This window comes from Cricetulus griseus, chromosome 3, assembly GCF_003668045.3.
Source record: "Cricetulus griseus strain 17A/GY chromosome 3, alternate assembly CriGri-PICRH-1.0, whole genome shotgun sequence".
In the NCBI taxonomy this organism is placed as follows: Eukaryota; Metazoa; Chordata; class Mammalia; order Rodentia; family Cricetidae; genus Cricetulus; species Cricetulus griseus.
In genome coordinates this window covers 123,640,444-123,712,532 of record NC_048596.1, presented here as the reverse complement: position 1 = coordinate 123,712,532, position 72,089 = coordinate 123,640,444, and the positions used below count along the sequence as shown (strand labels likewise).

The following is a 72,089-nucleotide window of genomic DNA, read 5'->3' as shown; positions in this document are numbered from 1 at the left end:
CCACCGGCGCCCAGCTAAGCTCTACATTCTTTAGACTCCTCCATGAGTTGTCATCCATAGGTCCCCAAAATTATTGTGCCCACTTGTCCTTTCCAAGACAGAGAAGTGAGGGGCTCTGCTGAGGCCATCTTGCCACTCTAAAAATAGATGAAAGCCCTTCATGTCTAACTTCAAGCTCTGTACTCTGTTCATTGCCTCAGTAGGCCTGGGTCCTAACTGTCATCCTTGACTTTGTTTAACACACACACACACACACACACACACACACATACACACAAACAAATGTAACAGGAAAATAAAAGCTCCATAGACTGGTATAGGGTTCAAACTTCAAGCTGAATATCAGAAAAGCAAAGCAATTGGCCACTAGCTTCTTACCTCTACCACAGGCTGAAAGGCCTGATCCTGTCTCCACAAGCTCTCACCAAGCCTCAGACTGTAACCTCTCCTCAGCATGGCTGGAGAATGAATGCCTGATACTGACTTATATACCTCTCATAAATCCTGGGATTAAACGTGTGAGCTATAATTTTCTTTTAGACTGATTCAATCTGTGTAGATATGGGTGGCCCTGGACTCACAGAGAACTATCTACCTCTTAATCCTGAGTCCTGGGATTAAAGGGATGTACCATGTCTTCCTAGTTTCTGGCTGTTGGGATTAAGGTGTGTTTAATCCCTGGTTTCTATAGCTTGTGGCTGACTTTGCTTCGTGAATTCTCAGGCAAGTTTTAATAAATCATAGATAATATATCACTACACACACACACACACACACACACACACACACACACACACACACACCTGTGGTGGGATGCACACCCATGTACACTTAGAGACCATAGAAAGACGTCAGGTGTCCCCACACTGCCACTCTCCACCTTATTCCCTTGAGACAGTGTCTGTCACTGAACCTGAAGCTAGGCTGGTGGCAAGCAAGTCCCAATAGTGTTTCTCTGCAGTGCTTCCCATGTTGTTGAAGTTACAGGAATGCATGGCCACATCCCAGCTTTTTGTGGGGGTACTTGGGATTCAAACTCAGGTCCTTCTGCTCCTCAAACTAATGAAGCCATCTTCTCAGGTCCTTATTTTTATATTTTAGAGGCAGTGTCTCACTGTAGCCCAGACTGACCTGTAACTCCCTCTCTAACCCAAGATGACTTTGAACTGAGAAAGATCCTCCTATCTCAGCTCCCTAAATGAACCAACATGCCTAACCCTTAACCTTAGTAAAAGTAAAAAACATGCTAGGCGTTGGTGGCACACACCTTTAATCCCAGCACTCAAGAGGCAGAGGCAGGTGGATCTCTGTGAGACCAGCATGGTCTACAAGAGCTAGTTCCAGGACAGCCTCCAAAGCCACAGAGAAACCCTGTCTCAAAAAACCAAAAAAAAAAAGTAAAAAAACATGATGTTTTCTAAATTGTATAAGACAGGAAATAGACAAAACCAACACTATAATGCTAATGAACTGATTTTTAAGTGTATTGATATATTTCAATTTTTATAAAACATATACAACACAATGGACCATTTTGACTATTTGAATAAGTATACCATTCACTGGTACTGAGTGTGCTCACATGTGATATAACCATCACCTCATCTACCTCCACAATTCTTCACTTCAGTTAAGGATGAAGCCAGAGGGAGGGTTGCTCTTTTCAAGTCTGGAAAGGGAATTCCATTATACAAGGTGGAAAAGAACTCAGCAAAGTGAGCCCTGTGTCTGATCCACAGGGAAGCTTTGCCAAAGGCTGGGAGGGTGGGAACAGCCCTAGGATTGTCCTGCCTGTGTCAGGCTGAACAAGTCCAGCATCAGAATGGACATAGAAGGCAGAGGGCCAGGCTTACCCTAAACCCAGCATTTGTAACCCTAAATTTGTTCTTTGATTGCAGGCCAAAACAGTAATAGATTCAGTGTTGCTTTAATCCAAAATCATGTGGATTGGGGGGTGTAGCTCAGTGGGTAGAGTCATTGCCTAGAATGCATGAGGCCCTGAGTAAGCCTGGTTTATACATAGCCCTTTGTATCCTTGATTGAGATGTTTGCGGGGGTGGGGTGGGGGTTGGGGGGAGGGGTGGAGATCCTCTGCAGCAAAGTGAGCAGTGACCTTTCCTGCCTCTCTCAGCAGAAGTCAGATCCACTCCCAGGATTCAAAGCATCCTAATCTCCCAAGTTTGTTTTCAGTGTCACCATAATTCCCTGTAATTCTACCCTGCCTCAAGAACCTATCTGGAGCTGGTGCAATAGCTCACTGGGTAAGACACTTAGCCTAGAAGCCTGATGACTTGAGTCTGATGCCCCTACAACCCATGTAGAAGGAGAGAACCAACTCCTGGAAGTTGTTCTCTGACCTCCATGCCACACACACACTCACACATACACACACATCATGCACACAACAACAATAATAAATTCAATTAAAAATTTTTTTTTTTAGTTTTTCGAGACAGAGTTTCTCTGTGTAGCTTTGGAGCCTATCCTGGCACTTGCTCTGGAGACCAGGCTGGCCTCGAACTCACAGAGCTCTACCTGCCTCTGCCTCCCGAGTCCTGGGATTAAAGGCGTGCACCACCAACGCCTGACAATTGAAAAAAATTTAAAGATCCTTTGAAAAATTCAAAGCAGAACAACAACAAAAAACGTAAATGCATTAAGTATTTAAGCCAAGCATTTATTTATTTATTTACTGAAATGTATTTACTTTTATGTATATGCACTTTTTGCCTACATATATGTGCATGTAGCACATTCATGCTTGTTGTCTGCCCTGGAAGTCAAAAGAGAGCATTGGCTTCTCTGGAACTGGAGTTATAGACAGTTGTGAGCAGCCATATGCGTGCTAGGAATTGAACCGGGATCCGCTACCTAATAGCAAGTGTTCTTCACCACTGAGGCATCTCTCCAGTCCCCTCCCTCTTTTTTCCTTAGGATATGCTTTAATTAGCCCGGGCTTGCCTCCAACTCACTACATAGCCAAGAATGACGTTGACTTTTTATTTAATTTCAATAATACATATATGTAAGGGTTATGTGCACATGAGTGCAGGTACTCACAGAGGCCAGAGACATCAAATCCCATGGAGCTGTAGTTACAGGAGGTTAGGAGCCATCTGACCATATGACCTGGGTACTGGGAACCAGACTTGGGTCCCCTAGAAGAATAGTACACATTATGTACTCTTAACCACTGAGCTACCTCCAGCCCTGAGCTCTTTCATCCACCTCCAGACTGACACAGTAATCCCACACCTGGTTTGATGCAGTGCAGGGGACCAAACCCAGGACTTTGTACATGCTAGGCAAACATTCTTCGAACTGAACTGCTGTTCCAACAAATAGCCAAGCTTTTTTAAAATCTGCAGCCTCCAGTGGCTTGGATAGATGGAATATGTTAGAAATCACATCTAGCAACATTTTAATTGTAGAATCTAAGTGGTGCATGGATGGGTGTTTGTTGCATAACTATTAACTTCTCCGTTTCTCCCAGAAAGCTGTTGAGGTGTAGAGAACTAATGGCTATGTATCTGTAACTTTCAACTGACTTTTTTTTCTCAAGTTACTTTTCTTGTAGGGAGGCACAGTAGTCTCACTGTTAGATAGACTTCTGCTGTATCATGGCAGACAGCACTTAGGGGGCTGGGCTCTCTGCTGTCTCTGAGAGGAAGAATAACTTGAGGGTGTCCTGTGTGTCTGTGTGCCCCACCACTGTAGTGTCTGTGTGTCTACACTGTTTTACTCCACCAACAGCCAGGCAGGTAGGAATCAGAAAAGCCTTCTTCCACTTGCTTTCCACTTTGCTCTGGATTATAAAACCAGGCCTCCAGCTGCATGAGTCACTGGGCTGGCTGGTCCCTGGAACTAAAGGTCTTCTTGGAAAAGATGACAGTGGCATTTTTGGCTAAGGATGATGGAAAAAGCTCACCGGGTTGTCACTGCTGTCACCGCTGATCAGTTGAGCAGCCTTCTGGAGGCTGTTTTTCTGAGCTGCCTCTCGGCTTAGCTTATGAATGCTCTTTAGACTGTGGTCCCTAGGAGGAAAGGCCATCAGTAATAGATGCTTTGCTGGCTGGAGGTGGTCTTGCCTAAACTCACTTCCCCCATCCTGCATGACATAAAAGACCTTAGAGGGGCATGTGAGGCTGCTGCAAAGATGCAAGAAAATGGATTTTGCTTGGCTTCAGATCTGAAACAACCGGAACAGCCATTGGGGACAGGGATGGGGAGAGCACAATGACAGGACAAAGCAGTTCCATAAACTGCATACATCACTGTAGCAAAAAAAAAAAAAAAAAAAAAAAAAAGCACTGGCCCTTAAGGAAAGCATGCATAGGTATTGATGAAGAATAATCCACATACTGTACTGTTTATTAGGAGTAAAAAATGAAGATCAAAGCAATGTGGTTAGTAGCTGCCCATTTGTGTGCTTAAAAATATGTATTTGTGGTTATATATGTGTGCAAGAATATTTTTGTTTGGATACACAAGAAAGAGGATGGTTCAGGACATAAGGATTAGGACAGAGTGAGATAAAAAAATGTATGAAGTCATAGAGGAGATGTTTTAGTTGTTAAAGTGCCTGCCACAAAAGCATGGGGACCTGAGTTCAATTCCCATAACCCACATAAAAAGCTGAGGGTGCTGTAATCCACTTGTAGTCCCAGCCTTGGGTAAGTGAGAAAAGGCAGGGCTCTGGGGCTTAGTGGCCCAACATACTGGTCTAATTGGTAAGCCCCAGGTTACAGTTAGAGACTGTGTCTCAAAAAAACAAAGTTTGGGGCAGATAGCCAAGCCTGACAACCAGAGGTGAATCCCTGGGACCCACATGGTAGAAGGAGAGCGAGAACCAATTCCCATATTTTGCCCTCTGACCTTCACACATACACACACACACACACACACACACACACACACACACATTTGCACTCATACATACACATTCAGGTGCACAAACATACACATTCACATACACACCCACACATATATACATACATACGTTCACACACACATACTAAATAAATAAATAATGTAAATTTATTCTACTAAAAAACAAGAACAAACAACCCATAAGGTGGTTCCCTTAAGATGGCTCAGTTCCCTTAAGAAAGCAATTGCTGGGCCAGCACAATGTCCTGAGTTCAAGTTCCAGAACCAATGGCATGGTTGTGCCTTTAGTTCCAGCATTCAGGAGACAGAAGCAAGTGTAACTCTGAGTTCAAGAACACCCTGGTCTATAGATAGAGTTCCAGGACAGTAGGACCACCAGGGTTACACAGAGAAACCCTGTCTCAAATAAAATAAAATAAAAAGTTACAGAACCCACATAAAAATCCAGGACATGTGGTACCACACATCTTTTATACCAGCACTTAAGAGGCAGAGGCAGGCAGATAACTAAGAGTCCTAGGCCAGCCGGATCTGCACAGTAAGTTCCAGACCATCTAGGGCTATGTAGTAAGTAAGACTCTATCAAAAAAGTTAGTGTGTTGTACTTCTGTGATTTCAACACTCCTTTGTCAAGAAAGGAGACAGAGACAGAAGAGTCACCTCGAAATGTGTGGGCTAGCCTATGGTACACAGTGAGGCAAAACCCACCTGGAGCTGGGTGGGCTAGCCCACAGTACACAATGAGGCAGAAGAAACACCTGGAAATGTGTGGACTAGCCTACAGTACACAATGATGCAGAAACAGAAGAGAGACACTGACTCAAAAGTAGAAGGAGAAAATCAACTCACCAAAGTTGTACACTGATCTCTACATGTGGTCCTGTGCACACAATAATAATGATGACTAATAAAAAAAAGTTATGAAGTTTTTTATAATGTGTATGGATTCTGAGGAATAATAACCAAGGACAACCTCCACATGTGTATACACATGTACATAAGCACACATACATGGTTTTACATCCACACACATGTATCTGTACTCACATGAACATGCGCACACACACACCAACATGAATGCACACACACACAAGAATCACACACACATTGTAATATCAACACTTGGGAGGCAGAGACAGGGTAATTAGGAGTTCAATGTCATAGTGAATTTGAGGCCAGCCTGATCTACAAAACCATATCCCAACAAGCAAACAACAGCAGGACTGGTGAGTCGGCTCAATAGATAAAAGAACACAGTGCAAAGCCTGAAGACCTGAGTTTAACCCCCAGAACCACGTGATAGAAGGGGATAACTCACTCCTGTAAACTGTCATCTGACCTCAACACTTGACCACGGCATGCATGTTTCCCCACTCCAATAAATAATTTAATAAAAACAACAACCAGACAAATATAACCTACATTAGTAGCAACAAAAACCCAAAGAGAAATCAAATGGGATTCTTGGTGCAATTGCATCACAACTGCAATGTTCAGCCTCCCAAGCCTTTTCCAGATAACATCTGAGTACCAGGTAATGAATTCCACACTGAGTCTGCAGGGTGTGGAACAACTTATACCAGGTAGTTATGATAGGAGTACCAGGGGTGGGGATGGAGAAATGGGGGAATAAGAAAATAAGGTTACCACACACTCCTGAACACACACACATACACACACACACACACACACACACACACACACACACACACACACTTAAATGTAAAATAAAAATATACAAAATATGGTGATGGGCCTCCTGGCCTACATGGTCTCCAAGAGTAAGACACCTTGAACCACCCCACCCCAGCCCCATCAACCACAGAGAGGAAGAGGGGGCTCTCAGCTGCTATAACTCCTGTCCCAACTCAGCCCAGAGCACTGACAACCCTGAGCATCTCCACTGGCACTGTACAGCTCAGACTCCAGTCCCAGAGGTAGAGGACTGGTTTAGAGAGCCTGTCTTGACTACCACCAATAAATTTTCTCTACACCTGAAATACACCTGAAAAAAAAAAAAAAAGGAGGGGGGTGACTTTGAATACAGTATATTGCTCTGCATAATGTGTGTGGGCCTCATCCAAATAGTCAAAGGATTCTCCCTCATTCCTTTCACCCCCACCTCAAGGGAGAGGGAACCCCTGAAATTTGGCTATGACCTTCAGATTTGAACTTGGTTCCTGCCTGGGTCTCTCTAGTTTGCTAGTTCACCCCACAGTTTCGGACTTCTTGGACAATTGCTGAAAATCAATTCCTCTATATAAAAAAAAAAATCTAAACATCCTGTTGACTTTCTTTTCTGGGGATCCATTATTGGTCTAACCTAGTTTACTAGCACCACCCCATACCACAGGATTTTAGAAGTTCCTGCTTGACCTGTTAGTCACAATGTTTCTCCAGAGCCAGCGTTTACTCGCTGCCTGGAAGTCTTGTGCAAGGTGGTGGACGTCAGCCGCAGCCATTACCTGCCTGCGAGTCAGCTGTCAAAACTGTGCTCAACAAAACAGAAGCAAGCCGGTCATTAGCAGAAAAGTGCCAGAAAAGTGCCAGTCGACTCAAGAGACACGGGGCTCTCTCTCTCAGCTTGTAAAACTTAATTATGCTTCTAACTGCATAAATTGGTTCAAGTAAATACGTTTGGAAACACCCGATTTCTATCTTGAACCTATGGAGGATTAATTGCAAGAAAGCAAATTACTAATGATTTAAGAAAAAAAATTAATTTCTTCACTGAGTTTTCCACAAAGATTAGCTATCATTTTATTTGCCAGTTCGACAGGAAAATGGCTGTTTCCTCAATTAACATATCAGAAATGTCTACATTTCCAGAATAAGAGGAAGAAAATCTCCTGGGAGATGAGGGATGTTGGGGATGGCCTAAGTTTTTCTCCCTTATTCCACTACTATTGAGACAAAAAACCCTCCCGGGTTTAAGCGTTTCCCCAGCTGCGTTTCAACTAAATCTATATTGGGCAATATTTTCATTTCTCCACCCCTCTCCTGAGCCAATCCGAAGGACACAAATAGCCCAGAGTCCCCTGGGAAGGCACTGCAGAGGTACTGCCTGGTTACAGGGCTTCGCGCAGCTTCCAGGCTCCTCCTGCTCTGGCCAGGACTCCTGCAGGCTGGAAACTCAGGCTACGCATTGCGGCTCTGCAGCGCGGGGGACTGCAGGGGTTAACCTGGCTGCAATTCATTCGTGCACCACCTGGGCCTCGGCATCAGTGACTCATTGTTTTCGCCCTGAGCAGGCCGAGCTCTGCTTGGTGGTGTCAGTAACCCAGGCAAAGGAAAATTGGTGGAGTTTTTTGTTGCTGTTGTTTTATTTGTTTGTTTGTTTTCCCTTTCAACGTAACCAATTTTCTAAAGCCGAGTATAGAAGCGGAGAAATTCAGAGGGCTGGGGTGTTTCTTCTGCGGCAGCCGTAACCAAGGTTACTTGCTGCCTTTGAGTTGTACTGCGGGGGGAAAAAGGTTTAAATTTATTGTCTGCAAAGAGAAAGAGGCCAGAAGCCAGGGTTCCCTTACTTGATGGCTGTGATACGGCTCTAGAAAAGGAAGGAAACATACTGGATTTTAGTGACATTACCTACAAGTTATGTGAACAAATATGTTGACAATATACTAGCTACTTATACAAATAAACATGTTGGCCGATAAACTAAAAGCCCTGCATCAAATATACATTTTCCACATCTCTATTTCTTTCGTGTGTGTGTGCGTGTGTGTGTGTGTGTGTGTGTGTGTGTGTGTGTGTGTGTGTGTGTGTGTGCTTGTGTCCCACCGTGTCCTTGTAGAAATCAGAGGACAACTTGTGGGAGTCAGATCCTCCATCCACCTTGTGAGTTCCAGAAATAGAACTCAGATGGTCAAGCCTGGCTGCAAGGACCCACGCCTGCTCATCCATCTCGAGGCCCTCCCTGCATCCCCATTTCTAAAGGAGCATGCTATCACTCACATTCACAGCAAATCCTCCTTGCTTCGGTCTAGTTTTGCACTCTTTGGGACTAGAGAAGAGAATTCCTGGACTTGGGGAATCTTTGCCTGGCTAAGCACAACTCAGCTCAAAAACTTTCCTGGCACAATTAGGAAGACATTTTGCTATCATTTTGTAGTCTGTCGTATACATTCTCAAATTGTTATTTGGCCTCATTCTATTTATCTGCATTTTCGGTGTTCAAAAATAAAAATATAAACCGGGTGGTGGTGCACACCTTTAATCCCAGCACTTGGGAGGCAGAGGCAAGCTGATGTCTATAAATTCAAGACCAGCCTGGTCTACAGAGCGAGGTCCAGAACAGCCAGGGCTACACAAAAAAACCCTGTCTCAAAAAAACATAATAATAAATAATAATAATAATAATAATAAATAGAGCTGGGGTAGAGTGCTTGCTTAGTGTTAGCAAAGCCCAGATTCTACCTAAATACTGCCAAACAACAAACAGCTAAAAAATATCCAAAATAGAAAAGAGAAATAAATGCAGGTAAATGCAGGGTGACGGGGGGGGGGGGGGTATAGCTCAATTAGTAGAGTGTTTTGTTAGTATGCAAGAAGCCCTGGGTGCAATTCCCAGCGCTGCTCAAATTAGACTTGGTGTGTGTGTGTGTGTGTGTGTGTGTGTGTGTGTGTGTTGGAGGGGTGGGGTGGGGCGTGCCTGCTGCAATCTTGGCATGTGGGAAGGAGAAGCAGGAGGATCCAGGTTAAGGTCAGTCAACCTCTGCCAAATAATAAAGCTCAAAGGCTACCCTGTCTCAAATGACAGAAACAATCAAATGAGATGGGAAGAAGGGGGAGCAAGAGGAGCAGGGAGCAAGAGGAGGAAGAAAGGAGGAGGAGGGAGGAAGGGAAAGATGAAGAGGAGGAGGAGGAGGGGGAGGAAGGGAAGAAGAGAAGGAGGGGCATGGAGGAAGACAGTCCTGTATAGATCTGGGATGTAGATTGTAAGTCAAACCCAAGAACAGCATGCCACCAAGCACTCTCCTCATTAAATTAAGCAACCCCCTTGAATGAATTCCAAAACAGACCCTCTGTAAAAACAAAGAAGATGATTCTGGAAGAGAGAGATTGAAATCACAGGAGATGCCTTTGCCGTGTCAATTGCTTGCTGTAGTCTTTTTATTTTCACAGTAACAGGAGACTTGTTTGACCTCTGCTAGTTTCCTGTGAAATGCCTCCTCTCTCCTATGAATTGGGACTCGGTTTTGGGTCTGAATCAGAAAGAATCAAAATAATAAAAATTGTGTCTCTGTCTTTCAAGTACATGCTATAATTCAACAATTTGGATGTCTATCTTTGGTTGCCAGAATCCTTTAAAGTCAGGTATCGAAATGTTTGCTTCCCCTTTTTGGAAGGTTAATGAAAGCCTTCAAGATTATACTTGTCTTGTTTTTGTAGGCAGGGCACTATTATTGCAGCACACCTGCAGAAACCGTGCCAGTGTAAATGTCCCAATGTCTCACATCTAACCAGAAGTAGGAGTGGTTCTCTAAACGAGCCTTTTTAAATTACATACAGGAAATCTGTGTGAGAAAAACTATCAAGAGGTTTGTGATGCATTTATGTAACAATGTAACTATTCGGTCCAAAGGGAACCCCCAAACTATACAAAATGGGCATGCTGACTATGTCCCAAAATGACAGTATGGGTTCCGCTCAGGATGAATTCTGACAGAATAAACAAGACTGCTGGCACTCAGCATTCCTCTGGAACCTGTGAAACAGGTTTCTGTCTGTCTGTCTAAAAGAGCCTTCACTTCCTGTCATTGCTCCTTACAACCGACTACTGCAAATGGCACACATGGTTCTCTATGCCTATAATACATATCAAAGCCCCATGCTAACCTTCAGGCTTCTTAGGTCCCTATTAACACTGTTGACACGCACCTGCAATGCATATCAAAGCCGCAGGGCTCTTCTAGCCTGAACACTCCCACTCTATCCTAAACTTCCAGGTTGTTCCAGATTCCACTCCCTGCCTTGAATACCTTTCTCTTTAAAACCAGCAAGCCTCCCCCCAGCTCTAATGGGTAGCCATGGCAATTTAGACTCCCTAAATGCCTTTGGCTATTCTCTCCCTACCTCCTGGAGAGATGGACACATGGCAGTTTCATATTTATAATAAACCTTCTAACCCATGGAATTGGGGGTTTCATTAACAATACCAACCAATGTAGTTAAAATATCAGAGGATGCCAGCTTAGTTGCCTGTGTGTCGAATGTCTTTAATCCCAGCACTCAGGAGACAGAGGAAGGGGGAATCTCTGTGAGTTCCAGGACAGCTAGGACTGTTATATAGAGAAATCTTGTCTCAGAAAAAAAAAAAAAAAATTCAGAGGGCTATGGTGAGCCAAGCCAGATGAATGCAACCCTACTACGTGCAACTGAGGAAGATTGTTCCACACAGACTAAAGTTAAAATTCTGAGCAGCTGCTGGGTTCACAGAGGGGCGCCTTATTTCCATTTTCTGCTCAGCATATCATATAGATGAGGGGACAGAGGCATCAACTCAAGCCAAACCAGGCAGAAAAGAATTTCAGACCTGGCTGGTTTGAGGCAGGGATGGAAATTGTTTTTTGCTTTTTTTTTTTTTTCAGATTTTTTATTTGAATTAGAAACAAGATTGTTTTACATGACAATCCCAGTTGTCTCTTCCTACCCTCCTCCCCTACCACTCCCCCCAACTAAAACCCTACCTATCATATATCCTTTCTGCTCCCCCTGGATGGTGAGGCCTTCCAGAGGGTGTCATCAGAGTCTATCGTATCCTTTGGGATAGGGCCTAGGCTCTTGGCTAGTGTCTTGGCTCAGGGAGTATTCCTCTATGTGGAATGGGCTCCCAAAGTCCACACCTATGCTAGGTATAAGTACTGAACTACTACAGGAGGTCCCGTAGATTTCCGAGGTTTCCTCACTGAAACCCATGTTCCTGGGGTCTGGATCAATCCCATGCTGGTATTCCAGCTATCACTCTGGGAGCAAGAGTTCCCTGAAGTTCAGGTCAGCTGTTTCTGTGAGTTTCACTAGCCTGGTCTGGACCTCTTTGTTCTTCACTCATCCTTCTCTGCAACTGGATTCCAGTTCAGTTCAGTGATTAGTTGTGGGTGTCTGCTTCTACTTCCACCAGCTGCTGGATGAGGGCTATCAAGTAGCATATAAGTCAGTCATCAATCTCATTATCAGGGGAGGGCATTGAAGGTAGCCTCTCCTCTGTTGCTTAGGTTGTTAGTTGGTGTCATCTTTGTAGCTCTCCAGACATTTCCCTAGTGCCTGATTTGTCTTTAAACCTCCTCTTCTCTTCTCATTCTCCTAGCTCCCTCCCCCCTCTTCCTGTGCTCCCAATTTGCTCAGGGGATCTTGACCCTTTCCCCTTCTCCAGGGGACCATGTATGTCTCTCTTAGGGTCCTCCTTGTTTACTAGCTTCTCTGGCAGTGTGGATTGTAGGCTGGTAATCCTTTACTCTATGTCTAAAATCCACATATGAGTGAGTACATACCATGTTTGTCTTTTTGTGATTGGGTTACCTCGCTCAGAATGGTTTCTTCTAGTTCCATCCATTTTCCTGCAAATTTCAAGATTCCATTGTTTTTTTCTGCTGAGTAGTACTCCATTATGTAAATGTACCACATTTTCTGTATCCATTCTTCAGTTGAGGGGCATCTAGGCTGCTTCTAGTTTCTGGCTATTACAAATAATGCTGCTATGAACATTGTTGTACAGATGTCCTTGTATGAATGTGCTTCTTTTGGGTATATGACTAAGAGTGGAATTGCTGGATCTTGTGGTAGACTCATTCCTATTTTCTTGAGGAGTTGCCATACTGATTTCCAAAGAGGCTGTATAAGTTGGCACTCCCACCAGCAGTGGAGGAGTGTCGGGGATGGAATTTGTAGTAAATATATTTTAGTATAGGCTTGAGGATTAGGAGAAAGTACTCAGAAACATATCCACGTACCAGATATGTGCTTCCCAAGGGAGAGTCACAATTAATTGTCACAGTATTAGCCTTTTATATCATTTTGGTGGCTCTTTAGGTTACATTTCAAAAGGCTGCCAAGAAACCTTTCTTCTTCTTCCACCCTTCCATCACCCGCTCCCATAGAGTATAGGGTGGTCCCAGAGATGCTTTACATGAAATTATGAGTTCCAGGACAGCCAAGGATACACAGAAAAACCCTGTCTCACCACCCCAAAAAGGATTGCACAAGGAGCTTGCCAGGTCGTGGCACACACCTTTAATCCCAGCGCTCGGGAGGCAAAGACAGGCCAGCCTGGTGTACAGAGCAAGTTCCAGGACAGCCAGAGCTACATACTGGAGAGACCCTGTTTGAAAACAACCAAAACATAAGAAATAAATTGGATGAGGGTTTAGTGCATATCCTTTCCCTGTAAATGAGGTTTCTGGTGAGATTCCCTGAAAACTGCAGATTTGTAGATGGGAAAAGAGAAAGGCCATAAGCAGTTGTTAAATATTCTAGAATTCTTTTACCCCCAATTAAGTTTCTTCTCTGACAGTTTCACACAGCATATACATAATGCATACTAAACACTCTCATCTCCTACCCTCTCACCTGCCATTACCCCCCCCCTTCCTGAATCTCTTTCTCTTGTTCACATCTATTCCTCCAGTTTTGTGATCCTCTGAGTTTAACCAGAGCTATGTGACCATGGGCGTGGAGGCTGGTGGACTCAGCCATGAGTGCACAACTGAGACAGTGACTCCCCTTTTCCTAGACTCTATCAATAGGCAAAAGTTCAGCAGTAAGGTTTGGGGCCCTATGGACCCCTCCTGACTGTCTGTTGACGGGACCAGTCTTGTGTGGGCCCAGGAGGGCAAATGCAGTTGTGAGTTCACATCTACAACGGTTGTATGAGTCCAGAGGATGGCATTCCACAGTTCTTCATTCTTTCAATTCTTGCAAGATTTCAAGCTTCCCTGCCCCCCTTCCTCTGAAACATTCCCTGAGCCACAGAGGAGGTGGTGTGAATTGTGCTGGAATTCCTTCTTCCCTGATAGTGAGAAGCTTCAACCAGACTGCATAGGTACACCTTTCTTTTCTTTCTTTCTTTTTCCTTTTTTTTTTTTTTTTTTTTTTTGAGACAGTGTTCAGCAGGCTGGCCTTGAACTCAGAGATATGCCTGCCCCTGCCTCCTGAATGCTAGGAAAGCCTGTGCCACCACTGCCTGGCCACTGTGCCTTTCTTCTCACATTTCCAAAGTTTTGTTCTCTCTCTTTTTTTTTTTTTTTTTTTTTTTTTTTTTTTTTTTTTCTACACAGGGTTTCTCTGTGTAGCTTTGGAGCTTGTCCTGGAACTTACTCTGTAGACCAGGGTGGCCTCACAGAGATCCACCTGTCTCTGCTTCCCGGGTGCTGGAATTAAAAGCATGTGCCACCACCATCTGGTTTGTTCGGTCTTTCTACATACAGCTACTTTTTCTTTGTCCCATGCTATCTTTTCATTAGACAGGACTCAGGGCTTACAGCGGTCATTCTCAACCCGTGGGATGAGACCCCCACAGGGTTTGCGCATCACATATTCACATTATGATTCATCACAGTAGCAAAATTACAGTTCTGAAGTAGCAAGGAAATAATTTTACGCCTGGGGGTCACCGCAACATGAGGAACTGTATTAAGGGCTGCAGCATTAGGAAGGTTGGGAACCACTGGTTTACAGAGGTTCTCAGTCCTCCCTAGTGAGCCATAGGGTCATTCTCCCTGAAGTCCAAGGTGAAGGCCGTGTGTACAGCTGAGTGCCCATAGCTTTTCCACCACATGTTTTTTGCTTGCGTGGAGACAGGACCTCCCTGTGTAGCCTAGGCTGGCCTTGAACCCAGAGAGACCTCCCTTCCTTAGTCTCTCCAGATTACAGTTGAGAGCCACCAGACTTGACTTGCTACACATTTCGTTAATGTAGAATTCTCTGAAACATCCTTCAGAGGTAGGATAGAAACACAGGGAAAATTATGAGAAAATGATCAGGAGAAAAGAACCCTTATCTAGGAATCCAGTTGAAGCCTCTAGTCAGCAGAAAAGCAAGAATTCCAGAAAATGAACTGCTCAAGGCCTTTCTCCCTTCCTCAACCATAAACCTATGATTTTCTAGGAATCTCACCAGGAAAAACAAGTTGTAGGGACAGATGTGTACTAAGATCTTCTAGCAACCCTGTTAGCTTCTGGTTTTACTTTATCAGTATATATAATGCCATTCAAGGCACCTCTTCAGCCACCCTATAAACGTATAAACTTATCAAAGAAAGACTGGACTGGAGAGATGACTCAGTGAGAGCCCCCCCACCCCCCTCTGTGTAGTTCTGGCTGTCTGGTACTCTCTTCGTAGACCAGGCTGGCCTTGAACTCACAGAGATCCACCTGCCTCTGCATCCCAAGTGCCGGTATCAAAGGCAGCGTGCATCACCACCGCTTGGCTGAGAGCTATCTCTTAAGATGCTTAAGAGCACTTGCTCTTCTTGTAGAGGACCTTGGTTCAAAGTTCCCAGCACCCACATGGCAGTTCACAACCATCTGTATAACTCTAGTTATTCCAGGGAATTCAGTACCTTCTTCTGGCCTCCTCAGGCACTATATACACAGAGAACACATTCATACAAGCAGATAAACTCTCATACACATCAAATAAAAATAAATTTAAAAATACAAAAGAAGGAAAAATATTTCTTTACCACCTTTTGAGCTATAACTGGAAAGTCACCAAAATGATATATATCGACACTGTTGGTTCAATTGCCTGTGATTCTCCCTGAGAAACATGTACCCATACTTGACTATGACATATACTCTGCTATGCTCTTAGGAAGCACACCCAGCACATGGACAAATCTCTTCCTTCTTCACTCCCATCTCTTTTAACCCTCATGTTCAAGCTTTTATCAAAACATCTTTACGAAAAATCACCAACTTTAATTCAAACTAGCTAGGCTCCAAATTCTTTTCTGCATTGAGGCTAGGAATCCTGGTTTGGCCTGAGTTGAGGTCTCTAGAAGATTTGGGCAACGACTTGGACTGCAGAGAGCAATAGCATTGACTGTCACAGTCCTCTCACCACTGATACTTCCCTTTGAGAATCTTTATTCGGTTTTGCTATGATTACATTTATTTATTCTAAGTGTGAGGAGCACAGGAGCCACAGCATACTGCAGAGGTCAAGGACAAAGAGTTGATTTTCTTCTGTGACCCTGTGGGTTCTGGGAATTGAACTGAGGTCATCAGGATTGGAGGCAAGCACCTTTACTAGTTCAGACATCTTTCTTAACACTTATTTTTGTTTTTGTTTTGAGGTAGGGTCTCACTCTGTAGTCCTGACTAGCCTAGAACTCACTATGTAGCCAAGCTTGCCTCAAACTTATAGCAATCCCCCAGCCTTAGCAGTCTCCAAGGAACTGTGATTACTGGTATGAGATTCTACTCCCAACTTTATTGGTTTTTTGTTTTGTTTTGTTTTGTTTTGTTTTTTGAGACAGGATTCCACTATATAGCCCAGACTAGCCTCAGCTCATGAGGTCCTCCTTCCTCTACTTCCCAAGTCCTGAGAAATAAAACCTGGCTTTTTCTTATCCTTTCCAAGTGGCTCGGTGAAGGAAACTGCTAATTCTTTCTTAAAAAGGGTATTATTTATTCTTCAACAACTTCATATATCTTCTATAAAATGTATCTTGACCCAAGCATCTGGGCACACCTGGAAAGGGTTTTTCTTAGTTAGATTATCTGAATTGGGAAGACCCATCCTAAATCTGGGTCACACTTTCTGGTGGTGGTCCACATAAAAGGACATGGACGATTTTGCTTTTGCCTGCTTGCCGTTTCTCTCAATGACAAGTTCATCTTTTCTGCTGCTGAGGCATTATTTGTCCAAGCCTACTTCTCTGGGGTTCCAATGTAGATGAAAGCCAACTGAGACATTGTGAATGAAGCTTCCTGAAAAGAGGCTCTCTGGCTGTGAACAAAAAAAGAAAAAAAAAAAAAAGAAAAAAGAAAAACTTTGAAAGGAGTTTCTGTGTCTGCAGAGATTAATGGACCAATTGGAATTTTATCCTATGGAGACACTGGGATTTTGTAGGTTCAGAAACGAATTATCTTGTGCTAGTTTTAGCATTTTGGAAGTCATGCCTTGCCCCACTCTGTATCTGAACTAACACCTCATGTGAATAAATTAAAAAAGCCTCTTAGAAGACATCAACTTAGAAGAATACTAGATTCTACCAATTTAAGAACTAAGAATGGCAGATAATGTTTTAGTCCTATAGAATAGCCACACATACCTCCCCTACTCCCATTTCATTGTTTCTGCCTCTGATGTACCCACCAATGCCTTTTAAACTTGCCTTGATTTATGGCTTTTTATAAAAACCTCTTGACTGCCGGATGTTGGTGAGGCTCGCCTTTAATCCCAGTACTCGGGAGGCAGAGGCAAGCGGATCTTTGTGAGTTCGAGACCAGCCTGGTCTACAAGAGCTAGTTCCAGGACAGCCTCCAAAGCCACAGAGAAACCCTGTCTCGAAAAACAAACAAACAAACAAAACAAAAACAAAAAACAAAAAAAAAAAAACTTGAAACTGCTCCCCTGTTGGAGTATGGAATTTGAAACAACCTAAATCTATGTTCCCTTGCCATGGTCATTCAAAATGGCTCCAGAATAAACTGTCCCTTACTCCCTTCAAGATGAGAGCTGTGTTTCTTTATGTCAACAACATTCAGCCTTGTGAACTGAAAAATTACCAGATTCTTGGCCTCTCCATCAGGAGACAGCCATTAGTGGACTATTTGGATTATAATCTGTAAGCCACTCTAATAAATCCTCTTTTTATATAAATAGATGAATTCTATCAGTTCTATTCCTCTGAAACCTGACTAATACCACCTCCTCCACCTCCTTCTTCTCAATAATCCATTGATTCCAATTAGTATGTCTCCATATGCATGGCTGCGGGGTCTTCTACCCAAGTTGAACCAATGACCATATCCCCAAAGACAAAATACTCCTCTCTTAGAAACCATTAACTGCCTCTGGCTCCTAATTAGGAATGAGGCCTCAGAAGTTCCCCCTCTGTCTATGCTGGAATACCGACTGGCTTGAACTCAGACAGGTAGGCATAAATGCTATAAGTCCATGAATGCAAAAGTCACATCATGTCACATTCAGAACACAGCATTTACATACCCCTGCCTACTCACTGGCTCTTAACATCCTTCCCACTTCCCATGGATGTTCCCTGAGCCTTGAAAAGCTAGGGTCAAGCGGGTTGGTAAACTCATCCCATTTAGAATTAAGACTCACTAGTCCCTTATTCTGCAGCATTGACTAGTTGTGAATCTTCTGCAATAACTACCACCCACTGCCAAATAAAACAAAACAGAAGCAACGGACCAAGATCAAGAGCATCACTAGGGAAGCTGCTGTTTTCTGAGTGTCTTCATGCTGGTTGGGGTGAGTGGTGGGTGGTGAACATGTGAGTGCAGGTGCCTGTGGGTCCAGAAGAAGTTGGATCCGCAGGAGCAGGAGTTACAGCACAGGTGCTGGGAACCGAACCCCATCCTTGGAAGAGTAGCAGCAAGTCCTCAACACTGAGCCATCTCTTTGGGGGAAAGCTGCTAATTTTTTGTTTCTTTGTTTTGTTTTTATTGTTTTTTGAGAAAGGGTTTCTCTGTGTAACAGCCCTGGCTGTTTTGGATCTCACTCTGTAGACCAGGTTTAACTTGAACTTAAAGAGATCCACTCAAGATTCCTGCCTCTGCCTCCTGAGTACTAGGATTATAGGCAAGGGCCACCACTGCCCTGCTGAGATAAAACAATTTGTAATGTAGCTTCTACCAAACCCCAAGCTAAGAATGTGTTTAGATAGTGTCTGAAGTCTGAAGCTGAGTTTTCCCTGCTTAGCTGTAACCTGATGTTTCCAAACCAATGTACTTAAAAGGTGCCTTGATTTATGATTTTCTTTGTTCTATTATTGCAACACCTTTAACAGAGCTGCTGCCAGATGAGAATGTGGGATGTGCAGTAACCAAGATGGCCACAGTCACTTGTGATTAGCTCCAGGATGAAATACCCTGGGGAGAGAGGTGTGTTTCTTGCTTCAACCTTATGAGCTGAGTTACAGTGTTTGCTTTGGAATCTTGTTTGCTAAACTTGTTTTTCATTCTACCCTCTTCTCTTTGTCAGATAACTTTTTAGTATCTACCCTAGTGTCAAAATACATATAAAGCTAGGGAAATAACTGTAATAAGTAAACTGGGGTGGGGGCGGCACTGGGCAATCCTCCTGCCTCAGCCTCCCAAGTGCTGGTGTGCAAAGCTGACCAAAATAGATAAATCATACACACACACACACACACACACACACACACACACACACACACACACTCACACACACACAATGAGGGTAGATTTAATTTATGTTCTTGATAACAGATAGAGAGCTTCATTTTCAGAAGTGGACACCTTCCAATTATTCCTGAAAGATTTTTATTTTTTGCCCCCCATTCCCACCCTTGCTACTGAGATACATTTGACTTGGGCTATTGGGATGGTTCAGAAGACAAATACAGCCATTGCCAACCCTGAAGACCCAAGTTAGATCCCCAGGATCCCCAGGTGGAAAGAGAGAACCAACTCACAAGTTATCCTCACTTCCACATGCATGATGGCATTTTAACAAATGTAATTAAAAATTGCTTCTAAGGAATGTATTTGTGCAGACTGCAACCAATATAAATGATACCTAATGTTTAGTCCTACTGTGTGACAGTAGGAAACAGTGGAGGTTATGCCAAAGTAGAAATTTCATGCCCTATCTAAAGAGGCCGCCACATTCCTATACCTGACACCTGCTGTCATATGGTTGGTTTTGGGGTTTGGGGTTTGTTTGTTTGTTTGTTTGTTTCAAGACAGGGTTTCTCTGTGTAGCTTTGGCTGTATCCTGGCACTTGCTCTGGAGACCAGGCTGGCCTCGAACTCACAGAGATCCGCCTGCCTCTGCCTCCCGAGTGCTGGGATTAAAGGTGTGCACCACCAACGCCCAGCTGTCATATGGTTGGTACAAGAGCAGCCATAACCTATTTATCAAAAGGAGTTAAGTAGAAGCTGGGCATAGCAATGCTAATATAAAAGAAACTCAAATTAATGATGTAGAAGAAACTTAAAGTACTAGAATTAATCTTATATACTTCATAGAATTAAGTCACAGGAAGAATTAAGCTAAAGGAGTACTGCCTACAAAACACCCCCAAAATAAGTAGTTAGCTAACCAGGCCTGTTAGAGACTAAGCCAAATTTAGGATGCAAGGATAAAAATGTTTACTTACTAGGATTGCCCAGCCATTAGGCTCCATTCTCATAACAAAGGAGACAATCCTGATTTACAACCAGCCAGCCCTTAGGTTCCTCTCCATATCAAAGGCCTCTAACCGGAACTCAAGGGACTTCCCTGGGTCACAACCAAAGAAGTCCTGGCCTGCTATAGAGTCCCCAGTTCTCTTCTTGAGGCACGCATAATTCTGTCAGGTAGGCAAGGTGGCTCTGGGTAACTGTTTGAAAAAGAACAACATTGATGTACTTTAAATAACTGACAAAAGCCGAGCAATGGTGGTGCATGTCTTTAGTCCCAGCACTCGGGAGGCAGAGGCAGGTGGATCTCTGTGAGTTCAAGGCCAGTATGGTCTACAGAGGGAGTTTCAGGACAGGCTCCAAAGCCACAGAGAAACCCTGTCTTGAAAAAACAAAAATAAAATAAAATAACTGACAATATCTTTGCTGTGTGTCACTACCATCTGCCTAAAGGGCCAGACTTGCAGTCTCCGGTCTCTGTTTAAATAGTTCAAAATGTAAGTAAGCTGGGGCCAGGATGGGAAAGAGTTAAGGATGACAGTCTATGTGGAAATCATAAAGCTATCATGTAAGTTAGAGAAGTATTCTATTCATGGTTGGCTCCTCTCTGAGTATTATCCAGAGCTGGACTTGAACTATTATTAAAGAACTTTTCCTTTATTAATTTCACTCTAAGAGTGAGTCTCACTGGAAAGGCATATTACCTCTATAACAATGTATGCCTTTAATACAAGCATTGAGGAGACTGATGCAGGAGGATCTTGATTTGGAGGCCAGTCTGGACTATGTAGCAAGTTGTAGCAAGTTCCAGGACAGTTTGGGCTCCATAGTGAATCCCTGTCTCAAAACAAAACACACACACACACACACACACACACACACACACACACACACACCAAAAAAAAAAAATTGTATACATACATGAAATTTTCAAAGAATAAATTTATTATTTTGTTTGTTTGTTTCTTATGGGTACAGGTGACAGATTACCAGATACCCATCACTGGATGGATTTGGGGTGACTTGTGGCCAACAAACTGTGCTATAAACACCTCTCTTGTCAGGACTTGCTGCTCTTCTTGGACCTGCTGCTTGGAAACTTTGTTTATTCAATACTGAAGCTCCCCACCCCCTTCTACTTTATGAAGAGGATGGAGTGTGGCAGGCGATTGTTTTTATGTAATTATAGTTGGTTTTTGCTTTTTTTTTTTTTTTTCCCAACACCTGCCACCAAGGTTTTCTAGGTTTGGACCTTCTGCTCAAAGATAAAAACTGCTCTGGCCACCGGTACCCAATAAAAAGGTGTAAAGTCTATTCTCTCTCCTAAGAGACTTTCCCATGAGAGTGCTGCGTTGATATTCCCAACGCACTCACAGTATGCAGAGGGAGGGCTTGATAGAACAAAGTAGCCTAACAGAGGCTCCATCTGACTGCGGGTTTTTTAAAAGCAGGCTCCACCATCTACTAGCTGAGGCATTTTAGGCAGTGATAATTTCCTTGCTCTCGTTTCTAGATCTGCAAAACATTCCCAGAGCGCTTGCAGTATACAGAGGGAGAGCAGGATAGAACAAAGTAGCCTAACATGGGCTCCTAAAAGGGGACATTAAAGAGTCGGTGTTAATCAGTATTATCTAGCAAAGCAAAAAGTCCTGAGTTACACAGCAAAGCTCATGTCCCTAATGGAACGTTCACTCCAGCAATGATTTTCATAGCACCATCAGATACTATCTGGGCATAAACTAAATTTTAAAGAGAAAAGCGAGCAGGTATTTTTAACAGGGGAGTTGCATCATTTCCTTGAGTGAACGTGTAAATTACATATCTCCACAGCTCAGTTTGAATTTCCTTCTGAGCTAGCTTAACATGAAAACAACACACACACACACACACACACACACACACACACACACACACACACACACACACACACACACACACAATTTTATCGAAAGAAACATGGGAATGTTGCACCAGTTTTGAGGGCACAACCCAGCCCTGGTAAGGCTGAGAAACCATAGCTCACATCTTGGAGCACGCCCCTGGATTCTCTCCCATCCAAAACATTTAACTGAAAAGGTGTCTACACCGTCGAGATAGTAAACACTGATATTCCACACTCCAGAGCCCGCCATACAATTCTTTCTGCGGAGCTCAAGGTGTGCCACTGGCTTTGTTCTTGGCGCACACAAAGAGGCGTTGGAGGCCATCTTGGAAACAGGAGAATTCCTGGCGCTTCGGCGGGGGCTGGCGGTAACCAGGCAACGGAGGCGCACCCCGTGCCGCGCAGCCGCAGTCCGCCGCGCTCGCGGTCGCCCGCTGCGTGGGCGGGGCTGATGGGGCAGGCGAGGGCGGAAAATTACCTCAGGTTTTTCTTAAAGGCGCAGGAACCTGTCTTGCTCAAGGCTCCAGGATATGCTCCTTCAGCGAAGCAGATTTGCGATGCACAGTCCACCTTATTTTTCCTCTGTGACTGAGAATTTTGTTTATGTTCTCAGAGGAAATAAAATCCAATTCAAAATTAAATTCCCTGGGTAGTCTTAAGTTTGTAAGTGGGCTAATGAACTCAGGAAGGGAACTAAAGAAGCACCCACGAATCAAGTCAGGACTGTGTAGCAGGTTTAAAAATGGAAGGGTTCTGATGCAAGTAAAAATCCATTTTGACACATGATTGACAGATTATAGTATACTAAAAATTAACAGAAAAATAAGATGCCCGGTAAAGAAGGAAAGCGGGATCAGAAAGCACCTCCCTTTGTAGGTCACTTTTTACAGTCGATAAAAGGAGACTTTTTGCTCTGTGTTTTAGAAGGAAAAAAAAAAGTTCTTTAGATGGTAGGGCATTTGTACCACGGTGAGCTTGGGGAGGTCACAGAACCTTGCAGGGAGGCCATTCACCCATATAGGTCCTGGGGATTGAACTCAGGTCACCAGGCTTAGCAACAATCACCTTTACCCTGTGAGCCATTTCTTCAGTCGTCTTAACCCTGCTTCTTATCAAGGAAATTTCCTTCCAGTTAGCAGCTTTTATGATTTACAAGCTAAGGAGTGATTCATAATAGTCCTATTTATCTGAAGGAATAAACACGCTGCTCTGGTGCAATGAAAACCTGCGGGGTATATTCTGCCGCCCTGCAAGTCTCTAAAATTAATCTCTTCACCAAGATGAGGTACACGCATTCTCTCCTACAAACCTCACCCAGCATCCTCGGTGGCACTGTGGATTCTCACCACACTTGGGAATGATGTTCCTACCTTATCACGCCCATAGCAAGTCAATTACCATCTCAGGCTGGACCATCCCCCCACCCCCACCCCATGCTTCTTAGTCATTTTTAAGGCTCATTACACCTCCAATTTAAACCCCTACAATACGGCCTTTTGGTCAGGATTGTAAAGTCTCCGAAACGTCAATGTTTACCTAGTAATTTATAAAGGATGTTTTGTTCTTTTCAGAGCCAGGGAGCTGTGCGTGATACTCAACACTAAGGAAATGTTTTTGCATTACTTAAGACAGATACCGCATGTGCAGCCTGTGGATTTTCAATTTGGATTTTAAAGAAAGGACATTATCCTTCTAGAAGCACTGGTAGATTAAGTCCTGTGGAACAAAAAAAAAAGGTGTTGTGGTGCAGAAGAGGTGCCACCACCTTGGGGAAAAGATTTAGTGGGAATGATAACTGTGCCTTGGAAACAAAAATATATGCCCTTGCAGCTGGTGCCTTCTATGTACTTACTAACTTCGAGTTCCATTACCACAGCTAAAGAACAGAATGAAAACGATGCTTCTCAGCCAAGATGGTGTTTCTAATGTTTGCAGTCTCCTTGCAGAGAGAGTAATGTGGGATGACAGATGATGCCTGCTGAACGGGGCCTGTTCTGGTGTCTGGGCAGGCCAGTGTCCTTGCTACCTTTCTTTTGGAGAGCTCTTTTCTATTACAGACAGTTATGCATGGTTCCTAATGGCCTAGAATAGTCCTCACTTTCCTGGAGAACAGACTGGAGAGAAAGGGCTGGGGAAGAGCACACACACACACAGAAGACAGACACAGAATTCAGATGGAAAGTCACCAGAATCCTCCTTCCTAAATTCAATATACAAGTGAATCAAATTACTAATGGAGATCAAATTACTATAAATTAGAATCCAATTCTCTTTAAGCTATAATGATTCTTTAGATTTATTTTTATTTTATGTGTATGAGTATTTTGCTTGCATGTATGTCTGCACACCATGTGTCTGCCTGGTGGCCACAGAAGCCAGAAGATGTGTTGGATGTCCCGAAATTAGTTCTACGGATTTGTAGGCTACCGAGTGAAAGGAGCGAACTGAACCTGGGTCCTCTGCAATAAGTTCTTTCTCTCTCTCCCTCTCCCTCTCTCTCTCTCTCTCTCTCTCTTTCTCAATAAGTTCTCTTAACCACTGACTCATCTTTCTAGACCCTGATGAATTTTTTTTCTCTGAGATGGGGTTTCTCTGTATTGCTTTGGAGGCTGTCCTGGCACTCGCTCTGGAGACCAGGCTGGCCTCGATCTCACAGAGATCTGCCTGCCTCTGCCTCCTGAGTGCTGGGATTAAAGGCATGAGCCACCAACACCAGCGAAATAATTTTTTAAGGAAGCAAAATGTTTAAATATATGTTAAAAGTTTTTAGTTGTTTCTCATGGTGGCAAATGACTATACTCCCTGCATTTGGGAGGCAGAGAGGCAGATTTCTGCAAGTTTAAGGCCAGATAGTGGCCAGTCTAGTCAAGGCTACCTAATGAGACCCTGTCTCAAAATATAAAACAGCAAAATTTAGCAAATGCAGTCAGGTGACTTGACTTGTCCATATTTAATAAAAAGGTGATAAATGGTATTGTTCAGAAGATTCTAAGAAGACTCACTGAGTGTGAACGCAGGAAGTCCATGTGTTGCTAGGACACCAATAAAATATTTAGCTTATTGTGATGGTTAGTGTCCTCAGCTAGGTAGGACCTGCAATCTAGAAGAAGGTCCTCCAGGCACCTTCTTGAGGAATTATGTAGACTTTTAGTTAGCCTGTAGTCATGCTTGTGAGTGATGATCTTGAGTAGATCAACTGGGTGGGAAGACCCAGGGGAAAAGAGGGTGGCACCCTTCCCTAAACTTGGGTCCTGGCTGCCTCAAAAGTAGAAAATGGGCCTATCGGATGGGTGACTCTGCAGGTAAATGCACTTTAACCTGACCTAATAACCTGAGTCCTCTGAATCAGATCTCCAGAAGCCATGGAAATAAAGATGGGAGGAGAGAACCCAACTCCAGGAGAAAGCTAGCTGGGCCTTAAGTGTCCATTGGTACTTGCTTGAATGTTGATGCATTGTAACAAGGTATTTCAAACTCGGGCTGCTTGCCTTCCTTGCCTCAAAGGACTGTATCTTGAACTATGAGCAAACAACCTCTCTTCTCCCTTAAGTTTCTTTGTCAGAGAATCCTATCATAGCAACAGAGAAACAGCTACCACACACACACTGAATTCCTGATAAACAGTGGGCAAGTTTTAAAGTATGACTAGTGTATTGGTTACTTTTCTGTGACTGTGATAAAATACAACAACCAAGGCAACTTATAGAAGGCAGAGTTTATTTGGGGCTCATGGTTCCGGAAGGTTAGGTCCATAGTGGCAGAGATGGCATGGGATTATGGGGTAGACATAGATGCTAGGACTAGAAATTGAAAGTATGAGAACTCTCAGATCTTGAACTGCAAGCAGGAAGCAGAGAGCGCACTGGGGATGTCTCCGGGCTTTTGAAACCGCAAAGCCTGTTCTGAGTGACACACTTCCTCCAGCAATGCCAAATCTCCTAAACCTACCCAATCAGTGCCACTAACTAGGGACTTAACATTCAAACATCTGACTGAGCCTATGGGGGATATTCTCATTCAAACGGCCACAACTACTAATTGAGATACACTCCTACTAAAAACAACTGCTTGTTTTGTTTACCTAAAATCCAAATTTAGCTGAGTAACACATGTTTTTAAAAAGATGTATGTGTGTCTATATGTACATCATATGTATTCAGGAATGCAAGGGTGTCAAAAGAGGCGCTGGAGTCCCTGGCTGACTGGAATTACAGGCAGTTATGAGCTGACTTGTAGGTGCTGGGTATTGAACCTGGGTCCTCTAGAGGAGATTAAGTGCTCCTAACCTCTGAGCGATCTCTTCAGCACAGTACATTGTGTTTTTATTTGCTAAATCCATCAATCTTCACTTGTGGGATTCTAGAAGGCAGGGGTAATTAGATTTCTCTGCATGTGTTAGACTGACAACCACAAAAAAGCTTTCAGTTCAAATTGTAAATATGACACTCAACATACAGGTATGTTACCCAGATGAGTCAGAGGACTTTTAAGAGCACTCAGAATTAGTTTGCCCTTTTGCCTATTCAAGCAGCATATATTTATGAAGTGTCTTCTACTCGCAAAGCATACATTCTGGGAGGAGTGCCATAAACAAATTTAAATCCTTCAACCTTGACCAGTGCTTGCATTTGCCAGATGGATTACTGTATAAAGTAACAATCAGCATAAATGATGATTGATTACAGTTTGGTTAGAGAACTCCGAGTGTATTGGGCAAAGGTGAAAGTGGGAATGCAAAGTGACTGAGCTGATCTCAAAGGAAATTGAGTTGGCAAAGAAGTTGGGAAGGTCTTTTTTAAGTTTAAATTTTATTTTATGTAAAGATTGATTTTATGTGTGTTAGTGTTTTGTCTGCATATATGTATCTGCATGATATGTGTGCCTGGTACTCATGAAGATCAGAAGAGGGCTTTAGATTCCCTGGAACTGGGGTTACTGCTGTTTTAAGAACACCCTTGGTACACGCCTTTAATCTCAGCACTTGGGAGTGAGAGGCAGGAGGATCTCTGTGAGTTTGAGGCTAGCTTGGTCTATTAAGCTAGTTCTAGAACAGCCAGGGCTGACACACAGAAAAACCTTGTCTCTAAAAACAACAAACAAAAAACCAGCCATGTGGAGCTGGAGACATGACTCAGTGGTTAAGAACACTTAGTGTTTGTGCAGAAAACCTAAGTTCAACTCTTGAACCCACATGGGGCTCTTTATAACTCTAGTTCAACGCCGGGTGTTGGTGTCGCATGCCTTTAATCCCAGCACTCTGGAGGCAGAGACAGGTGGATCGCTGTGAGTTTGAGGCCAGCCTGGTCTCCAGAGCGAGTGCCAGGATAGGCTCCAAAGCTATAACTCTAGTTCAAAAGAATCCAGTGCCTTCTTACTTCCCCAGGCACCAGGGACACATGTGATACATATATTACACCATGCAGGCAAAACACTCAAACACATAAAATTTTTAAAATCTTATCAAGTCAGGAGGTGGTGGCTCACGCCTTTAATCCCAGCACTCAGGAGGCAGAAGCAGGCAGATCTCTGTGAGTTCGAGGCCAGCCTGGTCTCCAGAGTGAGTGCCAGGATAGGCTCCAAAGGTACACAGAGAAACCCTGTCTTGAAAAAACAAAAACGAACAAACAAAAAAGAAAAATAAAACAAACAAACAAAAAATCTTATCAAACAGGTGGATTTCTGTGAGTTTGAGGCAAGCTTGCTTTACATAATGAGTTCCAGGACAGCCAGGGCTACACAGAGAAACCCTGTCTTGAAACAAAACAAAACAAAGGAAGAAAGGAATATAGATTTCTAGAACATCCAGGGCAACACAGAGAAACCTTGTGTCAAAAAAGAAGAAGAAGAAGAAGAAGAAGAAGAAGAAGAAGAAGAAGAAGAAGAAGAAGAAGAAGAAGAAGTCAGCTAGCTGGTGGTGGTGCATGCCTTTAATCCCAGCACTAGAGAGGCAGAGGCAGAGGCAGAAGCAGAGGCAGGTAGGTCTCTGTGAGTTGGAGGCCAGCCTGGTCTACAAAGAGTGTTCCAGAAGAGCCAGGACTATTACATTGAGAACCCTGTCTCAAAACAAACAAACAAACAAAAAAAACAGAAACACACACACACACACACACACACACACACACACACACACACACGAACAAATAAATGTCCCACTTAAAGAGTGATCAGAATTGATACTTTCCAAGGAAGAGAGCATAGCATTCCCTGAAATAGATTTAAGATGACCACATACACTCTGCTAATTAGCATTTTATTATTCATGCCTTTGCTTTATCCTTTGGTAGTTCTGTGCTCTCCAGATCATTTTTAGAAAGCAAAAGAGATTGTGTGAACATTATGAACACATACCTAGAGGGAAAACTTCAAAATTATTAGGTCACTATCTTTGAAAAGAGCCATCTTTCCTGTCCCTGTGGGTAATAAAGACAATTGAAAATCATAACTGAAAAAGAGCTACTGAAACAAAGGTAAAATGGTGGTTAGAGGCCGTTAGCCATAATAGCAAAGTAAAGCAAGAACCCCAAACAGAAAATCTAAGTTTTCATTTACACTTGGACAATCTTAGAAAATTGCAAGCCTCATCACTTGTGTCTAGTGACTGTCTTCTATATACATCCATACATAGAAACGAAAGGGAAAGACATCTCCGTGTGGTTAGTAAGGTGACAGAGTAGAGTCTGTTAAAACACTCAGCTTGATGTTAACATCCCTGTCCTGTATTTCTTGGACACATATCTACATAAAAATATGCCAAGTATACGACTTGCACTTGTTAAAACAACAAAATAAAAGTTACCATTTCTTAGAAGGTTAAAGGCAAAACTGAAAAGCTAAGGTTTGACCTAGGGTGAGTTGTGGCAACATGGTCAAAGAACCCAGTTTTGTGAGGAGAATTCTAAGTGCTTGTGAGAAAACTCTAAGAAAACAAGAGTTTTGTGACCTTACTTTTTTCAGAACCACGAATTATTCTTGGAATGTGCTTTTTCAACCCTCCCAGGTATAGCAGATAGGATCGAGTTTACTTTAGATGTTTGCAACTGGTTATTTTTGTTTGTATGACTCTATGGAAAAGCATGTCTTTGTCATATTCGTGTAGCTTGTCCAAAGTCACCTTATTGCATGAGACTTTAGTCTGCCTCATTTTTAAGCTCCATTCTCCCAGGTTCCATCGCCTTTAGAGAGATAAACAGGTTAGTGATATACTATAATATTCTATAAGGTTCTAGATACAATATAATTAAATATACAGTTTGAAACCATAATGCTTAGAGTCTTCAGAAAATTCAGATACATTGTAAACTGTTCTCTCTGTCTCTGTCTCTGTCTCTGTCTCTGTCTCTGTCTCTCTCTCTCTCTCTCTCTCTCTCTCTCTCGTGTGTGTGTGTGTGTGTGTGTGTGTGTGTGTGTGTGTGTGTGTGTGTGTGTGTCTTTCTGAGACAGGTTTTTCTGTGTAACAGTCCTGGCTGCCCTGGCATCCAATTTGTAGGCCAGGCTAGCCTGGAACTCACTGAAATGTGCCTGCCTCTACCTCCCAAGTATTGGGATTAAAAGAGTGTGCCACCACCCTCTGGCCTCTACACAGTATTTTATAGAATGTTCTGTGTCCAGTGTGGTGGACTGAGCCTGCAATCCCAGCACTAGAGAAGCATTAGCAGAAAGATTTCAGTCAGCTCAGCTCAAGACTAGCCTAGTTTATTTAGGGAGCTGCAGGCCTACAAGGTCATCACAATGAGGCCTTGTCTCAAAATAAACAGAACGAACAAAACCTCCAATCCAAAAACAATAACAAAACAATTTTTGTACAGAAGTGCTAACATCCATTTTATAAGAGCAAAAAAAAAAAAAAAGTAAACAAAGTTGGCATCCATTAATAAAAGAATGGCTAATAGACCCGGCGTTGGTGGCGCACGCCCTTGATCCCAGCACTTGGGAGGCAGAGGCAGGAGAATTTCTGTGAGTTTGAGACCAGCCTGGTCTACAGAGTGAATACCAGAATAGGCTCCAAAGCTATTCAGAGAAACTCTGTCTCGAAAAACCAAAAAAAGGCTAATAGTTAATTATATTTATCTGCTATAATACTATGTAAAAGTCCTGAAGATTAAAAAAATTGTTTTTAATTTTTATGGAGAAAAGGAACACGAGTATGCCACAGCAAGAGTATGGAGGTCAGAGAATAAGTTTATATAGCAGGCTTTCTCCTTTTCCTCCATGTGTGTTGGTGTTTGAGGCTTGAACTCGGGTAATCAATCCTCAGGCTTGCAGTGGCAAGTGGTTTACCAGCTGTCCCTCCCTTTAAAGGCAGAATTTCTATATGAAGCCCAGGCCGACCTCCAACTCAGATTAGTTTCTCCTGCCACCACCTCCCAGGTGCTGGGACAGTAGGGAAGGCACGTGCCATCACCATTAAGATTCGTACTCACGGTAAGAAGATGTATATTTTACAAGACAGTACAAAACATCGACTACAAAGCTGTATCATATAAACAACCAGACGATTTGCCTCACAGTTGTTATTTTCGGGGGTGGCATGCTGGATGATTTTTTTTTCTTTGTAGTTTTCATGTTCTTTTAATTAAGCAAAATTTAAATAAAACCTTTGGGTGGAGGCGGGACTTAAGGGCTGAGGATTGAGCCCAGGGTCTCACTTAGATACGCCTCCCAGCCCCTGAAACATTTTTAAAACTCAGCAAATAAGGTACCAGATTCCACATCCAGCATAAATTTTCCAAAGACAACTAATCCATGCTGAAGACTATGTTTTAATTATTTATTGGAAGATGGCTTCTTTAAATTTTCTTAAAGTCTTTTAAAATTTGCTATAATATTTCACTTAAAGTCTGAAATACATTTTACAACAGGAAGTCTGTGGTAATGAAATTCTTTAGGCAAAACTTTAAAGCCCGAGGAACGTCCATGTTGGACATTTGTAGAGAGAATTGCCTGAGATTGTCTAACTATTCGTACGAAAAAGAGAGAACAAGCAAGCACTGAAAAATACAGGAAGTCGGCTGGTTCGCTGCGTGTGGAGATCTATTCTTTCCTTAGGCCAGGGAGAGGAAAGATTACAGTCCTTTTTGTTTCAGAATTCCTTTAGAACTCTCCAGCGCTTGGCGCTGATGGTGGATGGAGATCGTTATGCGTGTTTTGGTTCCTCAGAGGTTTTGAGTGCACACGGGAGTGCCTGCACAATAAAGCCCTAACTCCTCGGTCAAAACTATACATTTAAGCCTTGAAAGGCAGTTTTGGGAGCCAAGTGTTATTTAAGGGGGAGGCGTAGTATCACTTCAGATATACCAAAGGTCTTATAAGTTTGCAAACATGGGAAAGAATCTGAAACCAATTTAAAAAATCTTTCAAATCCCAAGCCCAAGGCGACAAGCGTCTTATTCTAAATATACTATCGAATTCAGAGTAGCATGTATTAACTTAAACCAATAAAACTCACATTAGCTGTTCTCTCAGACCCATGTAAAATAAGACGGTGGCCAGGATTGTCTAGGGGCTGGGGCAGGCCGAGTTGGAAGGACTTGGGCACAAAGGGGAGGCTGCAACAGTCTTTTGCTGCAATTCGAGAACACTAGGCAATTCTGTCTAATTTCCCTACATTCTAATACAGCAACACATTTATTTTTTTTACGTCCAAGGTGGCCAACATAAACAAAACCCAAATATCCAAATTTGGATTCGGCCACACTAACCGCCCCTACAGGTTCCAAAGCGCCCAGGGTGAGCCGCTTCGCAGCTGGGTTCGCACCCTAACCCTGCAGACACCCGCAGGGTCCATGATCTGCAGGTCTCTAGCTCAGAGTCGGCCTCGCCCTGATCTAATCGCTTCCCCAGGAAGAGAAAGACAATACAAAGAGGGAGTAAAAAAAGAAAGAAAAGGCGCCACGACGGCCCGAAACGTGTCCTGGATCCCAGCCAGAGGCCTCTCGGCTGGAGAGCGAGCGAGCGAGCCAGCGACCGCACCCAGGGCCTGCCGGCCGACAAGCGGGCACCTCCTCCCAGGCTGGCGGATGCGGGCCACGCCCGCCACTTTGTGCCCCCAGGGCCCTTGCACTCCGCCCTTCCGGACGCTCGGGAATGCAAGGGCGCAGGCGACACCTCCACCCCCACCCCCGCCCGCCCCCGCCGCCATCTTGTTGTTTTCTTACATTCCTCCACCTACCCCCACCCCCGCTGCCACGTGGCACGCGGCTACGGAAGAGAAGGCCGCACCCTAGCTTCCGGCCAGACCGGTTCTAGCCGGCCGCGGGATCCAGACGCGGGGCTGCCCCCTGGTGGCCAGTCTTGGCGCTGCGGCCACGCCTTGCCTCCTCCGCCATTTCCTGCGCGGCGCGAGGCACGTCCTCACGCCGCCGCCGCCATCCCGCGAGGACGCGGGCCACCAGCGGGAGGCTGACCCGGGTGAGGCGCGGGAACGCCCTTCATTCCGAGTCGGGAGCCGAGGCTTAGTTAGCACGAGACCGCTGCAGCGTGACACGCACTTGGTTTAAAAACTAATTCGTGTCGCTCTTCCTTCTGCCCGCGGCGGCCTGTCCTGCATTTTCTGTTTTTTTTCCGTTTGTCTTCCTGGCTGCGCCGTCACCCTTTAGCGTTTCATTCCAGGCTAATGTTGGATAAGTATGTGCTGTGGAGACCCGTGTGTCCACTTAGTCATCATAGATGCCTCCAGGAGTTGTCACACTCCATAGCACAGACCACCATGCTAGGGGCTGAGGATCCTACACTGGAATCTATGACATTTGCAAACGTTCTCCTTTACTTTGAGGGAGCTCATAGGAAAGAAAAGTGAATTCACATCGAGGTCTCCCCACACCTATGTCAATTAAAAGCTTTATGTTTTTTTTGTAAATGAAATGAATGGGACCTGACAGTAGTTAACTGTGCAGCTCCAAGGGGGATTTGAGACATACCGAAGTCCCTTTATGTACCTGGCAGCCCTTCTATTAGGAGGAGCAGGGAAAGTCTTTAATGAGTGCTAACCCTCAAGCCAGGCAATTTGTGTGCTTTTTGGATAAGTACCCTACCCATCACATTCACTGCTTTGTGGGAAAAGAAACCAATTCAACTGAGTTTCCCATGTGCAATGCTAGAGTGTATGCAATGTTCACACTATTATATTGAAGGACTTTAGAATTAACAAAGAAATAACTAAGAAGAAAAACAATCCTCTCACCCTAAGAACAGGGAGACCTGACTTAAAACCTAACCAAGGTCACAATGACCCAAGCCCCTGGAATTTCTTAGCTGGCAGATATAACTCCCTTACAAGGCCACAAGACAACCTAACTGAATACCAAGAATTCCTAGAGGGCCACCCTGCCCTAGGGTCATGAAGATAGAAACAGACTATCCCACTGAGCCAGGAGACCATCCGGCCCCAAAGATAAGAGATCTCCAAAGGATCTGTGACTCTGGTCACGTACCCAAACCCCTAAAATCCTATGGTTTTTTCTCTTATAAAAGGAGCCTGCTTTAGAGGAACAGGGCTTCTTCTTTGTCTGTCGGACTGGGAAGCCCGTTTGCGCAAACGTCCCATAATAAACTTACCTCTTGTTTTTTGCATCAGCTGGACTGGACATTGAGTGTTTTTGGGGGGATCGTCCAATTTGTAGAGACTCCTCGGTCCGAGGGTCTTTCATTTGGAGGTCCCACCGAGATCAGGACACCCCCCAGACTCAATTTCACAGCCAGTTGGAGGTAAGACAGTCTATGTATTTGTGTGTATGTGTCTCTGTGTCTCTGTGTCTTTGTGTCTTGTAAGGAGTTTTGGTTCGGCCCAGACGAGAGTCTGAGGGCCATTTGGAGGAGGGAGAAGAGACGAAGTCTCATTTCTCTGGGGAAGCGGCCGCCCCAGACTTTGCTTCCCTCCCGCTTTGTAACTTGTTTTTTGGTTGATTAGCTTTTGGTTCGGCCCAGACGAGAGTCTGAGGGCCATTTGGAGGAGGGAGAAGAGACGAAGTCTCATTTCTCTGGGGAAGCGGCCGCCCCGGACTTTGCTTCCCTCCCGCTTTGTAAGCTTTTGGTTCGGCCCAGACGAGAGTCTGAGGGCCATTTGGAGGAGGGAGAAGAGACGAAGTCTCATTTCTCTGGGGAAGCGGCCGCCCCGGACTTGGCCTCCCTCCCGCTTTGTAACTTGTTTGGCGCCAACTGTCTACCGCGGTCCGTCCTGTCTGTTGTATTTCGTTCCACTGTGCTTGTTATTCGTGTCAATCTCTGCTTCTCCCCATGGGTCAGCAACTAACTACCCCCTTAAGTTTGACTTTAGGTCACTGGCAGGATGTTTTGAGCCGAGCACGCAAGGAATCAGTAGAGATCCGGAAGAAAAAGTGGCGGACTCTCTGTTTCTCGGAATGGCCTGCTCTCAATACAGGCTGGCCGAGAGACGGTACCTTTGACCTCACTACTATCTTACAGGTCAAAACTCGTGTTTTCCAGCCAGGACCTTGGGGCTACCCCGACCAGGTACCCTATATTGTCACCTGGGAGAGCCTGAGCCGTGATCCTCCTCCCTGGGTCAGGCCCTTCCTCCCACCCCGTCTTTCGGGCCCCTGCCCGACACCTCTGCCTTTGCCTGCTCCACTTATCCCTACTCCTTCTGCACCCCCTTCGACTTCTTCCCTGCTCCCCTTGACAGAGCCCCGATCTCCCAACCCTAGGCCCAAAGCCCCTGCCGTCTTGCCCAATACACAGGAGGATCTCCTCCTCCTGGACTCCCCTCCTCCTTACCCTAATGCTGAGCAGGCAGCATCCCAGCTCCCAGCAGCTGACCAGAGCCCCCCACCACCGAGCTCTACTACCGGAGACCCTGGGGACCCGTCGCCACCGTCCACCCGACTTCGATCTCGAAGAGACAAAACACTGGAGGGGCCTGACAGCTCTGGAATCTCCCAGGCTTTTCCCCTCCGGTCGATGGGGGAGGGGCGTTACCAATACTGGCCTTTCTCCTCTGCGGACCTTTATAATTGGAAGGCACATAACCCCCCCTTTTCACAGGACCCCCAGGCCTTGACAGGTCTTATTGAATCTATCCTCATCACCCACCAGCCCACCTGGGATGATTGTCAACAGTTATTAGGAATTCTCCTCACAACCGAGGAGAGACAACGGGTACTCCTAGAAGCCCGGAAGAACGTCCCGGGGCCAGATGGCAGACCCACCCAGCTCCCAAATGAAATAGATGAAGTCTTTCCCTTGATCAGACCGACAGACTGGGACATCAACACAGCAGCCGGTAGGGAGCGTCACCGTCTTTATCGCCAGACTCTGTTGGCGGGTCTCAAAGGGGCAGGAAGGCGCCCCACAAATTTGGCCAAGGTACGTGCGGTAGTTCAGGGCTTGGAAGAGACCCCCGCAGGGTTTCTAGAGCGTTTGATGGAAGCCTACAGAATGTATACACCCTTTGACCCCCAGGCTCAGGATAGGGAAGCAGATATAATCATGTCATTCATTGGACAATCGGCGCCTGACATACGCACAAAGCTACAGCGCCTTGAGGGGCTACAGGGGTACACCCTTCGAGACTTAGTAAAGGAAGCAGAAAAGATTTTCAATAAGAGAGAGACTCCCGAAGAAAAGGAAGAAAGATTACGAAAGTTACAGGAGGACAGGGAGAATGTAAGAGACAAAAAGCAAAACCAAGAGCTAGCTAAAATTTTGGCCACTGTAGTTCAAGGATCAGAACATAGACCAGGTCAGACAGGGAACCTGGGAGACAAAAGGAGAACAAGAGTGGAGAGAAACCAGTGTGCTTATTGCAAGGAAAAAGGACATTGGGTCAAACATTGCCCGAAGAATCCAAGGCGGAAGCCCACCCCCATTCTCCCTCTGGAAAAGGGAGATTAGGACAGTCAGGGCCAGGTGCCTCCCCCTGAGCCCCGGGTAACTCTTAACGTCGGGGGGCAACCAGTAACTTTCTTGGTAGACACGGGAGCTCAGCACTCAGTCCTGACTCAGACCCAGGGACCCCTGAGCACCCGGACAGCCTGGGTCCAGGGTGCCACCGGAGGAAAGCTACATCGATGGACAACTGAACGTAAGGTCCACCTGAGCACTGGACACGTGACTCACTCCTTCTTGCTGGTGCCCGAATGTCCTTACCCCTTATTAGGGAGAGACCTCCTCTCTAAAGTGGGAGCCCACATTCACTTCCATCAGAAGGGTGCCACCATCACAGGAGAGGGGGGACAACCCCTCCAGGTACTGACCTTAAGGCTCGAGGATGAATATAGACTTCTAGAGGATCCCTTACCCCCCTCGCCAACCATGGAGTCTAGCTGGTTAGAAAAATATCCCCAAGCCTGGGCAGAAACAGCAGGCATGGGGTTGGCAAAAAAACAGCCTCCTTTAATTATCAACCTCAAGCCCTCAGCCACTCCAGCGGCCATTAAACAATATCCTTTGAGCCAAGAGGCCCGGGAAGGAATCAGGCCACACATTAATAGACTATTACAACAAGGCATCCTTAGGCCCTGTCACAGCCCTTGGAATACCCCCCTTCTCCCCATAAAGAAACCAGGTACGGGAGAGTACAGGCCCGTTCAAGACCTTCGGGAGGTCAACCGGAGAACTGAGGACATCCATCCGACAGTGCCCAATCCTTATAACTTGCTGAGCATGTTGCCTCCGAGCCACATCTGGTACACGGTGCTAGATCTTAAGGATGCATTCTTTTGCCTCAGACTGAGTCCCCAGAGCCAGCCCATGTTCGCGTTTGAATGGAAGGACCCGGAGACTGGGTTTTCTGGCCAGCTCACTTGGACACGGCTCCCCCAGGGGTTCAAAAACTCTCCAACTCTCTTCGATGAGGCCTTACACCAAGACCTAGCAGACTTCCGGATCCATAACCCTAACCTGATCCTGCTTCAATACGTAGATGACCTCCTCCTGGCAGCGGAATCTGAAAAAGACTGCCTCCAAGGTACCGGGGCCTTACTGCAAAAGCTGGGGGAATTGGGGTACAGAGCTTCAGCAAAGAAAGCTCAACTTTGCAGGGAACAGGTCACCTACTTAGGATACCGGCTCCAGGGTGGCCAGAGATGGCTAACAGAGAGCCGTAAGCAAGCTGTAGCCCTGATTCCAGCACCCAAGAGCTCCCGGGAAGTTCGGGAATTCCTGGGCAGCGCAGGGTTCTGCCGTCTCTGGATCCCAGGTTTCGCGGAGCTGGCAGCCCCACTGTATCCTCTGACTAAGGCTAACACCCCTTTTTCATGGACAGAGGAGCATCAGAAGGCCTTTGATGGCATCAAAAAGGCCTTACTGTCTGCCCCTGCACTAAGCCTCCCCAACATAAACAAGCCTTTCACCCTTTATGTGGACGAAAAGGCTGGGATGGCAAAAGGGGTCTTAACACAACAGCTCGGACCCTGGAAAAGACCTGTAGCATACTTCTCTAAGAAATTGGACAATGTGGCCATGGGCTGGCCCCCCTGCCTCCGGATGGTGGCTGCTGTGGCGGTTCTGACCAAGGACGCGGACAGATTGACTCTGGGTCAGCAACTCACAGTGATAGCCCCACATGCGATTGAGGCAGTGGTCCGACAACCCCCCGATCGATGGCTTTCGAATGCACGAATGACACATTACCAGGCTCTGCTCCTCAACCCAGACAGACTGCGATTCGGGGCAGCAACATCCTTAAACCCAGCCACCCTCCTTCCGGATGCGGATGCCGAAACTGCTCTGCCCCATGACTGCCGCCTAATCCTGGCCGAGACCTGCGGAGCCCGAGAAGACCTGATGGATCAACCACTACAAGGAGCCGAGCATACCTGGTTCACAGACGGGAGCAGTTTTCTGCAAGACGGTATACGAAAGGCAGGGGCGGCGGTGGTGGACGGGCAGACTACAATATGGGCCAGTGCCTTGCCGCCAGGAACCTCAGCCCAGAGAGCAGAGCTGATTGCTCTGACCCAAGCACTCAAAATGGCTGAAGGTCGTAGAGTCAATATCTATACAGACAGCCGCTATGCCTTCGCTACAGCCCATGTACATGGAGAAATTTATCGGAGACGGGGACTTTTAACTTCAGCAGGAAAAGACATTAAAAATAAGACTGAGATCCTAGAGCTCTTGCAGGCTCTTTTTCTGCCACGAAGATTGAGCATTATACACTGCCCCGGACACCAGAAGGGAAATGACCCAGTGGCTAGAGGGAACCGAATGGCCGATGAAGAGGCCAGAAAAGCAGCCTTGGGGCCACAAGTCCTCTCCCTAAAGACCTCTGATCCAACCTCATGCCAAGGATTCGAATACACGGACAGCGACTTAGAAACAGTTCAAAATCTGGGGGCCAACTATGATCAGGAGGCAAACGTCTGGCGCTACCAAGGAAAAATTCTGTTGCCACAGGGGGCTGCTAAGGAACTTTTGTCACAACTACATCGATGGACCCACCTCGGGCACAAAAAGCTAAAAGCCCTTCTACAACGAGAAGAACAAACCTACTATATCCACAACCTCAATGCTCTCATCCAACAGATCACTAGCACCTGTACCCCCTGTGCAAAGGTGAATACAGGACGGTTCAAGTTGCCTGAGGGAACCAGGGTAAGAGGAGAACGTCCAGGGACCAACTGGGAAGTGGATTTCACCGAAATCAGACCCGGTAGCTTTGGGAATAGGTACCTCCTGGTTTTTATAGACACCTTTTCAGGATGGACTGAGGCTTTTCCTACTAAGCATGAGACCGCCCAGGTGGTGGTCAAGAAGATTCTTAAAGAGATCTTTCCGAGGTTCGGACTGCCTAAGGTAATAGGGTCCGACAACGGACCTGCCTTTGTCTCCCAGGTAAGTCAGATGGTGGCCAAAACATTGGGGATCAATTGGAAATTACATTGTGCATATCGCCCCCAAAGTTCAGGTCAGGTAGAACGGGCAAACCGAACAATTAAAGAGACCCTGACCAAATTAGCCTTAGAGACTGGCGCTAAGGACTGGGTACAGCTCCTGCCCATGGCCCTATTTAGGGTTCGGAATACCCCCTCGGTACATGGGCTCACACCTTTTGAGATTTTGTTCGGAGGACCCCCACCTATTATGGATGTGTTCCCTGCTGATCCTAACCACTCCGTTAACCCCCCATCCCTTCAGGCCCGACTACGAGCACTCCAGATTATTCAAAACCAGATCTGGAAACCATTGGCTGCAGTGTACCAGGCCGGAAACCCTGCTGTACCTCACCCCTTCCAGATTGGGGACTCCGTATACATCAGACGCCACCAGTCTAAGACTCTTGAGCCTCGCTGGAAAGGCCCCTACACCGTGCTTCTGACCACCCCCACGGCACTAAAGGTGGACGGGATCGCAGCATGGGTCCACGCCTCACATGCCAAGAAGGCCAACACCAGCGAGAATTGGGTGACGAACGAGACCCCAAAATGGAAACTACAGCGCACTCAAAACCCACTCAAGATAAGACTTTTACGCGATGTTTAATCATTTCACTATGCTCGATGCTTTTCCATTTCTCAGCCCTAGTTAAAGGAGCCCCACATGCCCCCCAGCAGCTAACTTGGCAGGTGATATCCCAGACAGAGGAGGTCGTCTGGTCAGTCACTAGCCTTCAGCCACCCGGTACCTGGTGGCCTACACTCACCCCTGATTTTTGCCATTTAGCCGCAGGTCTAGAAACCTGGGATATCCTGACTATAGGAGCAGATGAGATGACAACCTACAGGGGTAGAGGAAACCGCCGATTTGGCTGTAGTAATAAGATAACCCAGTGTGAGCTAGCCAGACTTGATTTCTATGTATGTCCCCGGGAGGGGCAGCCCCGGGGCTCTGGGTGCGGGGGTTATACTGAGTATTTCTGTGCTAAGTGGGGTTGCGAAACTACCGGGGATGCTTATTGGAAACCCAGCTCCTCCTGGGATCTGATAACTGTCAAGCGGAACTACTCGCAACCCCTCCAATGTAGTCCCCATAGTTTTGGGGACTGGGAGCAAACTTGCAAAGGAACTCTTTGCCTCCCTTTAAGAATTAACTTCACTAACCGAGGGAAGGCAACCTATACGGCCTGGCTAACCGGGAAAACTTGGGGTTTAAGATGGCACATGACAGGAACAGATAGAGGAGTCATATTCAAGGTCCGGTTGCTGATACAGAGCCCTACTCCACGGACGATAGGGCCTAATCCAGTCCTTAGAAACCTAGGAACCCCAAAGCTCCCCCAACCTAGAGCTCTGGCTCGGGCCATTACCCCGGTTCCAACCGCCACCAGCCATTCCCTCGCCACTGCCTCCCAAGTAGAAAATATTCCATCTACTAGACAGCGAATTTTTAATCTGGTCAGGGGAGCCTTCTCTGCCCTTAACCAAACCAGGCCAGAGATGACTAACCCTTGCTGGCTATGCCTTGCTTCTACACCCCCCTACTATGAAGGCATAGCCACCCTAGGGACGTTTAATAGCACCACTGATTCATCTCAGTGTGATTGGGGAGCACACCATAGACTAACTCTTACTCAAGTCTCAGGAATGGGTACCTGCCTAGGGCCTGTTCCCCAGTCTCACCAAGACCTTTGTAACCATACCCTCCCACAGCCTGTAAAACCCACCTACCTGATACCTAGTCCAGGCCTATGGTGGGCCTGCAATACTGGGCTCACCCCTTGCATACATACAGGAGCCCTCAACCAAACCAAAGACTTCTGTGTGCTGGTCCAACTGATGCCCCGTGTATTGTACCATCCAGCGGGCTATCTGGAGGACATGTATGGTTCTCATCGGACCCGATATCGAAGGGAGCCAGTATCCATAACCCTAGCTGTTCTGTTAGGGATTGGGGTCACCGCAGGGATTGGTACAGGGACCACGGCCCTGGTCCAAGGACCGCAACAGTACAGCGAGCTCAAAAATGCCATGACGGCAGATTTAAAGGAATTAGAAAAGTCAATAACCAGGCTGGAGGAATCACTGGCCTCCCTGGCAGAGGTAGCCCTCCAAAACCGGAGAGGACTAGACCTATTGTTTCTAAAAGAAGGAGGACTCTGCGTTGCCCTCAGAGAGGAATGCTGCTTCTATGTAAACCACTCAGGAGTAATTAGGGACTCCATGACAAAACTCAGAGAGAGATTAGCTAAAAGACAGAGGGAGGCCGAAGCTCAACAAGGATGGTTCGAAGGATGGTTCAATAAGACCCCATGGTTGACTACCCTAATTTCCACCCTGGTAGGACCCCTGTTCATTCTCCTCTTACTCCTGACACTTGGCCCTTGTCTCCTCACTAGGCTCCTACAGTTTATACGTGAAAGGTTATCCATCACTCAAGCCCTCGTCCTAACTCAACAGTACCACGCTGTGCCAAGCGCTGAGGTCCCTGATGTTTCTTCTAACCTAAATCTGTGAGTTTTTTTAGGACTCAAGAACGCATTTAAGTATCAGCCACTGACTACAGCCTGCTCCTAAGGACCATGAGGCCCAGACTATAAACCAGTCGTGCTGCTGCGGACACTCCCGACTCTTCAACCAGCTGCCTCTCCACTGCCTAAATCCCCTTTTCTTTTGACTAACATTTCATTTTTTAGACCCCTAACGACGCCCCAAAGTCAGCAGGAAGTAGTATGAGACAGACGCCGCCCATTTACCTGGTCAAAATGCTATATAAAATTGTCCACTAATAACCCAAGAATGGGTTACCTAAAAAAAAAAAAAGGGGGAAATGAAGGACTTTAGAATTAACAAAGAAATAACTAAGAAGAAAAACAATCCTCTCACCCTAAGAACAGGGAGACCTGACTTAAAACCTAACCAAGGTCACAATGACCCAAGCCCCTGGAATTTCTTAGCTGGCAGATATAACTCCCTTACAAGGCCACAAGACAACCTAACTGAATACCAAGAATTCCTAGAGGGCCACCCTGCCCTAGGGTCATGAAGATAGAAACAGACTATCCCACTGAGCCAGGAGACCATCCGGCCCCAAAGATAAGAGATCTCCAAAGGATCTGTGACTCTGGTCACGTACCCAAACCCCTAAAATCCTATGGTTTTTTCTCTTATAAAAGGAGCCTGCTTTAGAGGAACAGGGCTTCTTCTTTGTCTGTCGGACTGGGAAGCCCGTTTGCGCAAACGTCCCATAATAAACTTACCTCTTGTTTTTTGCATCAGCTGGACTGGACATTGAGTGTTTTTGGGGGGATCGTCCAATTTGTAGAGACTCCTCGGTCCGAGGGTCTTTCAATATGTACATTTTGCTTGCATTGTATATACACACAACCTCTGCAAGAGTATCTGTTTCAACTTGGTTTACCTCCAGTAGAGGAGATAGGTTGCTAGGGGGAACCGGGAAGATTTTTTTTTTTTTGAAGCAATTTTCCAAGTTGAACTACAAGAGTATTTATTCCAAAGAAAATAAAGAGTTATATTCAGAACAGTGTTAAAGCTTAAACTAGAATCAAGTCCAAATGGCTCCAGATTCCATGTCTTCTGTTAACTACACATGAAAATCTATTTTAAACATAAAATGTTACTAGAGCTTGTAGTATTGTCAGCACTGATGAAATTTAGCTCCTCATTTAACTTCTGAACAGTAACCACCTTTAAAATTGTGCTAATTGTAACAGACCATCGTATGATAAATACAATGAAAACCAAACTTTTTAAGATCAGGCCTTTCGAGCTGGAGAGATGGCTCAGAAGAGCGCCAATTTTTCTTCCAGAGGTCCTGAGTTCAATTCAAAGCAACCACATGGTGGCTCACAACCATCCATTATGAGAGCTGGTGCCCTCTTCTGGTGTGCAGAATGTTGTATGCATAATAAATAAAATCTTAAAAAAAAAAAAGATCAGGCCTTACTCCCACAACCCCTTGTTTTCTGATACAGGGTCTTATATGGTCCTGGCTCGCCTCAAACTCCAACTCTGTAGTAGTGGATGATCGAGAACTTCTGACCTCTTCTGTTTACCTCCCAAATGCCGGATCACAGCCAGTGTCATCTCACCTAGCCTTTGTTTTGGCAGTTTCTGTGTTTTACATAAGGGTCTCACTCTATAATGCAGACTGGCCTGGGACTCAACTGTGTTGCCCAGGCCTGACCTTAATCTCTAGGTAGTTCTCGTGTATCACCCTCAAAAGTGCTTGGATTACAAGTGTGAGCCATCATGCCCAATTTAGAAAATAAAGTTGGTTAGCACTGTCACTTACAGAGCCCTCAGATCCCTTCTCGGATGTCCATGTGGCATTTGTCCATCAAATATGAACTGCCTGTCCTTACCACATGTTGTAACATTCAGGAGCCTGCTCCTTGCTTATATTTTTTCCCGAGTTGCCAATCATAGTGATTTTATTGTCTAGTTATTTTGAGACAGGATGTAGCTTGGCTGGTGTGGTGCTTGATTAACATGCTTGAAGGCCAGGATTTAATTCCTGGCACCGAATAAAATCGGATTTTCCTGCCACATGTTGAGGTGAGGGCAGGATGATCAAGAGTTCAAGGCCAGCCTCAACTACATAGTGAGTTTGAGGCCAGGCTGGGCCACTGTAAAGATAGGAAAGGAGACAAACCAGATCTTCTATACAGTGCAGGCTGAGGGTGGCATCCAAATTGGCAGCCTCCTGTCTCCTCCTTGTTAAATGTGGAAGTATAGGCACATGCTATCACTTTTTCTGTTTTTTTTTTTCTTTCTTCTTTTTTTTTTTTTTTTTTTTGAGACAGGGTTTCTCAGCTTTGGAGGCTGTCCTGGAACTAGCTCTTGTAGACCAGACCAGGCTGGTCTCGAACTCACAGAGAACTGCCTGCCTCTGCCTCCTGAGTGCTGGGATTAAAGCCAAGCAGCACCACCAACTCCTGACCTTTTTTTTTTTTTTTTCTTCATTTTTTCACGGGATTTCTCTTTGTAGATCTGGAACTTACAATGTAGACCAGGCTGGCCTTGAACTCAGAGATTCACCTGTCTCCGCTTCCCAAGTGCTGGGATTAAAGGCATCTGTCAACAGCACCTGGCTCTATTTTGCTACTCTTCACAAGGTGTTGTAAAAGCAATGCAAACCTGTGTGTCTTAGAATATGTTACTTACCCTCTCATTGATTCAATGCTGATCTGTAAAAAAAGAAAGTTAAAAACACTCACCTTGGGCTGGAGAAATGGCTAAGCAGTTTAAGAGCACTGACTGCTTTTCCAGATGAACCCAGGTTCAAATCCCAGCACCCACATGGAAGCTCACATGTCTGTAACTTCAAGATCTGACACCCTCACCCAGACAAACATGCCGGCAAAACACCGATGCACATAAAATAATTTTTAAAAATATTAAAAAAAAGCACAACTCGCCTCACAGGCTTGTGAGAATGAGTTGAGTTAATGTACATGTAGATGTATTTGAGGATTCAACCAATAGTGGATCAAAAATAACTGAAATGTGCCTGAACTCAACAAGTACAGATTTTTTTCTTGTCATTTTCCCTAAGCAATATGATTTAACAGCTACTTACATACATTTGCATTATATTAGGTGCTTATAAATAATTTATAAATGATGTAAGGCTTGTGGGTGGGTGTCTGCAGGTTGCATTTTATATTAGGAACTTGAGCATCCTGTGGGTGTGTGTAAGGAATATGTGCCCAGGAATGACTGCAATCTCAGGACTTGGGAGGTAGAGGCAGGAGCATCAGAAGTTCAAGGTCATTCTTAGGTGCAGAGTAAGTTTAAGACTAGCCTAGGATACTTGAAACGTGGTCTCATCAAGAGACAAAACCAAACAGACTTTCCTGGTATGATTAAGGTTTTTGGGACCAGCTCTGTGTCATCATCAATGTGTCTTCATGTGATGGTTTGAATGCACATAGAAGAGATGGCCGTGTGATTGCAGAGGCAGAGACTGAAGCCTCTTTAAGTCACAGAAAGCCAAGTCTGGCTGCACCAGATGACACAAAGGGTGAAACACACCTCCCCTTGGGACTTCAGAAGTATGAGCCTACCATCCTGATTATACTCATACAAGGCAGCCCTTCTCCCTTTATGGCACAGTGGGCTCCCTTAACCTATGTTTCTGTTTACTACTACAGTTTCACTTACCCAAGGTTAACCCCAGGGTCTCTCTCTTTTTTTTTTTTTTTAAGATTTTATTTATTTATTAAGTAGACAACATTCTGCTTCCATGTGTATCCACCCACCAGAAGAGGGCACCAGATCTCATAACAGATGGCTGTGAGCCACCATGTGGTTGCTGGGAATTGAACTCAGGACCTCTGGAGGAGCAGCCAGTGTTCTTAACATCTGAACTATCTCTCCAGCCTACCCCCCCCCACCCTCCACCCCCTGTCTCTCTAAGAGCAGCAAATTTTTTTTTTTTTTTTTTTTTGAGATAGGGTTTCTCTGTGTACCTTTGGAGACTATCCCGGCACTAGCTCTGTAGACCAGGTTGGCCTCGAACTCACAGATATCTGCCTGCCTCTATCTCCTGAGTGCTGGGATTAAAGGCATGCACCACCAGCTTCGGAAGCAGCAAATGCTCTTATCACCTAGTCAACTCTCCAGCACATTACTGTGTCTGATTGATAAACTGTATGAGAGGCATACACACACACATCTGTATTGGGCTTGGTATTGTATATAATTTCAGGTATCCATGGAATATTTCAGGATGTATTCCTGATGAGGAGACCTCTTTAAATTATTTATGCAACATTCCTTAAGTTTTCTTTTCTATTTTGTTGTTTTTTCTAGTAGAGGCACAGCCCTGTCTGCAGATGAATGCAGTGTGCACAGGAGCTGTGTGCAGGTGTTCCCCCACCCCACCCCCCCTCCCCGCCCCGCCAGACACCCCAGACAGGGTTTCTCTGTGTAGCTTTCTAGACTAGGCTGGCCTCGAACTCACAGAGATCCGCCTGCCTCTGCCTCCCTAGTGCTGGGATTAAAGGTGAACACCACCAATGTCCTGCATGGGACGGGAGGTCTTATTTAGAGTTGTGTTGGTGGCACTTTAAATCATTCCACAAATGCCAGCTGTCCATATTAGAGATGAGGGTGGAGCTCACAAAGGTCTAGGGAGGTCTTTCTTTGACTACTTACTACCTCATTAAAAACAGAACCCCATGGAGTGTGGTGGTGCATGGCTTTAATTCCAGCACTCTGGAGGCAGAGGTAGGCAGATCTCTGTGAGTTCAAAGCCAGCCTAGAGTTACATATTGAGTTTCAGGTTAGCCAAGGATACAGAAATAGACTGTGACTCTTTTTTTTTTTTTCTTTTTTTTCCTGACATGAACGTTCTGAACTACCTGTTCCCCCCTTCCTAAATGCTGGGATTGTCAGCATGCATCAATCAGAGCTACATTGTGAGGCCCTGTCTCAAAACAACAACACAACAAAACAAAAGCAGCAGCAACAACAAAACACTATGAGAGGAAGATAACCTACTTTAGAAATGAGAAACAGCCGGGAGTTAGTGGCATACACCTTTAATCCCAGCATTTGGGAAGCAGAGGCAGGCGAATCTCTGTGAGTTCGAGACCAGCCTGGTCTACAGAGCCAATACCAGAATAGGCTCCAAAGCTACACAGAGAACCCTGTCTGGAAAAAAAATATTTATCTTTCTTTTATGTACATCCTTGTTTTGCCTGCATGTGAGGGTCTCTCAGACCTTGGAGTTACAGGTAGTTGTGAGTTTCCATGTGGGTGCTGGGAATTGAACCCAGGTCCTTTGGAAGAGCAGCCAGTGCCCATAACCAGTGAGCTATCTCTCCAGTCGCTCGTTAAAAACATATTTATTTATTTATTTATTTTTAAGAACAAGGCTGGGTGTGGTACATGCTTTAGATTCCAGTACTCAGGAGGCAGAGGCCATATCTACACAGTGAATTCCAGGACAGCCAGAATTACAAAGAGAGACCCTGTCTCAAAAAAAAAGTTGTCTTTTACAACAGGGTTTCCACTAAGTTGTCCAGACTAGCCATGAACTTGTCATTTTACTGTCTTAGAGTACTGAGTGTTGAGATTGCAGACTTTGAAGAACCAGCCTGCCTCCATTTAGGCTCAAAAGCCATTTTGTAGTTAAGGCAAACGAGGTTTGTTTCTGTTTATGATTAAACCTCAGTTTCTCAAGGATTGGGCTATGCTCCACCTGTAACTTTAACTACAAATGGTTCTGTCCTGCCTGTTCCAGGAATGGCAATCGTGTTTTTGTTTCAAAAGGTTAATACTCTTTTAACCCTACCTTTGCTTCAAAAGGGCTGTTATGACTACCATGTTATGACTACCTGTTGCTACAATCTTTTTCTCAAGAGGTAATGATGACTAACTTGTTATGCTTATGTTCAGCTCTTATTATCCTATTTTGCCCTCCAAATTTCCCATTTGGAAACCCCCTACCCATGAGCTATAAAAACCTTGCTTTAGGTGGAGCACACATTTAATCCCAGTATTCAGGAGAGGAAGGAAAGTGAATCTCTGTGAGTTAGATGCCAGCCTGCTCTACAGAGTGAGTTACGGGACAGCCAAGTCTACACAGCAAAACCTTGTCTTGAAAAACCAAAACCAACCAAACAAACAAAACACACTAGTCTTTCTCATATTCAATGCTGACTTCTCAAACCCTGATTTAGGGGAAAGCAGCCTATGTACTCAAATAAAAAAGCTTTCTTTAGTTAATTGTTTGCTTTAATTAATTTTGCCATGATTTGGGTCTGTGGTCTTTCTCCTCCCATCTTTGGGATTAACAGTTTGTGCCACTATGAATGATTACCACCTTTAACTGAGGTGACCTAGGAGAAAGAAATCTTCCAAAAGAACAATTAACCCCAGGCTTCAGTGCCCTGTAAGGAAGGTGCAATAATAGAGAGGAGATAACATCTCTTCAAATAAATCATTCAAACTAGGTCACACCTGAAACCATGTCTGTTATTTTAAACTTTTTAAAATTTGTCGTTTATGCTGGGTGGTGGTGGCGCACACACACATTTACTTCCAGCGCTCAGGAGGTGGATGCAGGGAGATCTCTGTGAGTTCAAGGCCAGTCTGGTCTACAAAGTGAGTTCCAGGACAGGCTCCAAAGCTACACAGAGAAACCCTGTCTGGAAAAACAAAACAACATCAACAAAAGTAGTCTGGGTTTTATAGTGTGGTTTAAACTTGGTGGGAGTGTGGCAGGAGAGCGTTAAAAAGGAACTGTCCAGGCAAAAGGCACCACAGTGAACACAATCCTATGGAGGGGAAGACTCTGGCTGTTAGGATAGCAGGGGCTGTGGTCAAGCTGTTTGTTGAGACAGAGAGTCAGCAGACATCTGAAACATGTAGAATGTTCAGTCTCCATTTCCCTGAAGGGGCTGGGTCCACATTGGTCATCTATGTTGTTCCAAAGATCTGGGCCAGCCCAATTAATACTATGAATGTCTTTTCTTTAATATTTCAGGTCTCTCTATCCCTTTACCTCTATTGACCTGCCTGGTCTGAGACTCTTTATTTCTTACTGGTCTCCGGTAATTGTTGTTCTCTGTTATTTTGTTTGTTGTTGTTGTTTTGAGACAACCTGGTCTACAGAGTGAGTTCTAAGACAGTCAGAGATACACAGAGAAACCCTGTCTCAAAAAAAACAAAAACAAAACCCAAAACCTAAAGACTTATTTTATCTTTTTGTGTGTGTCTATGTGAGTGCCAGTGGAGACCAGAAAAGGGCTGAGCTGGACTTAACAGACCATGGGTGTTGGGAACTGAACTCTAGTCTTCTGTAAGAGCAGCAATAAAAAGTGTGTGTGTGTGTGTGTGTGTGTGTGTGTGTGTGTGTGTGTTGGAGTGTTGCCAGAGGTCTGAAGTCAGAGTTGGATACATTGAACCTTGAGTAATAGAGGATTCTGAGCTACCACATGGGTAGCCAAAAGCATTCATAACCACTGAATGGTCTCTTTAGCCCCTTTGTGGCTTTAGAAGCTGTCCTAGAACTAGCTCTTGTAGACCAGGCTGATCTCGAACTCACAGAGATCAGCCTGCCTCTGCCTCCCCAGTGCTGGGATCAAAGGCATGCACCACCACCTCCCAGCCTGAAATTTTCTTTATTTACTTTTTTGTGTGTATGAAGAAGTCAGAAGACAATCTTTGGTCTTCCACGTTGGGTTGGTTTTTTGTTTTTCTGAGACAGGGTTTCTCTGTGTATCAGCCCTGGATAACTTGGCATTCCCTCTGTAAACCAGGCTGGCCTTGAACTCACAGGCATCTGCCTGTCTCTGACTCCCAAGTGCTGGGATTAAAGGCATGGGCCACCTTGACTGGCTTCCACCTTGTTTTAAATGACTGCCTCTTTTGGTCGCTGCTGTGCCCTGTGTCTCCAGGCTAGTGACCCAAGAGCTTTTTTTTTCTTCTTTCTTTCTTTCTTTCTTTCTTTCTTTCTTTCTTTCTTTCTTTCTTTCATAAGACTCCTGATTCTCTTGCTTCTGGCTCCTGTTTGGTCATAGGAGACCTAGGATTAGACGGGTCATCTAGCCTTTATGTGGGTTCAGTGGTCACTTTTACATGTCTCAGGCCCCTGTTTGTTTTTTTCTTTTTCTTCTCTCTCTCTCTCTCTCTCTCTCTCTCTCTCTCTCTCTCTCTCTCTTGAGATTGGGTCTCACTCTGTACCCATGACAGCCGGGAACTCCCAGCAGTCGTCTTTCCTCAGCTTCTCAAGTGCTGGGACTGCAGGTGCCATCACCAGACTCAGCTCGTCCTGCTGACCACTGCTGTCTAGCTGGCTTTCTCTGTACCCAACTGACCCCTTCAAGGCAAATTCAGACCTTTCCACTAAGTGCAAACCAGCCTTTGTCCAGTGCAAAGCTTATCAAACTTTAAACCATCCAGCCTCACCTCTCCCACCCTCAACGACTTAAAAATTGTCAGCCTCCTTCAAGACCAAGCAAAGCCCAGCCCTGCTCCGGTGCCCGCCAGCCTCCACTGTGTCAGAGACACTTCCTCCGGGGGATCCTTTGTGCCTCTCACCTTCCACCTCCCCTTGTTGGCCCCTTCACCTTGTTCTCATGCTTTTCTCTGGATGCATTTACTTTTGTGCATATTCCCTCACCAGCAGTTACCTCACTGAAGGTGAGTAGTACCCTCATGTGTGTGATTGTTGTTAATTTCTTTACCTAGAATATAGGGTTCATTGGGGCAGGGGTGGTGTCTTCTTTTGCTGGCCCCTTTTATCCTAACTGTCTCCTCTGGTGCCGCGTACCTAGTAGGCACCGAATATAGGTGTTGATGAATGGATACTAATGCGTATGTGGAAGTTTCATACCCAGTTACAGTACTTGGCACTAACACTGCCATCTAGTGGCAACACATTATTATGCAGTGGTCCTAGTCTCAGACACTGCAAACTCTGTGGCCTCACTCCAGGCCCAGCTGGCCATCACTCTGTGTACGATAGACACCTGCCAAGCACTTGCCCTGGCTAGGTTATCCTATCAGGTTTTTCATGCCACTCTCTGTTTGAAACACGAGTCAGTTACCTCTGGAGGTCACTAATAACTAAGGAGGCTGTATTTAGGCTCTTTTGCGGTTTTACGCTGTACCTCACTGTTTGAGCCATGTATTCGTGAAATGTACCCAAAAGAAAACTGGAATTCATTGAATGATTGTAGAGGTTCAGAACAAGACTCTCCTTGGTGGCATAAGTGTAATTTTGTAAACAGGGAGGGTAATATGTGGCTTGTTACTTTTCAGTAAGTTGTTTTCACTTAGTCACGCAATGGGGCGTGCATGGGTGGGGTGGGGGAGACAATATGTGCTCTCATATTGAGAACCCAGGACAAATTGGATGTTCAGTTCTGTGCATGGCTCATGAGCAATCGCTCTTTGTATATATTTAATTTTTTTTTTTTTATTTTTTGGTTTTTCGAGACAGGGTTTCTCTGTGGCTTTGGAGGCTGTCCTGGAACTAGCTCTTGTAGACCAGGATGGTCTCGAACTCACAGATATCTGTGTGCCTCTGCCTCCCAAGTGCTGGGATCAAAGGCATGTGCCACCACTGCCTGGCTTTGATTTCCACTTTTAATTTGGATTTTAAAAAAGTTTTATTTATTTTATGTATACGAGTGCTCTATCTGCATGTATGCCTTTAATGCCAGAAGAGGGCATCCGAGCCCACTGCAGATGGTTGGGAGCCACCATGTGGTTGCTGGGAATTGAACTTAGGACCTCTGGAAGAGCAACTAGCGCTCTTAACCACTGAGCCATCTCTCAAGCTCTAATTTGCTTTTTTTTTTTTTTTTTTTTTTTTTTTGGTTTTTTGAGACAGGGTTTCTCTGTGTAGCTTTGGAGCCTATCCTGGCACTCGCTCTGGAGACCAGGCTGGCCTCGAACTCACAGAGATCCACCTGCCTCTGCCTCCTGAGTGCTGGGATTAAAGGCATGCACCACCAACACCTGGCTAATTTGGAGTTTTAATTGACTTATTGAGGATTGTTAGCTGGACCTGACTGGGGACACAGATTATGACCCCCAAGTAAGATAAGGTACTACACACACACACACACACACACACACACACACACACACACACACACGGAGGCAGGGGATGTATTTTAGTAGTAGTATACTTGCTTAGCGTGTGGGAGTTTGAGTTCTATGGCAGTCATTAAATACACAGCAGCCAGAGTTACACCAGTATTTTTCTTTCTTTTATTTTCTGAGACAAGGTCTCTGGTGGCTTGTGGCCTTGAGTTTCCTGTGCACCCAGAGATGACCTTAAACCTCTGCTCATCCACTCTCCACATTGGCGAGATTACAAGTGTGACACCATACTTGGTTCAGGCTGTGTTGGGGATCAAACCTAGGGCTTCAAGCATTCTAGGCCAGCACTGTGCCAACTGAGTTATGTCCCTGACCCAGGACTCTTTTGATAGGTTACAAAAAAGACGAATACTCACAGATGTGCCCACTTTGCATGGTTGCCTGTGGTTTTTTCCCTTTTATATCGTTACATATCATGATAGTTGTTTTTAAAAATCATTGAAAGACCTTCCAAAGGAAGAAATGATTGCTATTTTTCAACTCTGACATGGAGAGGATGCTTACAAACAAATGACTGTTAATTAAGCTATCAAGAACGAGGTGTAGTGGTATACACTTGTAACCCCAGTACTCCAGGGGCTAACACAAGAAGAGAGTCACGGGGTCCAAGGACAATCTGGGTGGACTACAAAGTGAGATCCTGTCTTAAACAAAATGAGAAACAAAAACAAAAACAAAACACAACAAAATCTGCCATTAAGAGGGGAAAAAAGCTACAGTAAATTAAACTATGTTTGTTAACTTTCTTGATCCTCAGTAAAGATTAACCGTTGACCCCCACAGGGATTTGGTAGTAATTAAATCATATCAGTAATACAGAGATCAGACCCTTTTCTGCATTCAGGGATTGTACTGAAAACGCCCCATCTAAATGACTGGAAGGTCAAACCCAGATTGTATCCACCACCCCTCTCAGCAAGTGCTTCTAAGCTATCCATAGCAACAAGGAAAAGGCTGAAGATGAACTCCTTAGCCTTGTCTGAATCAGTGCTTGTGTCAGGCCCAAAGGACCAGCTGAGGGCTGATGGGTCTCCTTTGTGCGGAGTGAATGCTGGTTGATTGCCGAGGCAGCTGTCAGGGCAAATTGCTCTCATTTGTATGATAGCCTCTTGAGGGCCTGGCACTTCAATAGTATCTGCCCCTCTTTTGGCCAGGCTTCACTTAAAGATGTGAGATGATCAAATTATCCTTCCTCCTCTTCCTCAGATGCCTGAGAATTCATGCTGGCACACTTGCTGTCACAGACCTGTAAGTGTGTCATGTGTGTCCTGGGTGTTTGTGACAAATCATTTTTTCTGTCTTAAATACTCCATTTTATTTATTTATTAAAAATGTTTTCCCCTGTACAATAGAGGAACTTCTGGAGGCATCACCATCCCTGACTTCAAGCTCTATTACAGAGCTATAGTCCTGAAAACAGCTTGGTATTGGCACAAAAATAGACAGGTAGACCAATGGAATAGAGTTGAAAATCCTGATATTAACCCACACACCTCCAAACACCTGATTTTTGACAAACAATCCAAATTTATACCATGGAACAAAGAGAACATCTTCAACAAATGGTGCTGGCATAACTGGATGCAAACATGTAGAAGACTACAGATAGATCCAAGCCTTTCACCCTGCACAAAACTTAAGTCAAAATGGATAAAAGACCTCAACATAAATCCAGCCACACTAACCCTATTAGAAGATAAAGTGGGAAATACCCTTGAATTAATTGGTACAGGAGATGGATTCTTGAACATAATACCAGTAGCACAGACACTGAGATCAACAATTAATAAATGGGACCTCTTGAAACTGAGAAGCTTCTGTAAGGCAAAGGACACAGTCAGCAAACAAAACGGCAGCCCACAGACTGGGAAAAGATCTTCACCAACCCCACATCTGTCAGAGGGCTGATCTCCAAAATATACGAAGAACTCAAGAAGCTAGTCCCCCAAACACCAAATAATCCAATTAAAAAGTGGGGTACAGAACTAAATAGACAATTCTCAATAGAGGAATCTAAAATGGCTGAAAAACAAATAAGAAAGTGTTCAACATCGTTAGCCATCAGGGAAATGCAAATCAAAACAACTCTGAGATACCATCTTACTCCTGTCAGAATGGCTAAAATCAAAAACACTAATGACAGTTTATGCTGGAGAGGATGTGGAGAAGGGGAACACTTCTCTACTGTTGATGGGAGTGCCAACTTGTACAGCCACTTTGGAAATCAGTATGGCGACTCCTCAAGAAAATGGGAATCAGTCTACTACAAGATCCAGCAATTCCACTCCTAGGCATATACCCAAAAGAAGCACATTCATACAACAAAGACATCTGTTCAACGATGTTCATAGCAGCACTATTTGTAATAGCCAGAACCTGGGGGCAACATAGATGCCCCTCAACTGAAGAATGGATAGAGAAAATTGTGGTACATTTACACAATGGAGTACTACTCAGCAGAAAAAAAAAAAAAAACAATGGAATCTTGAAATTTGCAGGAAAATGGATGGAACTCGAAGAAACCATTCTGAGCGAGGTAACCCAATCACAAAAAGACAAACATGATATGTACTCACTCATATGTGGATTTTAGACATAGAGTAAGGGATTAACAGCCTACAATCCACACTGCCAGAGAAACTAGTAAACAAGGAGGACCCTAAAAGAGACAAACTTTGTCCCCTGGAGAAGGGGAAAGGGTCAGCATCCCCTGAGCAAATTGAGAACATGGGAAGAGAGGGGAGGAAACTATGAGAATGAGAAGGGAAGCAGAAGAAGAATGCAGAGGTCATGAGGGAACAGAAAGGTTGAGTCAGGTGTAGATTAGAAGAAAGGATATGTGATAGGTAGGGTTTTAATTGGGGGGGGTGGTAGGAGAGGAAGGGAGGGAGAAGGGAACTGGTATTGTCATGTAATTCAATTTTGTTTGTAATTCAAATAAAAAAATGTTTTCTGGCAGTGGTGGCATGCACCTTTAATTCTAGCTCTCAGGAGGCAGAGGCAGGAGGATACCCAAGTTCGAAGCCAGCCTGGTCTACATAGAGAAAGCCTATCTCAACAAACTGATCCCCAAAAAATGGTTTTAGGGGCTGGTGAGATGGTGGTCAGAGGACAGCTTTCAGGAATTGGTTCTCTCCATCCATCCATCCACCAGGTGGGAGTCTAACTCTTATCTTACTGTCAGCGTTTTTTTTTTTTTTTTTTTTTTTTTTGTTTTTTGTTTTTGTTTTGTTTTTCGAGACAGGGTTTCTCTGTGTAGCTTTGGAGCCTATCCTGGCACTCGCTCTGGAGACCAGGCTGGCCTTGAACTCACAGAGATCCGCCTGCCTCTGCCTCCCGCTTATTGTCAGTCTTGATGGCAAACACCTTACCCACACAGCTGCCTCATGGACCCTGAGTCACTTTTTCCAGTGTAATAAAAAGGTGCTATTCTCATGATGTCTTAGCACCTGAAAAAAATCTGGCAATTCTATCATATAATCACAGGGACAGTGATGACTGCTGAAGGAAGGTGGGGACATGTCTAAAGCTCCCAAGGTGCCTTCTCAGCTGCTTCCATTCTCAAACCCCTGACAGCAGTCACTATGGGTCTCAGAAATCTCTCCCTTTCCCATCTCTCTGTTCTTCTCCTTCTCCAGAATCTCCACCCACCCCACCCAGGATAGGGTTTCCTGTGTAGCTTTGGAGCCTGTCCTAGAACTCACTCTGTAGACCAGGCTGACTTCGAACTCAGAGATCTGCCTGCCTCTGCCTCCTGAGTGCCGGGACTAAAGGAGTGTGCCACCACTGCCCAGCTGTGTTTGTAACTTCTAAGCAATCATTTCAGCCTCAAGATTCAGTTCTTTCCAATGAAATTCTGTAGTTAACCCTTTAGGCTTTTTCTTTTTTTTTCTTTTTTTCCTTTTTTCTTTTTTTTTTTTTTGAGAAAGTGTCTCATGATGTGGTCCTGGAACTCATTGTGTAGACCTGGCTGGCCTTGAACTCACATAAATTTCATTTGCCTCTGCCTCCCAAGTGCTAGGATTATAGGTGTGCATCACCAAGTCTGCCTAATTACCCTTCTAGTGATGCTCTGGCTTATAGTTTTTTGGTAGCAACATCACCCCACTCCTTCTTCTATCCCTCCCTCCCTTCTTCCCTCCCTGCCTCCCTCCTCCCCTCCCTCCTCCCCTCCCTCCCATCCTCCTCCCCTCCCTCCCTTTCTTCCTCTCTCTCCCATTTCTTTAGGAATATAGCTCAGTGGTGGAGTATTTGCTTAGTGTGTATAAAGTTCCATGTTCAATCTCCAGCATCACAAATACACAAAGAAAAGACGTCCTTAGTGGAGAGTGTTGGCTCACACCTGTAAGTAAACCTAGTGTAAGAGAAGCTGAGGTAGGGGGAAAAAAACTAGATATAGATTCAGACTACTAAACTATTTTAGGAGGGGAAAAAAACTAATAGGGGAGAAAATAAAACCTATGGGGATTGAGTTTAGAAGCCACAAATGTGTTAGGCACGTCACTGGATTATATCTCTAAACCAGTTTTAATTTTAATTTATTTCCATCTAGATGTATGTATGTAGTTTGGTGCATGGGTTGTGGGTGTGAGTGCAGTGTCTGTGAAGGTGAAGAGCCTGAATTATAGGCAGTTCTAAGATGCCTAATGTGGGTGTTGGGAACCAGACTTAGGTCTATTGCAAGAGCAGTACAGGCTCTTAACCACTGAACCACCTCTCCAGTCCCTCCTGAAAGTATTTCTTTTGGAGATCCATTTATTTTTATGCACATGAGTGTTGCCTGCATGTATATCTGTGTACTATATGTGTGCCTGGTGCTTGTGGAGGCCAGAAGAAGGTCTTAGGTCTTCTGGAACCGGAGTTTCAGAAGGTTGTGAGCTGCCATGTGGGACCTGAAACAGGGTCCCCTGCAAGAGCAGCAAGTGCTCTTAACCACTGAGCTGGATTTTCAGCCCCAGTCCTTTAATTTACGTTTTGAGGCAGGCTGTTACTTATTTGCCCAGGCAGGCCATGGAACTTGGTCTGAAACAGGCTTCCTGCTTCAGCCTTCTGAGTGTCTGGGATTACCAGACCGTGCTGCCAGACCCGCATGGCCTACTAGCTTGTCTGTCTGTCTGTCTTTTTCTTTCTTGTGTTGTCCCTCCCCCTCTCCCACCCCCTCCTTATTTCTTCTTGTGTTTTGAGGAAGGTCATGAACACCTGATCTTCCTGCCTCCATCTCCCATGTGAGGGGATTACAGGTGTCACCATTTTGGTTGTGAGCCTTTAACAGCTGAGCCGTCTCTCCAGCCCAACAGGTGTCATCATTGAAGGGACTCTGGCCAACCCAAAGCATAGCAAGCATGGTTCTGGCAGGCCTTGTCCTTCTCCGCCATTCCCTCTGCCTTGATAAAAACTGTTGGATTACATTCCAAGAGCTGGGCACCAGGGTCTATTCCCTTATTTGGCCACTTCTGCTTCCTGAGGCTAATTACCCTGGTCCAGCAATGGAAGTTTTAAAGTCCAGCAATCAAAAGCCCCATTTGGCTCACCGAATTAACATGCCCAGTCAAAATTAAATACCTCATCCTAACTCAGGGATTCTCCTTTTACCTTTATAAACTGCCCTTTGCCTATTGGCCACTTCTGTCTCCTTCCTATCCAGAGGCAATCCTTTGTCATGCCCCCCCCCCCCCCCCGCCATATTCCTATCCCTTTTTTACCCTCTCTCCCTCATTCCCTTTCCCTTGATCTTAGTCCTCTGTCTCCTGTCTTTGTCTCTTATTTCCTGCTCTTTGTCTCTCTGGGGCAAATAAATCTCCTTTGTGCTGAGAACTTGGTCTTGGGATGTCTTGAGCCGATACCAGTCCCTTCAGTCTTCATGACCAACTCTTACTTTTTTTGGTTCTACTCTTCTTAACTATTTTAGTGCCCAAATCTAATTCTTCCATTAGTGTGTAAATCTTTAAGACCAACCCCTAATGTTTTTAAAAAGTTCATAAAACAGCCAGGTATGGTGGCACATGACTTTAGTTCTAGCCATTTGGGAGGCAGAGACAGACAGATCTCTGAATTCAAGACTAACTTGGTCTGCAGATCCAGTTTCAGGACAGTCAGAGCTCCACACAGAAACCCTGTCTCAGCCCCATCCCCCAAATTACTAATCAAACAATTCTTTGACCACATAATCCTCGGTTTGCCTTATCCTCGTTCCCAGAAATAAAATCTGCATCATAACACCTTCAGATGAATCACAGCCAAGACATGACTTACAGATATGCCTTACAACTGCTTCTTTTGATGAAAGCCTTGAACCTGCGCCAACAGGAGCCATCAGCAGTAAATTACAGCCCCAGGAACCCGTGGGAGGCTTCGGGAAGCTCCTGAAGGCTAAGGCTGACCATTAGGATGGATGTTAGAATTACAGTCTGCTTTTATTGCCACTATGACTCTGACTTGTGCATCATCCTTTTTATGACGGTCAAAAGCTGGCTGCTGGGACTTGGACATACAGAAACAGTCATCTAAGCACAGGGGTGCCTATCTTCTCGAGTGATTCTCCCTACCCATTCCTACCACAAGCCATAGGGACTCAAAGGATCGTAAGCCACCTACTTGGAACAGGAACATGCCTTATTAGAGGGACAGTTAAGGCTTCTCTACCTTGCTTCCTTCCAGACTCTATTAATACCCAGGGCAGGACAGGGGTGGATTGACTTCTCAGAGCCCATGCAATGGGACTGCATGAAGGCAGGGGAGGCCATAATGCATTTGAGTGTGGGTGGGCCAGAGACAGCCAGCCATTTAGGCCGTAAGTCATTGGGAGCTTGTCATTCAACAGCCAGTTCTGGGCTTCCCAAGACTGAGTCACCTCCCACTGACCTTTGATGGATACAGGGACACACACTATTTTCACATGGGCATCATGAAACTCATCTTTCAAACAACTCAAAGAAACATTCCATTACTGGCTCCAGGGTTAGTGGCAGGAGGAGAAGCTGTGGGAAGTGACTCTCAATTGTGGCTCCATCATTTTCTAGTGGGATGACCCTGGGTCATGTAAACTTGAGGTTTCTCCAGGTAAATGTGGTGCTAATTACATTGGGCTATTTTTTTCCTCCTTTTCTATTCTCCCTCCCTCCCCGCTCCCTTCCACATCTCTCTCTCTCTTTTATAAACAGCACTGAGCTGGGCTCAGAAGCTGTGGATTCCACTTCTATTTATCTTTGGAGGGGAGGTAAGGATGTGGAGGAGAGGTTGCCCTCCTTGAGTTGGAACAATGTAGGTTTTTTGTTTTTTTTTCAGCAAATGGCACCCTATTCCTGAGTGGCACCAGATACACAATTCATGAGTTTGCTAGGCTTGATGGAAGGCTATGCAAATCTGACTCCATAGCTCAGTTGTAATTGCATCTAATTGAGGCTTATTCATGAATGCCATTGATGTAAAAGACTGCAAGTGTGGAGGAGTCCACCTCAAAGAGCTGTGATTACTTCACAGTGGAAACCCAACTGAAGAACACCACTGTTGCTAGGACAACAGTGAGTGAAGCTGGTTGCCCACGGTTACCCATGCTACCAGATGTCACTGGTGCTTGAGTGTTAGCTTTGAATGAGCTTCAGGAGCACAGTGAGGAAGGGCAATGGTAACTGCTTGAGTGTGTATGAATGAGACAGCATCCTTGAACCCTCCCCCTGCCTCAGGCATCTCAGAGGCTCCCGTTTCCCAGCCCTGCCAACTTCCTGAAGAATCTATCTCATTAAAGGTCCATCGAGTTGTTCATTGGAACCCAAAGGTCTTCAAAATGGCCCTTCCTTTAAAAGTATTTTTTTTTGTTGTTGTTGTTGTTGTTCTTTCTCTTTACAATTTTGTTAATGGGCTGGAGGGATGAGTGACTCAGTGGCTGAGAGCGCATACTGCTCTTCTTGAAGTTCCAAGTTCAGTTCTCAGTCCTGGCGCTGGGTAGCTTACTACCACCTGTAAACCCAGCTCAAAGGGATCCAGCACCCTCTTCTGGCCTCCTTGGGTATCTGCACACATCTAACGTGTGTGTGTGTGTGTGTGTGTGTGTGTGTGTGTGTGTATACACGTGTACGCATATTTGTATGAAAATATATATTTAGACAGGCTTTTCTGTGTGAATCTTGGGGCAAATGCCTTCTATGTTTTTCTTTTTCTTTTTCTTCTTCTCCTTTTTTTTTTTTTTTGAGACAGAATTTCTCTATGGGTTTGGAGGCTGTCCTGGAACTAGCTCTTGTAGACCAGGCTGTTCTCCAACTCACAGAGATCCACCTGCCTCTGCCTCCCGAGAGCTGAGATTAAAGGCATGCGCCACCAACGCCCCGCTGCCTTCTATGTTTTTCAAGAATGCTCAAGGTCTCACAGCATAAAACAAAACCCCATGGACTGATTTAGGAACACAAACTGGTGTCTAATGAGTGTGGAAGCAGTAAACATCCCCACAGCCTAGATCTAGATTCCTAGCCCTTCTTTTCTTCCCTCCCTCCCTCCCTCCCCTCCCTTCCTTCCTTCCTTCCATTTCTTCCTTCTTTCTCTTCCTTCCTTCCTTCCTTCCTTCCTTCCTTCCTTCCTTTCTTTCTTTCTTTTTTTTTTTTTAAATAGGATTTCACTCTATAGCCCTGGCTATACCAGCTTCTGGCAGTGATGGACCATACCTGGAAGTGTAAAATGAACTTAACCCTTTCCTTACCTATGTTACTTTTGGTTATGGTGTTTATCACAGCAACAGAAAGCAAACTAGGACTGTCCTCTCCCCACCAAACCCTTTGTTTTTCATAAAATGTCCTCCTGTTTTCATACAGTGCTTTTTTTTTTTTTCTGTAACTTACCAAGTTTAAATACACCTGCTTGCATGTGTGTGAGTGAAATGTTATTGACTGGAGCATGGCTGCTAGTGGTTGTAAGGCTGAATTCAGTGATGCCCCCTTCCCTGGCAACCAGGAACTGCCATTAGGCCCTCAGAGAGGGGGTACAGTTTCATGAGCCCCTCTTCCCACCCACCTTTTAAAAAATGATTACTATTTTTTGTTGTTGGTTTTTCTTTTTTCTCTCCTTCCTTCCTTCCTTCTTTCTTTTTCTTTTTCTTTGTTTTCTTTTTCTTTTTCTTTTTTTTGAGACAGGGTTTCTTTGTGTAGCTGTCCTGGCAATCACTTTGTAGACCAGACTGGCCTCAAACTTCAATAGATTTGTCTGTGTGTGTCTCCTCAGTACTGGGACTAAAGGCATTCACCATCAAGTCCAGCCTGCTTACTATTTTTTATCCGTGATGCTAGAGATGGAATCTAGGGCCTAGTGCATGCTAGCCAGCTGTTTAAGCAATGAGACCATTCCAGCTCGTAGTTTTTCTCTTTTCTTCCCTCCTTCTTCCTTCTCCTTCTAATTTTGAGATAGGGGCTGAGGTTGTGTTACAAGGAAGGAGGGAAGCACGATAATGCTCAGGAGGCTTACAAGATCAGGAAAGTCACAGGTTCACCAGGCTCCTCCCCTATATTATATAAGCAGTGAACAATTGCTGAGAGGAGACTCTGGTGGAGCTGCCTGCAGATTGAACCGGGAGCTCTAGGAATACAGCTGTCATGAGTCTTCATCAGTGTTGTGGTGGGCCTTTTGATGATGCAACTGCCTTCAAACCATGCTCTGCAAGAAACCACAGTGAAGCCAGGGTTGGTGTGGTGATGTTGGTGCACACCTTTAATCCTAGCACTGGGGAGTCAGAGGCAGGCCTATCTCTGCGAGTTCAAGGCCAGCCTGTCTACAAAGTGAGTTCCAGGACAGCCAGGGCTACCAGAGAAACCCTGTCTTGACAAAACAAACAAAAACCAAAAATAAAACAAATAAAAGAAGCGAACTTTTTTTTTGAAGTCACTGGTTCATCAAGCTAGACTTCAGCTGTCTGGTTGGATGACCAGGCCTCGTCTGAATGAAGAGATGTTTGTATCTTCCCAGGAAATGGCACCAAACAAGTTGCCAATTGTAATTCTCTTCCCTCAGCTTCTCAAGAAGTTGGGATTGCAGGCATGGGCCACTAGGCTGGCTAAGTTAAAGATGTTGAAATGAAATTGATGGTTCAGGGTTTATGGTGACGTTCTTTGAGTCAGTAAGGGAGATGGCACACAGTGACACATACTCTGACAATAGTGACAGTGACTGTTTTTCTGCAGCCCCAAGACCAAAGAGGCCAAGGGTTTTTGGGAGCCACAGGAAACTGGAAGAGAAGCATGACATTGATTCTCTCCTAGAGCCTCCTGGGACTAATCCTTCCACATTTGACTTCCTTTTGCTTGAAACCATCTGATTTGTTTTTCAAATCATTGTTACAGTAGCACCCAGAGAATAATAAATACATTCCCCTTCTCTAGCCACCTCATGAATATGATCATGTCCTCTAAAGCTTTTTATTCTTGAACTTCCCACTAATGAGAATGCATTACACTTACTTATTTAGAGATAGGGAGTCTCACTATGTTCCCCCTTTGGTCTTGAACTCCTGGGCTGAAATGATCCTCCTGCCTCTGCCTCCCAGAGAATAGCTGAGACTATATGTGTGTGCCACTGAACATGATTGTATTGCAAATATCAAATATCTATCTATCTATCTATCTATCTATCTATCTATCTATCTATCTATCTATCTATCTATCTCAATCTGACTAGCATACACAGTCTACATATGTAGGTGTAAGTTAAGTTGGCATGCATTTGTGAATGTGGAGACCAGAGGTCAACTTTAGGTATCTTTCTTAGTTACTTTCTACCTTATTTTAAATTTTTATTTATTTAGTTTTTTGAGACAGTGTTTCTCTTTGTAGCCCTAGCTGTCCTGGAACTCACTATGTAAGCAAGGCTGTCCTTGAACACTTGGAGATTTGCCTGCCTCCCCAGAGCACTAGGATTAAAGACATTTCACCAGGCCCCTAATTTTGTCTTACTTTTTGAAACAGAATCTCTCACTGAATTTGTAGCTCATCCATTTGGCTAGGCTAACCTGCCAATGAACTCCTGGGTTCTGCCTGTCTCTTGGCTCCACAATGCTGGGGTTTCAGATACACATAGCTGTACCTGGCTTGGATGCTGGAGATCTAAACACAGAGATCTTCAGGCACCTGCAGCAGGCACAGTACTGATTGAAGCTCCTCTCCAGTCCCTGAATTACAGATGTATATTGGAAGAAAATAAGCTCTTTAACAGGAAAAAAGTGGAATGCTGAGCCAGAGGGAGAAAGATGGAGGCCTGAAGAGTCTGACTGAGGTGGGGAGTGTGGATGATTGTATGCCAGTGTCTATGAAGATTGCAACCACTCATGTCAGCACAACTGTTTATTTCAGAAAATTTTCAGCCAGAAAACTAAAACTGCAAACTACAAAATGCAGTGCTTGTGCTAGGGGTTTCTGAAAACATATCACTCACATAGGGATTGTTGATACGGGTAGAGTCTGCTTTCAAAACAGTTGACTACTTAAGCGAAGGAAAGAGGCATCTTTGGCTGACAGTTTGAGGGGACATGGTTCCTGTTTCATTATGCTCACACAGCAGAGGACCAGGTATCAGAGGAAAGTGCTTAGTGCCCAACTGGGTCTCTCCCTTTCCCCTTTGTGTTCAGTGTAGGATCCCAGCTCCAGAGAACAGGTGCTGTCTGTATTCAGGACTTGGCTAATGCTCTCTGGAACACCTTCATAGATGCATCTGAAAGTGTCCTGCTAATGCTCTCAGCCTTTCTTTATCTCAAGTGACAATGGAAATAATTAACTGTATATTGATGGTTTATATTGTCGACTTGACAGGATTTGGAGTCACCTAGGAGTCACACTTCTGGGCAAGTCTGTGACAGAGTTTCTCTGTTGGGCTAATCAAGGTGGGAAGATGTACTCTAAATTCTGTGGGCTGGGGTCCCAGACTGAATACAAAGAAGAAAGAAACCTGAGTATGTCATTCATCTCTCTCTCCATTTCCTGACTGAGGATCAGTATGCTTGGCTTTCTCATGTTCCTGGTACCATATATTCTTTACCATGATCCACTGTATCCTTCTGGACTATAAACCAACCCCCTTTTAAAAATTAAAAATTAACTCATTTTATGTGCATGAGTGTTTTGCTCACATGTCAGTGTACCATGTGTGTATCTGGTGTTTGTGTGTGTGGTGGTCAGAAGGAGGGCATCAGATTCCTTGGAACTGACTATGGATGAATGGGACTATATTGGTGCTATGAATTGAATCCCGGTCCATTGATTGAGCAACCAAGCTCTTAAAAGAATTATTGAGCTTTGCAACTCAATATGTACACAAGGCTGATTTCGAATTTTTAGAGATCCACCTGACTGCTGACATTAAAGGCATGTGCCGCCATGCTTGGCCAAACCCTTCCTTTTTTTTTTTTTTTTTTGTCATTTTTTGTTTGAATTACAAACAAGATTGAATTACATGACAATCCCAGTTCCCTTCTCCCCCACTTCCTCCCCTACCACCTCCCCAACTAAAACCCTACCTATCACATATCCTTTCTTCTAATCTACACCTGACTCAACCTTTCTGCTCCCTCATGACCTCTGCATCCTTCCTCTTTTTCCCTTCTCATTCTCATAGCTCCCTCCCCCCTCTTCCCATGATCTCAATTTGCTCAGGGGATCCTGACCCTTTTCCCTTCTCCAGGGGACAAAGTTTGTCTCTTTTAGGGTTCTCCTTGTTTACTAGTTTCTCTGGCAGTGTGGATTGTAGGCTGGTAATCCATTACTCTCTTGTCTAAAATCCACATATGAGTGAGTACATAACATGTTTGTCTTTTTGTGATTGCAAACCCTTCCTTCTTAAGTAGCTTTTGTCAGATATTTTGGATATTTTGTCACCAAAACAAGAAAAGTTAATTAATTACACCATTACATATACCCATATTGAAAACCTCCTCAAACCCTTTGAATTGGGACATTGAATCCCAACAAGTTCTGCTTCTGAGCCACTGCTTCTGAGTCTGTTGGTCAAGGGGAGGCTGTGTCTAACTACAGTTAGGTAAGAAACATGTCTTGGTTCGATACACAGGAAGTTCTGGTGGTATTTCTGGGAAGATGGTAATGAATATTATGTATGTGTCTCTGTGTGTATCATATATCAGATTGTGCAAGTGTGCATATTGTTAGAGGAAGTATGTGTGCATATGTGTACCTGGTGCCCAGAGGCCAGGCTAGCACAACAATTTATGAAAAGTCTCACTCTCTCTTTTTTTTAAAATGATTTATTTTATTCACGTCTCTGATTTTTTTTTTTTTTTTTTTGGTTTTTCAAGACATGGTTTCTCTGTGTAGCTTTAGAGCCTATCCTGGCACTTGCTCTGGAGACCATGCTGGCCTCAAACTCACAGAGATCCGCCTGCCTCTTCCTCCAGAGTGTTGGGATTAAAGGCGTGCACCACCAACACCCGGCCGTCTCTGCATATTTTTTAAAAAACATTTATATGTATGTGTGTTTTGCCCACATGTATATATGTGCACTGTGTATATGCTTGATGCTTTTGAAGGCCAGAAGAGGGTACCACATCCCCTGGAACTCGAGTTACAGATGGGGACAAGAAGACTAAGGAAGGAGTGCTGGGAAAAGGGAAGTGAGTTAAAGAAAACAGGAACGCAGAGGCAGAAGCAGACCAAGAAACATCTCTGGAGACGCAGTGTGGTGCCTGCCCTTGGGCAGGGCTTCTCTGGCCTGCACTGGCTGGCTTCAAGTGTTCCTTGATTCCTTCCTTCCGATTCTCCAGCAAAGGAATATCCACTTTGAGCATCTTATCCCCCCATCCTCAGCAGAAAATTTCTGGGTAAAACTTGAGTTTGGGTGAAGTCTTACTTAATATAAAATAAGTAGTGGAGGTTATTAAAAGTACCAAGGAGAGAGAGGTTAGGCCAATTTTATTTAACACATTGGGCCAAAATGTTTGGCTTCTTCGATTTCAGCAGCTAGGGAGAAATCCATTCCTTAATGAGGATTTTTATAAACTAGGGATTGATATGCAAATCTATGCAAATAACAAGTCCTGGGGCCTCTTGAGACAGGGATTTGGTTTTAACAGGATTACCTCACTGGGCCAATTCAGTTGGGTAGAAAAAGCCATTGCAAATGGGATTTTCATATTAGTAAGACCTGCTGTGGATTGTGTATCAGGCCTTGATGTATCTATTTATAACTCTCAACCTGGCAGCTATTTGACTGCAGACAGAGCCTTGTAGTTGGAACTCAGGTTTGCTTATGGAGCCAAGGTATTCAAAAGCCAGAATCTAGGTTTTTTTTTTTTTTTTTTTCTTTCAAACTTTCTGATGTTTGTTAACACAGGGTCTCATGTAGCTCATACTGGGCTTAAATTCAATATGTAGCCCAATATAACCTTGAGCAGATATTCCCGACTCAACTTCCCCATTGCTAGCATTATAGGCATGTGCCATTGTTATGCCCAGTCCACAAGACCCCTCAGAGAGACCTCCACTTGGAGCCGGCTCACAGAATGCAAGCACAAGGTTTCTTTATTGAGTTCAAGCTTAGGCAGGGACCTCATCCCACAGACTGACACAGCAGCTTCGGAAGAAGGTCCTAGAGCCTCACAAGCAAGGGGTTTATAAAGACAAAAACCACAGGATAGGGTGAGGGGTATGGGTTTAAAGCTGATTGGGTAGGGTGTTTGGGAAGTTTGGGGAGTTGCCATAGATTTTTCTCTGCTGCCACATGTGCCCATAAAGGTTGTTTTTGCAACTCTGTTAATTGGCTAACCAGGGGGCTGTTTGTGGTTGTCTGTTCTTTCTGACAGCCTGCTTTTCCTGGAGCCAGCTGCAAAGGTCATGGGGTGAGGGTCCCATATTCTTTTTCTGGTCCTCTTTTCTAGAATGGCTCTGGTTTGGTGTCTCATCATCAGGTTCAGCTGAGAGTCAAAATCTTAGGTAAGACAATGTTCTGCCTTTACTATGAAAGGGAGGCCACACCATTCCTTCTAAAAGCTTTGTTCAAATAATAAAGTATAAAAAAGTGTCTTAATTTCAATTGTAGGAAATTTACAGAATATGTGATAAGACTTCTTTGTCTCTTCGAGACAGGGTTTCTTTGTACAACTCTGGCTATCCTGGAACTTGCTCTGTAGACCAGGCTGGCTTTAAACTCAGAGATCTACCTGCCTCTGCCTCTTGAATGCTGGGATTAAAGGCATGAGCCACTACCACGTGGCTTAGCTTCTTATTTTTATTTTTTTGAGACAGAATCTCACAGTGTAACCCAGGACATTCTGGAACTCCTAGAGAAATATTTTGTTCCACTTCCTGAGTGCTAGGATTAAAGGTGTGTTTCATTCAGCCTGTGCTACGAAATGTATTTATAGCCTGGGCTAGAGAGAGTTTCTACTTCAAAAAGGATGAAAAAAAATTATTTGGGGAATCAAACCTAGGGTCTTGTGCATGCTAAAGCTAGGCCAGTGTATTTTTGAACTGGTAGTAAAGTCTAAAAACATATGCATATTAATAGCATGGCATACGATACATTGTAACATGTAGACACTGTGTAATATTTAAATCATGCTAAACCTATTTATCTCAACAGTTACAAATTATTTATGTGGAAAACTTCCCAAGTCCTTTTTAGAGCTGTTGCGTTCCACAGTAGTGTTACTGAGAGTTGTTGTGCTATGCAGTGGGACACAGGACTTTCTCCCATCTCTGTCTCTTTTAAAAAGATTTATTTATTTATTATGTATACAGCCTTTTGCCTGCATGTATTCCTGTATACCAGAAGAGGGCACCAGATCTCATTACAGGTGGTTGTAAATCACCTGGTGGTTGCTGGGAATTGAACTCAGGACCTCTAGGAAGAGCAGCCAGTGCTCTTAACCTCTGAGCCATCTTTCCAGCCCCCTCTGCTTCTCTTTTACCAGATCTCAGTACCTACTTATCAACCTTTCCCATCCCTCATCCTATATCCCCCAGCCCTGGTGATCACCCTTCAACAGTTTCTTTTTCTTTTCTTTTCTTTTTTATACATCTTGGGTTCAGGTGCTGGAGTTGGTCAGAGGCATCAGATCCCTGGGAGCTGGAGTTACAGATGGCTGATGTGAGTTCTGGAAACTAAACTTGGATCCTCTGGAAGGACAGCAAGTGCTCTTAACTGCTGAGCCATCTCTCCAGCCTGTCTACTTTCAGCTGTCTGGTTTTTGACTTCTACATATGTAACAGGCTCCCAGACCTAATCACAACTGTCACCATGATAGAAGCACCATTCAGGCCTTGGGACTCAGCAGAGAGACAGCAATGGTTGCCAAAACAGGAACAAAAATTAAGTCAGATGTGGGGGTTTTTGCTTCTTCTCACCAAGGCAGACAGAGTTGTGACGAGTTTCTGGGGAAGCAGATTCTAGAGACCAGCATCGAGGTGTAGATGTGGTTTAATGTGTATGTTCACTGGCATATATGCATACATTACCCAATCAGCTAAGGTTGTGTCAAATTGTGGTCCACCCAAGTTATGACAGGATTAGGGACCGACAGTACGTCCAGACAGTGTTTCTGCAGACAAAGTGAGGGAAGCAGGCAATGCTCTGAGCTTTGGTGCCAAATTAGAGGGTCTCCAGTTAGCTGAGACTCCTTTATGAGTCATCTGGTGTTCCAGAGACTCAGGTCTGCTCAAACAGCTGAAGGAGGTTTTGGCACTTCTCATGGTTCCTCTCTTTTAGTGACATCATCTGAACAGAGATCCACCCTCAGTCAATGCTGTCAGAATGTGGCCAGGAAAGTCTCTAAATGTACTTGCCAGGTCCCCCCCTCCACCCCCCGAAAACTCACTCAGTACCTGTGGCTCTCCTCAGCACTTCTCACCCAGCCCTCTTCCCAAAGCCCTTCAGCCCAGCGCCCAGGCTCTCTTCCCCTTCCACCAGTTTCTGATTCCTATATAACTCTGCCGGGTTGGTTATGCACCCTCTTGGTTCTTCTTGCGTGGCTTCTGGTTCCTTCTCTTGTCCTTCTCTTTTCTTTTCCTCTTTCTTTCCCTCCCTCTCATCTCATGGCCCCAGTTCAGTTTGGACCCTACTGGATGCCCCTGACTGTGCTCTCCCTCATATCTACAATAAAACCCTTTTCCTCAAGCATACCAGGAATCATGTCCTCATTTTCATTCAGTACTAACCTTAACGTTTTGTCTTCTGTGCTCCTGTTTCTGGCTAACTGAAGTGTGTCAACCCAGGATATAGTTTTTGTGCTTAAAAGGCCAAGAGCAGTGAGGCTTGGGGCTGCATGATTTGGGCAAGTTCAAGTGTACCTGCCAGCTGGTGAATAAAGACTTTCTATTTGGCTTTAAGTGTCCATGTGTGTTCTCTGGTAGGATCATGCAATATGATTGCTCTTTTCCAGCTGATTTTACTCAACACTGGGGTCTCTTCATGTTTCCACAGGGAGAGAACAGTTTTTCTTTCCCTTTTCTCTATTGGCTTTCACTCCTGCGGTCTTTCCAACAGTGTCTTCCCTACAGTGATGATTTCCTGAAAAATGACGCTATGGGTTTAATGAACTGTCAGAGGATTTGGTGTCTGTGGGCTTTGGGTTATTTTTATATGACATTATCTCACCGAAACATGGCAGCTTTTAAAATGTATTCCAATCACACCATGTTTTGGTGTTTCTAGGGCTAATAGGCTAGAGATGAGAAAAAAGAAAAGGCATGTTGATTTAATTATTATTTACATAATGCATTTTATGAGTCTGGAGAGATTATGTGTTGTTGACCTTTAGTGAATTTAGGCTTAATTAGATAGTTTCATTGTGTTTAAAGACACAACATAATTATTTTCATGTGCTCGTTTTTTTTTTTCTTTTTTTTTCGAGACAGGGTTTCTCTGTGTAGCCCTGGCTGTCCTGGAACTCACTCTGTAGACCACGGTGGCCTCTAACTCACAGAGGTCTGCCTGTGTATTAAAGACATGTACCACCACCGCCGGCTTGTGCTCTTGATTTTTTCTCCCAGGTCTATGCATGTCTTTGTCTACTGTCAATACTCAAATGTATGACCTTCCTATGGCATTTCTTTCTTTTAAAGATTTATTTATTATGTATATATTGTTCCTGCTCATGTATGCCTGCAGGCCCGAAGGGGGCACCAGATCTCATTATGGATTGTTGTGAGCCACCATGGGGGTGCTGAGAATTGAACTGAGGACCTCTGGAAGAGCAGCCAGTGCTCTTAACCTCTGAGCCATCTCTCCAGCCCCTGCATTTCTTTTCAACTGTTTTGTGGTTTGCAGCTTGCAGATATCTGATCTTACTGAAGTATGATGCTACTAAATTGCTTAATTTCCTAGGATACACTACAGTGAGTTTTTGCTTTAATGGAGACATCTTTTTTCAAAAGAGTTAAACTTGGTGGCCTGAAACAGGACTTTTTTGATAGCACTTTGTGGACAGTAACAGAGTTAAGTATTGAGCAGCTAAGGCCTAGCCCTCTGGTGTTAGATCGTGGAAATGCAGGCTAATATATGACAAGCAATTGTGTTCGGGACTAGTGACTAACACAGGTTAAGAGCACGTACTGCTCTTGCAGAGTTTGGTTCCCACCATGTATATAGGGTGGCTTGCAACCACCTGTGACTCCAGTTCGAGGAGACTGGATGCTTTCTTCTGGCCTCTGCAGGGACCAGACACTTTTGTGGAGTACATTCGTACGGGCACTCATACACACATAGAATTAAAAGGAAGCAAACAAATCTTACAAAGAGGACCATGTTCTATGAGCCCAGGCTGGGAAATCTGAAAGGAGGAGGAGGTGACCCAGTTGGACTCCAGAGGCTCCACTTTTGTAGGCTTTAACAATGTTCAGTGTACTACTATCAGGGAACCACAAATGTTCTTGATTAAAACAGTTGATTTTTGGTGCTTTAAAAAGAAAAGCTTCAAAATCATGACTCTTGAGTGTAAACATATGAAATCCAAGAACAAACTGTCTTTTAAGTGTTTGTTTATATAATTGGATTTTAGTTATGTAAAATATATAATCATATGAACTGTCCTCGAACAAGTATTAAACCCATGATAGAACTGTATATCACACACACACACACACACACACACACACACACACACACACACACACACACAATTTTCGTTTTTTGTTTATTTTTGAGATACAGCCTCATATAGTTTAGAGTAGTCTTCAACCCATTATATAGCTGAGGCTGGCCTTGAACTACTGATCTTTTTGCTTCTACTTCCTAAGTGCTGGGATTACAGGCATGTATCACATGCCTGGTTATATTATATATTTTAATGGTAATTATATGTTCTTTGTTTGCATTAGAAAAATCAACAGCTCTGCTTCCTGGTGTAATGAAATGTGATCAAGTAGCAACTGCAAGTCCCCACTGCTACAGAGTAGTTTGCTACCATAGTTTCCCTACCACGATGGAAGGCATCCCCTCCCACCATGAGCCAAAATAGACCCTTCCTCCCTGCAGTTGCTGGAAAACATTTCCCCAGGTTTGACTAGGTACAGGCCCAGAGGCTGCTGCACCTGGGGCCAATGGAGGTCAGGTTACACACTGAACTTGCAGTAGATGGCATGATCATCTATATGGTGCTGGGAGTGTAGGTATGCCAAATGTCACAGCGAGGAGGTTATTAGAACATTGTGCCAATGTTCCAGAAAGGTGCGGAGGCAAGGCAACATTGGCAGGGCCATATTTCCTACATGGATGTCCCCAGAAGAACTCAGGAGATCTCAGGATATTGGAGATGCCAGAAATGTGGGACATCTGGCAAGGACAGCTACATGGAGTTGGAAGGTGGAGCTGCCCAAGTTGTCTGGAGTCCAGATAATGCCACCAAGAGCCCTAGGTACCAAATATGGAATGGTATGGTTTTCCTTGCTGGGTTTCAGTTTTACTTGGATCTGATATTTTGCTGTGTCCATTCTGTGCTGTTGCATATTGAAGTATTTTATTCAATTAACACATAATTTCCTTCTCTTTTTAATGAGTATGTGTGTGCCCAAGTGTATATATACATATGCACCACATGCATACAGGAGCCTAAGGAAGTCAGAAGGCATCAGTTCCCCGGGGACTGGGGTTATAGGCAATTGTGAGCCATCACAAGGGTACTGGGAATTGAATGCTGGGTTTTCCATGAGAGCAGTAAGTGCTTTTAACCACTAAGCTGTCTGTTTAGCTCCTCCCTCTTTCCTCTCCCTTTCTTGGGCTCTTAAATTAATTTTTTTTTTCTGTTTACAGGGGTGCATAGTTAAGAGATTGGCTTGAGTCTCAGAAGGGACACTGGACTTTGGAACAGTGTTAGAACTGTAAGACTATAGGAATGATGTTTTGGGAGGTGGTGGCATCTCTGGGAGGTGGAGCCTAGGTTCAAGAAATGACTTGATGGGGAGTGGGTCTTGAAGTTCACGGCTGGGTCCTGATCCTGTCCTATTTTTGCTTCCTGGTCCACTGGGATGTGATCCAGTAACTGCCATGTGCTCTAACTACTATGGTGCCACCTGTCACCATCCCTTCCCT

The 72,089-nt window shown here is 44.7% G+C and overlaps 2 protein-coding genes and 1 long non-coding RNA gene across 3 annotated transcripts; 2 read left to right on the top strand and 1 right to left on the bottom strand.

Annotated features, from left to right (window-relative positions):
- Positions 1 to 15,290: 15,290 nt before the first annotated feature.
- Positions 15,291 to 32,186, bottom strand: LOC113834919. The gene is made up of 3 exons (XR_003483926.2): positions 31,556 to 32,186; positions 20,207 to 20,428; positions 15,291 to 16,842 (listed from the first exon to the last, which is right to left on the bottom strand). It is a non-coding gene; the product is annotated as an uncharacterized LOC113834919 (long non-coding RNA).
- Positions 32,187 to 33,603: 1,417 nt separating this feature from the next.
- LOC103162410 lies at positions 33,604 to 35,987 on the top strand. Its single transcript, XM_035442450.1, has 2 exons — positions 33,604 to 33,813; positions 34,371 to 35,987. Exon 2 carries the CDS (start codon positions 35,026 to 35,028, stop codon positions 35,956 to 35,958), a length of 933 nt encoding a protein of 310 aa, XP_035298341.1. The 5' UTR covers positions 33,604 to 33,813; positions 34,371 to 35,025; the 3' UTR covers positions 35,959 to 35,987.
- On the top strand, positions 35,962 to 39,596 carry LOC103164217 (endogenous retrovirus group K member 25 Pol protein; the record flags this gene model as incomplete). Its single annotated transcript, XM_035442449.1, has 1 exon — positions 35,962 to 39,596. A coding segment is annotated over one exon (3,588 nt), but the record flags the coding sequence as incomplete, so codon positions are not given.
- Positions 39,597 to 72,089: the final 32,493 nt, after the last annotated feature.

Bases quoted from the DNA above. Each gene is read 5' to 3' on its own strand.
- LOC103162410 (XM_035442450.1), top strand. From the start codon at position 35,026: ATGGGGGAGGGGCGTTACCAATACTGGCCTTTCTCCTCTGCGGACCTT.